Consider the following 72,089-nt stretch of genomic DNA (forward strand, 5'->3'; position numbering starts at 1 on the left):
TGGGGCGGGCACCGGAGCGGTGTGCGCCCGATCACTGCAGGGGCCTGGCGGTCCATGATAGCCGGGCCCCTGCTGTATCCGCCGGCATCGCTGTACAAGCGGATTAACCCCTTCTATGCCGCGAGCAGCGCTGACCGCAACATAGAAGGGATTTGCGGCGGGTGAGAGAGCCCATCGGGTCCCCGCGCTGTTGGCAGGGACCCGATGGGTGAGAAGGCAGCCTGATGCCGTGCAGAGGCTGCCCAATGCCTTGCACAGCATCGGCCTTCTACGGGTGCCCAAGAGATTGAGCCTCAGGCTCGGTCTCCTAGGCAACCTGTTAGTGTATTACTCACTGTAGTACACTAACAGGCAATGCATTACAATACAGATGTATTGTAATGCATTGCAGAAGGGATCAGACCCCCAAAAGTAAAGTCCCGGAGTGGGACAGAAAAAAAGTAAAAAAAAGAGTTTTTAATTAAAAAAAATTAAGTTTCAAGTAAAAAAAAAGAAAACAACGCCCCTTTCCGCTGATTTTATATTAAAAAAATTGAAAAAAAAAGAAAACACACACATATTAGGTATCGCCGCGTCCGTAACGACCGGCTCTATAAATATATCACATAATCCATCCTGTCCAATAAACACTGTAAAAAATAAAAACGGTTTTAAAAAAAAGCCACCTTACATCACAAAAAGTGCAACACCAAGCGATGCAAAAAGACGTATGCCCCCCAAAATGGTACCAATAAAACTGTCACCTCATTCCGAAAAAAAACAGCCCCTACATAAGACACTAGCCCAAAAAATAAAAAACTATAGCTCTCAGAACATGGAGACACTAAAACATCATTTTTTTGGTTTCAAAAATGCAATTATTGTGTTAAAGTGAAATAAATAAAAGTATACATGTTAAATATCGCCGCGTCTGTAACAATCAGCTTTATAAAAATATCATATGACTTAACCCCTCAGATGAACACAGTAAAAAGAAAAAAAAAACTGTGCCGAAAAAAGCCATTTTTTTGGCACCTACATCACAAAATTTGCAACACCAAGCGATCTAAAAGCCGTATGCCCCCCAAAATAGAACCAATCAAACCATCATTTCATCCTGCAGTAAATGAGCCCCTACCTAAGGGTACTTTCACACTTGCGGCAGGACGGATCCGACATGCTGTTCACCATGTCGGATCCGTCCTGCGGCTGTTTCGCCGTGCCGCCGCTCCGTCCCCATTGACTATAATGGGGATGGGGGCGGAGCTCCGGCTCAGCACGGAGAAAGCCGCCGGACTAAAAAACCTGACATGCAGTAATTTTAGTCCGGCGGCCTTAAGCCGTGCACCGCCGTGCTGCGCCGGAGCTCCGCCCCCGTCCCCATTATAGTCAATGGGGACGGAGCGGCGGCCCGGGGGCATGGCGAAACAGCCGCAGGACGGATCCGACATGGTGAACAGCATGTCGGATCCGTCCTGCCGCAAGTGTGAAACTAGCCTAAGACAGTCAAAAAATAAAAAAGCTATAACTCTCAGACTATAAAGACACTAAAACATAATTTTTTTTGTTTCAAAAATGCTGCTATTGTGTAAAACTTGAATAAGAAAAAGTATACATATTAGTTATTGCCACGTCTGTAAAGACCTGCTCTATGAAAATATCCCATGACCTAACCCCTCAGGTGAACGCTGTAAAAATAAATAAAAACTGTGCCAAAACAACCAATTCTTTTGGTCACCTTGCCTCATAAAGTGTAATAATGAATGGTCAAAAAATCACATGTACCCAAAAATGGTACCAATAAAAACATGAACTCTTCCTGCAAAAAAAATAAGCCCCTGCACAAGACAAATGGCAGAAAAATTAAAAAAATATGGCGTTCAAAAAATGGAGACACAAAAACATATTTTTTTTTCAAAAATGCTTTATTATGTAAAACTGAAACAAACAAAGTAGACATATTTGATATCACCGCATCTGTAACAACCTGTTCTATAAAAATACCACATGATCTACCCTGTCAAATGAATATTGTAAAAAATAAAAACAGTGCCAAAACAGCCATTTTTTGGTTACCTTGCCTAAAAAAAAAAGTAATATAGAGCGATTAAAAATCATATGTACCCCAAAATAGTACCAATAAAACTGTCACCTTATCCCCTAGTTTCCAAAATGGGGTCACTTTTTGGGAGTTTCTACTCTAGGGGTGCATCAGGGGGGCTTCAAATGGGACATGGCATCTAAAAACCAGTCCAGCAAAATGTGCCTTCCAAAAACCATATGGCGCTCCTTTTCTTTTGCGCCCTCCGTGTGCCCTTGCATCAGTTTACGACCACATGTGGGGAGTTTCTGTAAACCGCAGAATCTGGGTAATAAATGTTGAGTTGAGTTTTGTTTGGCTGGTAACCCTCGATGTGTAAAAAATTTTTTTTTATTAAAATGGAAAATCTGCCAAAAAAGGGAAATTTTGAAATTTCATCTCCATTTTCCTTTCATTCTTGTGGAACACTAAAGGGTTAACAAAGTTTGTAAAATCAGTTTTGAGTAACTTGAGGGATGGAGTTTGTACATTGGGATCATTTATGGGGGTATCCACTATGTAAGCCCCACAAAGTGACTTCAGACCTGAACTGGTCCTTAAAAAGTGGGTTTTGGAAATTTTCTTAAAAATTTTAAGAATTGCTTCTAAACTTCTAAGCCTTCTAATGTCCTAAAAAAATAAAATGACATTTCCAAAATGATGCCAACATAAAGTAGACATATGGGGAATGTTAAGTAATAAATATTTTATGAGGTATCACTTTCTGTTTTAAAAGCAGAGAAATTGAAATTTAGAAAATTGTGAATTTTTCAAAATTTTTGGTAAATTTGGGATTTTTTCATAAATAAAAGTGAAGTATATTGACTCAAATTTATGACTCTCCTGAAGTACAATGTGTCATGAGAAAACAGTCTCAGAACGTAAAAGCGTTCCAAAGTTATTACCACATAAAGTGACACATGTCCGATTTGTAAAAAATGGCCTGGACAGGAAGGTGAAAACTGGCCCGGGGTAGAAGGGGTTAAACCTGTCTATCCTATTTGTAGGGATGTCCTGCGCCCTGGAAGTAATAGCGCCTTCAAAATAATAATAACCCAGAGAATGAGGGGGGCAGAGCAGAATGCCAGAAAGAAAAAAAAAACGCATATAAATGTGGCGGAATCACGTTCCCACCAATTCCAGACCATTTGGAATTTTTTTACAGTTTTGTTGTTTGCCACATTAGAAACGCAAAAATTCCTCCGGGGCTGAAAGGGTTAAACGGGCTGGCTGCCCTCTAATGGCGGAGGTCTGTGGAGACAACAACCTATCACATCTGCGACAATACGGCGCGACACTCTGCAGCCCTATGTACGCCACAGCAGGCGCCTGCGCGTTAGAGCCCTCTCTGCAGAGATCCTGCCGCGGCTGGGGCGTGGCTATGGACAGCTGTAAGTCCATCGTCACTTCCGGTGCTCGGCGGTCCTCTTTTTCCCTGGGAGCTCTGGGGCGGAAGTAGGCCGAGAGTGGGCGAGGAAAACGAAAACGAAGCCGCAGCCGGTATCACGATGGCAGGAGCCGACGGAGACGACTCTTTGTATCCTATCGCCGTTCTGATTGACGAGCTGAGGAACGAGGACGTTCAGGTGAGGAGCGGGGGCCAGGGGCCAAATGACTGTATGAATGGGCTGGGCGCCCCCTCCCCTTCCTCACAGCTGGCCCAGTCACGCTTCGCGTTTGCTGTATGCAGGCCGACATATCGCGATAGAAGCCGGTCTGTGTGTACATAACCCTATGTATGGGGGCAGGCAGTATACCGCACCATGTAGGAGTGTATAACGTCAAACACACTTAAAGGGGCTGTCCATCCTGGAGCTGACAACCCCAGGGTCCTCCCATATTCCCCATATCATATAAATACCCCTCACTGGCCACTGCTGTGTCCCAAAGCGGTCCCCATGAGACCATGACCGCTGCAGCCAGTCACACGCTTGAACAGCATCACTGTTGTGAGGTGGCGTACCGTACCGTACAATGCCGGGGAGCTGCGCAGGTGCCGCTCTGTCATTGTATCCACTACTTACAAAAAAGTAAGGTCATTTGTCACAAAGCAGATTTTTTGTAAAATTCGGTGAAGCGACTGAGGCCTCTTTCACACTTGCGTTGTCCGGATCCGTCGTGCACTCCATTTGCCGGAGGTGCCCGCCGGATCCGTAACACCGCAAGTGAACTGAAAGCATTTGAAGACAGATCCGTCTTCAAAATGCGTTCAGTGTTACTATGGAACCCAGGATGCTATTAAAGTCCTGGTTGCCATAGTAGGAGCGGGGGAGCGGTATACTTACCGTCCGTGCGGCTCCCCTGGCGCTCCAGAATGACATCAGAGCGCCCTATGCGCATGGATGACGTGATCCATGCGACACGTCATCCATGAGCGTGGGGCGCCCTGACGTCACTCTGAAGCGTCCCGGGAGCCGCACGGACGGTAAGTATACTGCTCCCCCGCTCCCCACTACACTTTACCATGGCAACCAGGACTTTAGCGTCCTCGAAGCCATGGTAACCATTCACAAAAAGCTAAACATCGTATCCGGTAATGCGCCGAAACGACTTTTAGCTTAAGGCCGGATTAATGCCTTTCAATGGGCATTAATTCCGGATCCGGCCTTGCGGCAAGTGTTCAGGATTTTTGGCCGGAGCAAAAAGCGCAGCATGCTGCGGTATTTTCTCCGGCCAAAAAACGTTCCGTTCCGGAACTGAAGACATCCTAATGCATCCTGAACGGATTTCTCTCCATTCAGAATGCATTAGGATAAAACTGATCAGGATTCTTCCGGCATAGAGCCCCAAAGACGGAACTCTATGCCGGAACAGAACAACGCAAGTGTGAAAGAGCCCTGAACTGAATTTTACAAAACTTTGCTGAACTCTATTTAGCGGGACAGGGGAGGACGCTGGGGGTTGTCTTCTCCAAGGCTGGACAGCCCCTGTGAAGAGTATTCCCACCTGGAGATGTTTGCCGTATCTATAGGATTTGCCAAAAATGTCCTCTTAGTGAATACGACCTCTGAAAATAGCCATATCCCATATGAAATTGCCCAGCTTGGATGTGCTCTCCATTCACTGCCAGCTATCAGAGGTGGGACCTGCACCTCCTGTCCATTTATAGCGTATTATAGGAATATGTCACAAATGCTGCCCAGATGACAGTACCCCATTACGGGCAATTCTGCCCCCTCCAGAAGAAATTTAGAATCGTACCCCTATTTCCAGGAAAGCTGCGTAACAACCCATATGGCTGCCAGCAGCGCCCCCCGCAGAGGGGGTGACACCCAGTTTTCCCAGGACTGCGGGAAGAGGGGTGGTTATAGTGTGTGATTGGGTCAGCTTACCAGTCAGGAGCTGGGAAAGCTGAGTGACGGCATTACAGGACGTTGACCTGACCTGTGGCATTCCAGCTGTTCCGAGACTACAACTCCTGGCGTGTCCTGACAGACTCATGCTGGGAGTTGCCGATCTACAACAGCTGGAATGCCGCAGTTTGGTCTGGGAGTCACATGACTGATAGCGGCTCTATGTGACCACCTTAGAGGATGCCAGTGTGCGGTAGAGAGGGTGACGGGAGAAGCAGGTAGGTGACGCCCTGGAGACCATAACGCTATGGTCCAGCAGGCAGCAACCTCTGGCACTCCGGCTCCCAGCATGCTTCAAATATCTGTTTACATGTGACTTTATCACAGTGCGAGCGGGTTTACACCCAAATTCTAGACCCACATTGGCAGGTTTATTAGCCTCTGTCCCTAGTGTGTGTCCAAGAGGGGGAGTAGATGTGACCCCACTGCGGACAAGGGCTAATGTCTGCAGAAGAGCCCTTCACAGGCTAGGTCATCAATATCTCTTCAGCAGTGGTCTGTCCAACTTCCAGGACCCCGCTATCGATATAGGCCATCAATATAAAAGGACCAAAAAATCCCTTTCACGTGGAGTATTTCAATGCAGCAAAAATGCATTAAAAGGGGTTGTCTCACTTCAGCAAATGGCATTTATCATGTAGAGGAAGTTAATACAAGACACTTACTAATGTATTGTGATTGTCCATATTGTTCCCTTTGCTCGCTGGATTCATTTTTCCATCACATTATACACTGCTCGTTCCCATGGTTACGACCACCCTTTAATCTATCAGCTGTGGTCGTGCTTGCACACTATAGAAAAAAAGCACAGGCCTCTCTGGTGGCCGGGACCATAGAGCACACATAGACCGGCGCTTTTTCCTATAGTGTGCAAGCACGGCCACAGCTTATAGATTAAAGGGTGGTCGTAACCATGGGAACGAGCAGTGTATAATGTGATGGAAAAATGAATCCAGCGAGCAAAGGAGGCAATATGGACAATCCCAATACATTAGTGTCTTGTATTCACTTTCTCTACATGATGAATGCCATTTGCTGAAGTGACGCATCCCTTTTAAATCATATCACTCGATGTGCTCGTACTTGTTCTGGTTTTTGCTACCCGACGTATCATCTATAGGGGATAAATAGAAACTTAAAGGGGTTGTCCGGGACATACCCATAATTTCACCCAGGCAGCCCCCCTGACTTGAGCATCGGAGCAGTTCATGCTCCGATGCGCTCCCTTGCCGTGAGCTAGATCACGCTGGGCAAGGGCTCTTTTGTTTACAATCGCACACTGCCGGGCGGAAGCGTCTGTGTTCAGTGTTGTCACCGGCACTGATGGGCGGGCTTTAGCGCTGCCCTAGCCATTTTACTGGCTAGGGCAGCGCTAAAGCCCGACCATCAGTGCCGGTGACGTCACCGGGCTTCCTGGCAGCTCCATGGAGAGCCCGGTACGTCACCGGAACCCCTAAAAATGCCTTTGCGATTTAGCGCAGGGCAAAGGAGAGCATCGGAGCATGAACTGCTCCGATGCTCAAGTCAGGGGGGCTGCTGGACAACCCCCTTTAAAGCATTCTTCCATCTGTTAAACATGTCAGATTTTTTAACATTTAATAATCTGTGAAGGTTTAAAAAAAATTAGACCCCCGCCCCCCTTTTTTTTTTTTTTTTTTTACTTTAAGGGATAAAGTTTTCCTTTTAAAAACAGCTACTTTTTCCCCCCAAAAAAACTTGTCAAAACATGTGCCCGCCTGGTAAAGTTACTTCCAGTTAGATGTATTAGAGGGGGTTGTGCCTTTCCTCAGCAGAGGTGATCAATATGAGCTCGGCAGAGGTCCGACTCCCGTCACAGTGTAGTCACGGCTGCGCGTCCCATGTAATTACACTGCGCCGCCTCTACAAACGCGTTGACGTTCCTGAGCAGAAAGCATCGCTTCCAGGAGCGCCGCCTGCTCTTCAAACAGCGGATTGCTGTGGGCGCCGGGAGGGAGATCCCCGCTGGTTCGAAATTGATAACTAGGCTTGAGCGAATGGGATCGGATTGCTTCGTTTACAAGATCTCCTCCGCACTGCGGAGGAGATATTATAAGCAAAGTTTTCAAACGAATGGGGTTCGGATACAGCAATCCAAACCCGATTCGCTCAAGCCTATTGATAACCTATCCTGAGGAGACAGAGATCCACGGCATAAAGTGACACGCTGCAGTTTTCTGAGCCACACCGCAGGTCAATTTACGCAATGTGCAGATGGGATTTCGCTGCCCAGAAATCAGCCGTGGCGAATCCCCAGCATTTACGCCACATGTGAATCCATCGTAAGGCCTCCTTCACGTTTCCATGCCAGTGTCACGTCCATGAAAAAATGTACGTGAAGGATCCGTGGTAGACCTGTGTGTCCGATTTTTACCATCCGTGTCTCATCCGTAATTCACTGACGTTGCTCAGCTGAAAATTAATTTCCAAAGAATCTCCTATTCGTCTTCAGTGAAAAACGGACACAACACGGATGTGTGTTAGTGATTTTCACGGACCCCTAGACTTCAATGGGCGTGCTTGGTTGCTGTGCAAATGCTAATCCACAACGTGTGCCGCTTTCCTGATGGCATGGTCACGCAGCCTGTCGTGTCCCATTGTTTCCAATCGAATTCTGCGTCGTCATTGACCCCTTAATGAACCTGACGTACTAGGATGTCATGACGATCAGGTGGGCACAGGAGCTTTGCACACCCGATCAATGCAGGGGCCCTGCTGTATCTGCCGACATCGCTGTAAACGCAGATGCCAGCGGATTAACCCCTGATATGTCGCAATCAACTCTGACTGTGGCATCAGTGATGGTCAGTTCGCAGTGTTCGCCAGCGAACACATGCGGGCTGCCATCTTTAGTAAGGTAGACTCACCCGTCCGGCAATGCACAGGTAGCCCTTACCTGTGTCGGGAGCCGGTCTGATTTCAAATGCAGTCATCGGGAGCAGGCAGTTCCGAGAACAGCCCGATGAAGGCCCCCGGCAGCTGTTCTCTGTACTGCCTGCTCCCGGTGACTGCATTTGATTTCAGACCGGCACAGGTAAGGGCTTACCTGTGCATCGCCGGACGGGTGAGTCTACCTTGCTAAAGATGGCAGCCCGCATGTGTTTGCTGGTGAACACTGCGACCTGACCATCACTGCGTGGCATATAAGAGGATCGCAGAGGGAGGGGGCTCCCTTTGCCTCTCCATCGGCCCCCCATGCTGCGGTGACAGCGGGGCAATATCTGCCATGTCAACCACAGGCCTCGTAAAGGCTGGGTCTCACAGGCACAATGTCGGTGTGAAACTGACAGTTTCAGTGCAGTACAATACACCATGTATAGAACAACATGGAAACAGGGAGCAGACCCCGAAATGTTGAAGTCCCTGCACTGGGACAAAAATAAGAAGTTGTTCGACAGTCAGACGAAAGATCATTAATGAGTGAAATATCTTTCTGTGAAAGAATGTTCCTGAAAGATCTTCCGTCCATCATACAGTCTATGGGCAGTTTGAACAACATAACAGCCAGTATTAAAGTGGACTGTCACCAAAAACTCCAATGCGATCTGAAAGCACCATGTTATAGCGCAGGAGAAACGGAGCGGATTGATGTATATATTTGTGGGAAAAGATTCAGTAAAAGTTGTAATTTTTACATTTACATCTCAGCTTTTTCTACTTTCTGTGAATAGTATCGGTACAGGAGGGCGGAGCTATCAGTGATTGATGGCATTGTGTGCACAAGGATAGCTGTCAGTCACGGATAGCTCCTCCCCCCTGTACCGATAGGACTTTACAGGGCTGCAGATGTAAAAACTACAACTTTTGCTGAATCTTTTCTCATGAAAATATATATCATTCTGCTCTATAAGGGCTCATGCGCACAAACGTATTTTTTTTCCATGTCAGTTCTGTTTTTTTTGCGGTCAGTATGCGGAACCATTAATTTAAATGTGTCCACAAAAAAAACCCGGAAGGTACTCCGTGTGCATTCCATTTCCGTTCCACCAAAAAATAGAACAGGTCCTATTATTGTCCACATTAGGACTGTTCTATTAGGGGCCAGCTGTTCCTTTCCGCAAAATACAGAATGCACACGGACGTCATCCGTATTTTTTGCGGATCGCAAAATACATACGGTCGTGTGCATGAGCCCTAACACTGCTTTCAGATTGCATTGCATTTTCTGGCGACAGGTCCTCTTTAAGGCAGGTCTGCTAAATGAGCGTTCATCCATCGTCTACATGATGTATGTGGACAGCTGTAGGGCGCCTTCACACGCTGCAGATTTTGATGCAGAAATCCATGCGCTCACTGCACCTTTAAAATGAATGGAATTGATTTTCGGTCGTGGACAATTCTGCAGCAAAATCGTAAGCGCGTGAAGGCGCCCTTAGAGGGGAGGGAGTGCGGATAGTTTATGTAGACAAGTCCAGACACTGCGGAAATGTACATGGATCCCAGGGATCAGCCTCCTCCAGAACTCCAGCTGTTATCATACTGTAACTCCCAGAATCCTCCTTTCAAGAACAGGCGAGCAAGTGTGCATGCTGGGAGTGGTAGTTTCACAGAAGCTGGCGTGCCGAAGGTTGCTGTTTCCTGGGATAGAGTACAAGCCAGGAACCTGCCCTTTGCTTCCTTTCTAATCACTGCGTCCCAGCTCTGCTGCCCCTTTATGAAAGTTTTACACCCTGGATCCTGCAGCATATCGGGGGAAATTCAGAAGGCAGTTTTTTTTCAAATTTTTTTATATATTTTTTTTGTGTGCATTGACATACTTTACCCCAAATTTATCAAATGTTAAACAGTTTTTGAACAATCTGGTGCATCTTTACAACCAACGCTGTTGTTACTCCAGTTTTTAGCCGCCCCCTTCCCCTCCCCTTACTCCAGAATGATTGCACCTTTTTTGCAACTTTTTAAAAGGACCCAGTTGATAAATGGGGCGTCCACATATTTAGCAGATGAATGGAACCGATTTTCAGTCGCAGAATTTTCTGCCACAAAATCTGCCGTGTGAGAAGGCGCCCTTATACTTGTGTCGCCTCAGACATTTTAACCCTTTCCCAAATACATCACAATTGTGTGCAGCCACAATGAAAAGAGGTGCAGATGTAGCTCTTGTTATAGCAGGCAGTGGGGGCATGTTCAGCATGCAATGTGTTAACGTCCCGTCCCCTGATGTCTGCCTCATCCCCCGTCCGTGATGGTATGTCTTGGTATAATGTCATTCCATGACTCGCTGATCTTGATGTTCATAGCAGAAAATTGGCATTTTTTCCACAATCTGTGGAGTGTTCATGTATAATGACTTGGCTCGTGAGCCAGTGACGCCCACGGTGAGTGAGTGCCCTGTTCCTGGATCCAGAAAGTGACATGATGATTTCAGAAGAAGATTCATCCTCGTCTGGGGGGGCAACAGCTCTGGATCATACTAATACATCACTAGGGATCCGGGGGGGGCGACAGCTCTGGATCATACTAAGACATCACTAGGGATCCGGGGGGGGCGACAGCTCTGGATCATACTAAGACATCACTAGGTATCCGGGGGGGGCGACAGCTCTGGATCATACTAAGACATCACTAGGGATCTGGGGGAAGGGTTGGAGAAGCTCTGGGGGGTGACAGCTCTGGATCATACTAAGCCATCAGTAGGGATCCGGGAGGGGGGGGGTGACAGCTCTGGATCATACTAAGGCATCACTAGGGATCCGGGAAGGGGTTGGAGAAGCTCTGGGGGGTGACAGCTCTGGATCATACTAAGCCATCAGTAGGGATCCGGGAGGGGGGTTGGAGAAGCTCTTCTGGGGGCGGGACAGCTCTGGATCATACTAAGACATCACTAGGGATCTGGGGGAAGGGTGACGGCTCTGGATCATACTAACCCATCACTAGGTATCCGGGGGGTGGTTGGAGAAGCTCTGGGGGGTAACAGCTCTGGATCATACTAAGCCATCAGTAGGGATCCAGGAGGGCGGTTGGAGAAGCTCTGGGGGGTGACAGCTCTGGATCATACTAAGCCATCAGTAGGGATCCAGGAGGGCGGTTGGAGAAGCTCTGGGGGGTGACAGCTCTGGATCATACTAAGCCATCAGTAGGGATCCAGGGGGGGGGGGTTGGAGAAGCCCTGACTGCAATCATTGGGTGAATCATGGTCCCTTTATGGACAGATCTGTTACATTTCCTATCCCTGTTATATCCAACCCCAGGTTTAAGGCCTAATGCACTGGAATATTGGCAATCCATATAGTTGATGGGATCTGATTTAGAAAATGCATTTTCAGATATGTCCCCTTTACCCTATTAGAACATTCTGAGCTGATAGAGGAGGCTCCATTGTTTGGGACCCGCATTAATCATATTGGTTTCTTAGTGTTTCTTTATTTCGCCTGTGATCCTGTCTCATCAGGGACCTGTGTTACTGTACAGCCAAAGTAATGGTCTTCTCCTTCTCCTACAGCTGCGTCTGAACAGCATTAAGAAGTTGTCTACCATAGCCCTAGCGCTGGGCGTGGAGAGGACCAGGACGGAGCTGCTCCCATTTCTTACCGGTAAGTATTTTATGCTACAAGTCTTGTAAGACCAAGAATGTAGACACAAAGGAGCAACCGGCCTGCTTCCTAAGGCTGCACACAACACAAGGATGTTACATATAGCAGATCACAAAACTAGGCCCGCTTTCACACAGTCGGTGTTTGGTCAGTGATTTGTGAACCAAAACCAGGAGGTGACTCAGTGAAGCCTACACAGGAATAAGGGAAAGATCTACAAAGTTTCACACCGATCCCTCTCTACTCCGCCAGTGCCCAGGTCCCGGCTGTGCTTTTTCCTGCAGGAAATGGCCATAAATGCTGCTAAACCAGCCACGGACTGCAGCAGTGACCGCCTCAGCCAGTAATTGGCATTCACAACCATCTGCTGCCGAATCTAGAACTGTCGCAGGAAGAGGACCCAGGCACAGTGGGAACGGCAGGGGATCAGTGGGGTCTGTATAAGTTCTGGGGGTTAATTACAGCCTCTGCAGGGACAGCCTTTTCTCTTGTGCTGGAATATGCCTTTAACCACCTCCGGACCGCTGTACGCACAGACGCGTCCTGGAGGTGGTTGATTCATTCCTCCTGGACGCGCCGGCGCGTCCTCTCGCGAGACGCGAGACTTCCTGTGAACGCGCGCACACAGGCGCGCGCGCTCACAGGAACGGAAGGTAAGAGAGTTGATCTCCAGCCTGCCAGCGGCGATCGTTCGCTGGCAGGCTGGAGATGTGTTTTTTTTAACCCATAACAGGTATATTAGACGCTGTTTTGATAACAGCGTCTAATATACCTGCTACCTGGTCCTCTGGTGGTCCCATTTGTTTGGATCGACCACCAGAGGACACAGGTAGCTCAGTAAAGTCCCACCAAGCACCACTACACTACACTACACCCCCCCCCGTCACTTATTAACCCCTTATTAGCCCCTGATCACCCCTAATCACCCCTGATCACCCCATATAGACTCCCTGATCACCCCCCTGTCATTGATTACCCCCCTGTCATTGATCAACCCCCTGTAAAGCTCCATTCAGATGTCCGCATGATTTTTACGGATCCACTGATAGATGGATCGGATCCGCAAAACGCATCCGGACGTCTGAATGAAGCCTTACAGGGGCATGATCAATGACTGTGGTTATCACCCCATATAGACTCCCTGATCACCCCCCTGTCATTGATCACCCCCCTGTCATTGATTACCCCCCTGTAAAGCTCCATTCAGACGTCCGCATGATTTTTACGGATCCACTGATAGATGGATCGGATCCGCAAAACGCATCCGGACGTCTGAATGAAGCCTTACAGGGGCATGATCAATGACTGTGGTGATCACCCCATATAGACTCCCTGATCACCCCCCTGTAAAGCTCCATTCAGATGTCCGCATGATTTTTACGGATCCACTGATAGATGGATCGGATCCGCAAAACGCATCCGGACGTCTGAATGAAGCCTTACAGGGGCATGATCAATGACTGTGGTTATCACCCCATATAGACTCCCTGATCACCCCCCTGTCATTGATTACCCCCCTGTAAAGCTCCATTCAGACGTCCGCATGATTTTTACGGATCCACTGATAGATGGATCGGATCCGCAAAACGCATCCGGACGTCTGAATGAAGCCTTACAGGGGCATGATCAATGACTGTGGTGATCACCCCATATAGACTCCCTGATCACCCCCCTGTCATTGATTACCCCCCTGTCATTGATCACCCCCCTGTAAAGCTCCATTCAGACGTCCGCATGATTTTTACGGATCCACTGATGGATGGATCGGATCCGCAAAACGCATCCGGACGTCTGAATGAAGCCTTACACGGGCGTGATAAATGACTGTGGTTATCACCCCATATAGACTCCCTGATCACCCCCCTGTCATTGATCACCACCCCTGTCATTGATCACCACCCCTGTCATTGATCACCACCCCTGTCATTGATCACCCCCCTGTCATTGATCACCACCCCTGTCATTGATCACCACCCCTGTCATTGATCACCACCCCTGTCATTGATCACCCCCCCTGTCATTGATCACCCCCCTGTCATTGATCACCCCCCTGTCATTGATCACCCCCCTGTCATTGATCACCCCCCTGTCATTGATCAACCCCCTGTCATTGATCAACCCCCTGTCATTGATCAACCCCCCTGTCATTGATCACCCCCCTGTCATTGATCACCCCCCTGTAAGGCTCCATTCAGACATTTTTTTGGCCCAAGTTAGCGGAATTATTATTTTTTTTTCTTACAAAGTCTCATATTCCACTAACTTGTGACAAAAAATAAAATCTCACATGAACTCACCATACCCCTCACGGAATCCAAATGCGTAAAATTTTTTAGACATTTATATTCCAGACTTCTTCTCACGCTTTAGGGCCCCTAGAATGCCAGGGCAGTATAAATACCCCACATGTGACCCCATTTCGGAAAGAAGACACCCCCAGGTATTCCGTGAGGGGCATATTGAGTCCATGAAAGATTGAAATTTTTGTCCCAAGTTAGCGGAACGGGAGACTTTGTGAGAAAAAAATAAAAAATATCAATTTCCGCTAACTTGTGCCAAAAAAAAAAAATTTCTATGAACTCGCCATGCCCCTCATTGAATACCTTGGGGTGTCTTCTTTCCAAAATGGGGTCACATGTGGGGTATTTATACTGCCCTGGCATTCTAGGGGCCCCAAAGCGTGAGAAGAAGTCTGGTATCCAAATGTCTAAAAATGCCCTCCTAAAAGGAATTTGGGCCCCTTTGCGCATCTAGGCTGCAAAAAAGTGTCACACATCTGGTATCGCCGTACTCAGGAGAAGTTGGGGAATGTGTTTTGGGGTGTCTTTTTACATATACCCATGCTGGGTGAGATAAATATCTTGGTCAAATGCCAACTTTGTATAAAAAAATGGGAAAAGTTGTCTTTTGCCAAGATATTTCTCTCACCCAGCATGGGTATATGTAAAAAGACACCCCAAAACACATTCCCCAACTTCTCCCGAGTACGGAGATACCAGATGTGTGACACTTTTTTGCAGCCTAGGTGGGCAAAGGGGCCCATATTCCAAAGAGCACCTTTCGGATTTCACTGGTCATTTACCTACTTACCACACATTAGGGCCCCTGGAAAATGCCAGGGCAGTATAACTACCCCACAAGTGACCCCATTTTGGAAAGAAGACACCCCAAGGTATTCCGTGAGGGGCATGGCGAGTTCCTAGAATTTTTTTATTTTTTGTCACAAGTTAGTGGAAAATGATGATTTTTTTTTTTTTTTTTTTTTTTTCATACAAAGTCTCATATTCCACTAACTTGTGACAAAAAATAAAAACTTCCATGAACTTACTATGCCCATCAGCGAATACCTTGGGGTCTATTCTTTCCAAAATGGGGTCACTTGTGGGGTAGGTATAATGCCCTGGTATTTTAGGGGCCCAAATGTGTGGTAAGGAGTTTGAAATCAAATTCTGTAAAAAATGACCAGTGAAATCCGAAAGGTGCTCTTTGGAATATGGGCCCCTTTGCCCACCTAGGCTGCAAAAAAGTGTCACACATCTGGTATCTCCGTACTCAGGAGAAGGTGGGGAATGTGTTTTGGGGTGTCATTTTACATATACCCATTCTGGGTGAGATAAATATCTTGGTCAAATGCCAACTTTGTATAAAAAAATGGGAAAAGTTGTCTTTTGCCAAGATATTTCTCTCACCCAGCATGGGTATATGTAAAAAGACACCCCAAAACACATTCCCCAACTTCTCCTGAGTACGGAGATACCACATGTGTGGCACTTTTTTGCAGCCTAGGTGGGCAAAGGGGCCCATATTCCAAAGAGCACCTTTTGGATTTCACTGGTCATTTACCTACTTACCACACATTAGGGCCCCTGGAAAATGCCAGGGCAGTATAACTACCCCACAAGTGACCCCATTTTGGAAAGAAGACACCCCAAGGTATTCCGTGAGGGGCATGGCGAGTTCCTAGAATTTTTTATTTTTTGTCACAAGTTAGTGGAAAATGATGATTTTTTTTATATATTTTTTTTTTCATACAAAGTCTCATATTCCACTAACTTGTGACAAAAAATAAAAACTTCCATGAACTCACTATGCCCATCAGCGAATACCTTGGGGTCTCTTCTTTCCAAAATGGGGTCACTTGTGGGGTAGTTATACTGCCCTGGCATTCTAGGGGCCCAAATGTGTGGTAAGGAGTTTGAAATCAAATTCTGTAAAAAATGACGAGTGAAATCCGAAAGGTGCTCTTTGGAATATGGGCCCCTTTGCCCACCTAGGCTGCAAAAAAGTGTCACACATCTGGTATCTCCGTATTCAGGAGAAGTTGGGGAATGTGTTTTGGGGTGTCATTTTACATATACCCATGCTGGGTGAGAGAAATATCTTGGCAAAAGACAACTTTTCCCATTTTTTTATACAAAGTTGGCATTTGACCAAGATATTTATCTCACCCAGCATGGGTATATGTAAAATGACACCCCAAAACACATTCCCCAACTTCTACTGAATACGGAGATACCAGATGTGTGACACTTTTTTGCAGCCTAGGTGGGCAAAGGGGCCCACATTCCAAAGAGCACCTTTCGGATTTCACTGGTCAGTTTTTACAGAATTTGATTTCAAACTCCTTACCACACATTTGGGCCCCTAGAATGCCAGGGCAGTATAACTACCCCACAAGTGACCCCATTTTGGAAAGAAGAGACCCCAAGGTATTTCGTGATGGGCATAGTGAGTTCATGGAAGTTTTTATTTTTTGTCACAAGTTAGTGGAATATGAGACTTTGTAAAAAAAAAAAAAAAAAAAAAAAAAAATCATCATTTTCCGCTAACTTGTGACAAAAAATAAAAAGTTCTATGAACTCACTATCCCCATCAGCGAATACCTTAGGGTGTGTACTTTCCAAAATGGGGTCATTTGTGGGGTGTTTGTACTGTCTGGGCATTGTAGAACCTCAGGAAACATGACAGGTGCTCAGAAAGTCAGAGCTGCTTCAAAAAGCGGAAATTCACATTTTTGTACCATAGTTTGTAAACGCTATAACTTTTACCCAAACCATTTTTTTTTTACCCAAACATTTTTTTTTATCAAAGACATGTAGAACAATAAATTTAGAGCAAAATTTATATATGGATGTCATTTTTTTTGCAAAATTTTACAACTGAAAGTGAAAAATGTCATTTTTTTGCAAAAAAATCGTTAAATTTCGATTAATAACAAAAAAAGTAAAAATGTCAGCAGCAATGAAATACCACCAAATGAAAGCTCTATTAGTGAGAAGAAAAGGAGGTAAAATTCATTTGGGTGGTAAGTTGCATGACCGAGCAATAAATGGTGAAAGTAGTGTAGGTCAGAAGTGTAAAAAGTGGCCTGGTCTTTCAGGGTGTTTAAGCACTGGGGGCTGAGGTGGTTAAAAAGCTTTTATTATATGAAGCGGATATACAGTGGTAACACAATTTGTGATGTAAACCAACCCTAGGGCATCATTGTGACCCAGTGAAGCCTTTACAGAGGGCACCCTGTCCCTGCGGCTCTGTGTGCTGCCATTTGCTGTCTCCATAGCCTATTGCAGAGAAAAGCTCTTCTGGAGCATTGCTTTTACTTGGATACCACACCTACTGTAGCGCCCTGGAAGTCACACGACCCCTAATTCTGTCTGCTGTGAGTGATACCGCCATCTTTATTTGGGCTGATTTTATATACAGGACTCACGGTTTTCTGATTTTCCATGAGAACATGAAATTTAAATCTGAGGTGGGAAGATAGACATTCAGAATTGCACATGTACCACATCATTTTTATATCAGGGGTGTAGCCATGTAGAAAATTAGTGTTTTCTGATGTGTTTTGTGAAAAGGCTGCATTCTATTGCGTCTTGCCCCCCGGCTTGTCTCAGTCTGGGATCCTTAGCGTAGTGGCCTTCTAATTATCACATTCTTACCAGTCTGATATATTGTCCTGTAAACCTGCACACACGTGTATTACAGAACTGCCTAAAGGGAGATTTCATTTAAAGGGGTTGTGTGTGAGCAGAAAAAAAGCTTCTGCTTTTCTTTCCTTTTTAAATTTTTTTTTTTTATGGGGTGTAGATACCCAGTAGTGCTAACTTCTGTAATGTTAGCTAGTTCTCACATGTTATTGTGGTCTATACCTTCAGTTTTTGAGAAATTCAGTTTTCGATACAGAGGACATGATGTTAGAGACGGCTGACAGACAATCACTGGTGTTCTGAAGTACAAGAGGGGTGATGTCAGGGGATGGGGTGTACAGTTGTGTATCGTCAGCATAGAGGTTGTACTGAAAGCCAAATCTTCTGATAGTCTGTCCAATGGGGGCTGTGTAGGGAGAAGAGGACCTCGAACTGAACCCTGAGGAACTTAAAGAGGAGAAGTAGAGCCAGCGAATTATACACTAAAGGAGCAGCCAGAGAGATAGGGGGGAAAAAACTAGGAGAGAGCCGTGTCCTTAAGGCCAATTGAGTGGAGCATGGTGAGGAGGAGTTTGTGTTCTACGCCATCAAACGCTGCAGAGAGATCCAGAAGAATCAGTACAGAATAGTCGTCATTCCTTTTTGCTGTCAGGAGGTCGTTGGACACTTTAGTAAGGGAAGTTTCTGTAGAGTGAAGAGGACGAAAGGCAGATTGTAAGGGGTCAAGAAGAGTGTTTTCAGAAAGATAGCTTATTAAGCAAGAGTAGACAAAACGTTCAAGAAGTTGAGATGAAGGAGGGTGTTAGAAAAAGGTAGTTAGCAGCACAGGACAGAAGATTATATATTTTTTGTTTGTTTTAATAAGTGGCGTTATAACAGTGTTTAAAAGAGGACGGAAAGACACCAGAAGAGAGGTTAAAGGGAACCTGTCACCTCTACTATCCTATTCTCACTGAGCGTTTCTAAATGTTCATTGTGTTACCCTAAACATATAAATTACACTTTTAATTTCATTTGCAGACTAATTGAATAAGTATTATGCATTTTTGTACTTCACACATTTTATGCAAATTAACATAAGTCATATCTTGTGTGACCGGAGAAGAGTCATATTTTCCAGCTCTGACTCATCTCATGTTAATTTGCATATGTATCAAATAGTTTTTTTTTTACACAACAAAAGCACACAGAGCTATGGGGACTGGGTAATGTGGATGTGCTAGCGGCCATCTAGCAACCCATGTTCTCAGCTCTATACACAAAATCCCGGTAACAGGTTCCCTTTAAATATTGTAGTGAGGTGCGTAATGACAGCCGAGGAGAGGGACTGGAGGAGGTGAGAGGGAATAGTATCTCACTGCTGCAGGTTGTGGGTCGAGAAAAAGAGAAAAGCCTGGAGACTTCATCTGTTAGGCCCCTTTCAGACGAGCGAGTGACACGCTCTGGACTCGCAGTGCAGCACCCAGCCTGACCTCCCAGCACTGCTGGGGTCACATAGCATTATATTGATTTATGATGCTATGCAACCCTTACAGTTCTGGAATTTTTTGGATAACACTGCCATAATGCGGTCACTGTTATCGAATACATTCCAGAACTGTAAGGGTTACATAACATCATAAATCAATATAATGCTATGTGACCCCATCAGTGCTGGGAGTTCAGGCCGGGTGCCTCGCTGTAAATCCGGTGCGTGACGCTTCACTGAAAGGTGCCTTATAGGGTTAAAAGAGGAGAGAGAGCATGAGGAAGTGTGGGAAGGAGGATGGAAATTGTTTGAGGAATGGGAGATGATTTCCTGCCGGAGGTTACCAATCTTGTTTCTGAAGTAAGTGGCCATGTCATCGGCGCAGCCGTCAGTGACCGGTTCTTGGGCTTTAGGGATTAGAAGGGAATGAAAAGTGTCAGTAGTTTTGGGTTATTTGAGAGTGAGGAGATGACAGATGTGAAGTATTACTTTTGTTTGGCAAAGTTGAGGGCCGAATTGTATGTTTGTGTAAAAAATTTAATAAGTGAACAAAATATGATACATACCCTAAAATGGTATCAATAAAAATTCCAGATCACCCCACTAAATAAGCCCTCATACAGAAATGCACTAGCGGAAATTCTAAAAACCCCTGGAAAACTTAAAGGGGTTGTCCGGGTTCAGAGTTGAACCCGGACATACCCAGAATTTCAACCATGCAGCCCCCCTGACAAGAGCATCGGAGCATTTTGTGGAGTTCCCGTGACTCACCAGGCTCTCCTTCGGGCTGCCAGGCGGAGGCTTCTGCCCAGCAGTCTGTTCGGTGATGTCAGCGGCATTGATGGGCGGGATTTAGCGCTGCCCTAGCCTGTAAAACGGCTAGGGCAGCGCTAAAGCCCATCCATCAGAGCCGGTGAAATCACTGATCACGCTACTGGACGGAAGCCTCCGCCCGGCAGTGTGTTCTAGTAAATAAGAGCCCTTGCCCTGTGCGATCCTGCGTAGGGTAAAAGGGACAGCATCGGGGTATGGACTGCTCCAATGCTCAAGTCAGGGGGGCTGCCTGGGTGAAATGATGGGTATGTCCGTTTTTTTTTTTTTTTGTTTTTTTTTGCTTTCCTGTGTATAAAAATAGAAAATATGCTAAAAATAAAAATGGAATGTCTCACTGAAAAAAGCTATTTAAATAGACAGTTTAAACCAGAAGTTTACATACACTATATAAAGACACATATGCATGTTTTTCTCTATCTGACATAAAATCACAATAAACCTTTCCTGTTTTTGGGCAATTAGGATTACCATAATTATTTGCCAAATGCCACAATAATGAGAGAGAATGTTGTAAGGCATTTTTATTACTTTCTGCAGTGTCAAAAGTTTACATACACTCAGATTACTATGCCTTTTAAAGGGAACCTGTCACCGGGATTTTGTGTATAGAGCTCAGGACATGCGTTGCTAGATGACCACTAGCACATCCACAATACCCACTCCCCATAGCTCTGTGTGGTTTTGTGTAAAAAATAACGATTTGATACATATGCAAATTAACAGAAGAGTCATTGTGTGACCGGAGAAGTCATATTTTCAAGCTCTGACTCATCTCGGGTTAATTTGCATATGTATCAAATCGTTTTTTTTACACAATAAAAGCACAAAGAGCTATGGGGACTGGGTATTGCGGATATCTATGGGGACTGGGTATTGCGGATGTGCTAGTGGGCATCTAGCAACGCATGTCTGAGCTCTACAGGGAGTGCAGAATTATTAGGCAAGTTGTATTTTTGAGGATTAATTTTATTATTGAACAACAACCATGTTCTCAATGAACCCAAAAAACTCATTAATATCAAAGCTGAATATTTTTGGAAGTAGTTTTTAGTTTGTTTTTAGTTTTAGCTATTTTAGGGGGATATCTGTGTGTGCAGGTGACTATTACTGTGCATAATTATTAGGCAACTTAACAAAAAACAAATATATACCCATTTCAATTATTTATTTTTACCAGTGAAACCAATATAACATCTCAACATTCACAAATATACATTTCTGACATTCAAAAACAAAACAAAAACAAATCAGTGACCAATATAGCCACCTTTCTTTGCAAGGACACTCAAAAGCCTGCCATCCATGAATTCTGTCAGTGTTTTGATCTGTTCACCATCAACATTGCGTGCAGCAGCAACCACAGCCTCCCAGACACTGTTCAGAGAGGTGTACTGTTTTCCCTCCTTGTAAATCTCACATTTGATGATGGACCACAGGTTCTCAATGGGGTTCAGATCAGGTGAACAAGGAGGCCATGTCATTAGATTTTCTTCTTTTATACCCTTTCTTGCCAGCCACGCTGTGGAGTACTTGGACGCGTGTGATGGAGCATTGTCCTGCATGAAAATCATGTTTTTCTTGAAGGATGCAGACTTCTTCCTGTACCACTGCTTGAAGAAGGTGTCTTCCAGAAACTGGCAGTAGGACTGGGAGTTGAGCTTGACTCCATCCTCAACCCGAAAAGGCCCCACAAGCTCATCTTTGATGATACCAGCCCAAACTAGTACTCCACCTCCACCTTGCTGGCGTCTGAGTCGGACTGGAGCTCTCTGCCCTTTACCAATCCAGCCACGGGCCCATCCATCTGGCCCATCAAGACTCACTCTCATTTCATCAGTCCATAAAACCTTAGAAAAATCAGTCTTGAGATATTTCTTGGCCCAGTCTTGACGTTTCAGCTTGTGTGTCTTGTTCAGTGGTGGTCGTCTTTCAGCCTTTCTTACCTTGGCCATGTCTCTGAGTATTGCACACCTTGTGCTTTTGGGCACTCCAGTTATGTTGCAGCTCTGAAATATGGCCAAACTGGTGGCAAGTGGCATCTTGGCAGCTGCACGCTTGACTTTTTTCTCAGTTCACGGGCAGTTATTTTGCGCCTTGGTTTTTCCACACGCTTCTTGCGACCCTGTTGACTATTTTGAATGAAACGCTTGATTGTTCGATGATCACGCTTCAGAAGCTTTGCAATTTTAAGAGTGCTGCATCCCTCTGCAAGATATCTCACTATTTTTGACTTTTCTGAGCCTGTCAAGTCCTTCTTTTGACCCATTTTGCCAAAGGAAAGCAAGTTGCCTAATAATTATGCACACCTAATATAGGGTGTTGATGTCATTAGACCACACCCCTTCTCATTACAGAGATGCACATCACCTAATATGCTTAATTGGTAGTAGGCTTTCGAGCCTATACAGCTTGCAGTAAGACAACATGCATAAAGAGGATGATGTGGTCAAAATACTCATTTGCCTAATCATTCTGCACGCAGTGTATACACAAAATCCCGGTGACAGGTTCCCTTTAAACAATTCTGGACCGCCCATATGATGATGTCATGTGTTTGGAAGCTTCTGTTAGGTTTGTTGGCAACACCTGAGTTGGAGGGACACCTGTGGATGTACTTAAATGCACACCTGAAACACACTGCTTCTTTGTGTAGCATCGTGGAAAAGTCTAAAGAAATCAGCCAAGATATCAGGAAGACTTGCACAAGTCTGGCTCAACTTTGGGTGCAATTTCAAGATACCTGAAGGTGCCTCGTTCATCTGTACAAACAATAATGCACAAGATGGGAATGTCCAGCCATCATACAGCTCAGGAAGGAGACTGGTTCTGTGTCCCAGAGATGAACGTGCTTTGGTCTGACATCTGCATATCAACCCAAGAACAAAAGTAAAAGACCTTGTGAAGATGATGGCGGAAGCTGGTAAAATTGTGTCAATATCCACAGTGAATCGAGTACTGTATCTACATGGGCTGAAAGGCCACTCTGCCAGGAAGAAGCCATTACTCCAAAAGAAACAGAAAAATGCCAGATTAATGTCTGCAATTGCACACAGGAACAAAGATCTACATTTTTGGAGACCTGTCCTGTGGTCTGACGAAACTAAAATTGAACTTTTCCCCTTCAACCACAACAGCACCACGAGAGAGCGAGTATTCGCCCCCATAGACCGGAAACCTGCAGAATAAAAGGGTGGACACTCTCCTCCAAATTCAATTTGGTTTCCTTTTTCTGGGGAAGTTTCTAGGCTGGAGCATGGTTTGTTTTCCCTTGGGCATACCTGCAGTCCCCTGGAGCAAGAAGCGGCAACATTTGGTGCGCTGCTGGGATGGGCAGAGGCACAGCAAGTCTCCGGAGTGAGCGTCCTGGGTGCTGGAGCGGGGCGTGCCTGGCGGCATCGCTGATGCGCTTGAGGCACGGACTTCCTGGCCACAGGGGGAGGAGGAGCTTCCGGCAAGGAGATAGGCCAGGGAAAGCATGTGGAGCACACAGAACGGCGTGCAGGAAGCGGTGATGTCATCGCAGAGCGCCAATGAGAAGGGCGCTCTGTAGGCAGGAGGATGGCGTCCTAATCAGAGTTTCTGGCTTGGCGGTCCGGTGGGGAGCATGGAGGAGGAGAAGCACACAGAAGAGTCTGGAGTCCCCCCAGCCCTGGTACCTCTGAGGGGTGAGTGTTTTGGGGCATATTGAGTCCTGCTTCTCTTCTGATACCCTTATACCTAAATGTGATTTTCAGGCAAAGCCTAGGAAGGTGGTTTCTAAAATGAAGGATCAAGAGTGTGGTCTTTGTAAATCTTTTTTACCGCCTGAGTGGGAGAAGAGTATGTGTCAGAGTTGCATTGATAGAACAGTGGCTAAAGAATCGCCGTCACATTATAAGTGTCTTCAGACGTTGGTAAGATCAGAAGTCAATTCCTCTCTATCTTCAAAAAGAGCATCCGGTACAAGAGATCCAAAATTGAGGCGATTAGATACCACACAGGAGTTTTTGATCTGATTCTGAAGAAGATTAAATACACTCCACCTTATATTGGCATTCTGAAAATTTGTCCCTATCTTCTTTTGAGGAAGGCGAGATAAGTGGCATACCATGTTTTCCAATAGAAGGTATGGATAGACTTTAAAAAATCCGTAAGATCCACAATGGGCATAGAAGAGATAAATGAACCAAAGTCCATTCAGGATGTCATGTTTGGCGGTTTAGAATCCAGACCCCATGGGGCGTTTCCGGTACATAAAAACGTATCGGCCTTAATTGGGGGGGGGGAGTGTAAGAAACCTAACAGAAAAGTTTATTTCTAAAAACCTAAAACGAAAATATCAGTTTAAAGAAGACGACTGTGCTACTTGGGATAAGGCGCCTAGAATAGATGTAGCTATATCTAAAGTCTCTGGGAAAATGGCCCTTCCCTTTGATGATATGGGTGTACTTGGGGACCCTTTGGATAAAAAAGCAAAGACTTTTTGAAAGGAGCTTGGGAGGCGTCAACCTCCTCCTTAAGACCAAGTATCTCTTTCACGTGTATGGCCAGTTCCCTTATGGTCTGGCTCTCTGAGCTAGAAAATCAATTAAAGGGAGTCTGTCACCTCCATATGGCCATATACAGTGCTTACATTGCCCTATAGCACACCTATACATGAATGTAATGGTACCTTTTGTCTTTAGACTTGCAGAAGCTGGAAAAACTAACTTTGATATGCAAATGAGCACTCGCAAGTGCCCAGGGGCGGCGTTCACTGTGTTGGTGCCCAGGCTGCCCTGCCTTTTTTCATTGTTCCCCAGCCTCTGCATATGCCCGTCCTCCTATTTCCTTGCGTCATCCTAAGGTCTGGCCGAGATCCTGCGACTGTGCACTGCCTCGCCGGGCCGGAGCATGCACACTGCGATGCCCATTGTGGGCACAGTTGCGGGATCTCGGCCGGACCTTAGGAGGGCGGGCATATGCAGAGGCTGGGGCGGGGGAACAATGAAAAAAAGCAGGGCAGCCTGGGCACCAACACGTTGAACGCCGCCCCTGGGCCCTTGCGAGTGCTCATTTGCATATCAATCAAAGTTCGTTTTTCCAGCTTCTGCAAGTCTAAAGGCAAAGGTACCATTACATTCATGTATAGGTGTGCGATAGGGCAATGTAAGCACTGTATATGGCCATATGGAGGTGACAGACTCCCTTTAAAAAATAAATGTCCCAGAGAAGAAATACTAGCTTCCTTGCCCACTATGAGAAAAGCGGCAGATTTCTTGGCTGATTCGGTAAGATTGGCGGCTAGATCCGCTATTTTATAAAATTCTGCCAGTAGAGCGCTCTGGCTAAAAAACTGGGTTGGTGACTTCCCATCAAAAAATAAGCTATGTGGTGTTCCATGTGAAGGGGAATACCCTTTTGGGCCGGCTCTAGATGACCTACTAGACAAAGCTGCGGATAAAAAGAAAAAATTTCCAGGGTTTCAGGGTTCCTTCTCTGCAAGGAATAGATTTAGCTGTCCCTTTAGGAACAACAGAGAAGGATACAAAAAAATCAAGGGAGGATAGATTTAGAACTGAAAGAAAGGGAATAAACTTTTTTTTTTTTTTTTTTAACCAGCCCTTTGCAGACAAAAAGAAACAAGATCAGCAATGACGCCAGAGGTCAAGTAGGAGGCAGATTAAAACTCTTTTAGACGGCCTGGTCTAGACACTATTCTCACGGCACTAAAACTAGATTTTCGTATGGTCCCTCTGGTAAGATTCCTTTTGACAAAAGCTCAGGCTTCGGCTCAAGGAAAATCAGCTATGTAAGAAGTGGTACTAAGATTAATCAAAAAATCCGTTTTAGTTCCTGTTCCAAAAGGAGAAGGCGAGGGGTTTTACTTTCCCCATTTCTTGTTAACAGGATGGTTCTTAACGATAATAAACTTTAAAAACTAAAACAGATTCCTATAAATAAAAAAATTCTAAATGGAAACTTTAAGATCAGTAAAAAACCTTCCTCCTCAATGTTTTTATGGCAGTACTCGATCTCAGGGATGCATACTATCACGTTCCAGTTTTCCAGGGACATCAAAAGTTCTTAAATCGTGGTAAAAATAGGGGGGGCAGCTTCAACATCTTCAGTTCCAGGCCCTCCTGTTCGGCCTTTCCATGGCTCCAAGGGTATTCATGAAAATAATAGCAGACATGGCGGCTCATATAAGAGAACAAGATATTCTTTTCATACCATACCTGGATGATTTTTTTAATAGTAGGAAAAACAGAGGAGGCCTGTGGAAGAGCAGTTTCAGCAGTATCAGAAATTCTGGACAGGTTAGGCTGGGTCTTAAACCTAGAAAAGTCGAGGCTTCTTCCTACCAGAACTTTTGAGATGATCCTGAACTCATCCTCCCAGAAATGTATGTTGCCAGAAGAAAAGGTCAGACATATTCAGGAGAAAATCGGAGATCTGTCCAGAAACCCAGTAGTTTCTATGAGGAAAGGAATGTCTATCTTGGAATCCCTCACGTCATATTCCGGTGGCAAGATGGGCACAGCTTCACTCAAGGGTTCTCCAGTGGGAAATCCTTTCTTTCTGGGAAAAGAACTCCGCCCTAGATTAAAAAAAATAAGAATCTCGGACCAAACACTCCTGAGCTTAGGATGGTGGTTAGAAAGAAAAATTTAATTCGGGGAGTTCCATGGAGGTTAGAAGACCTGGAATGTCTAACCACGGATGCAAGTCCCTGGGGGTGGGGGGCTCACGTTCAAGAAATCTCCCTACAAGGTCTATGGGGGACAACCAAAAAGGGAGCTCCTCCAACCTAAAAACTGGCAGTAGTAGATCTGGCAATGAGGTTGTTCCTTCTGAGAATAAGAGGGAAGAATCTCAGAATTATGACTGACAACAAAGAGGTCTCTTATCTGAACAGACAAGGGGGTACAAAATGCAAGCAGAAAAAGTGTGCTTCAATCTCAGCGGTACATATCAAGGGGCTGGAAAATGGACAGGCGGACTTTTGTCATTTTCTATCTCAGAGCGAATGTAGTTTTGAACCATTCCATTTTCGAGAAAATAACTGTTCTCTGGGGTTATCCAATAATAGACCTTTTTGCCACTTTTAAGAACAGGAAGGTTCAGAATTTCTTTCCCCTAGACCCAGCGTGATCCCCTTGTGGGATAGATGCCTTTCTCCAGAAATTGAATTTTCCTAGCCCATGCCTTTCCTCCGCTCCCATTGATTCCAAAAGTTCTAAGAAAGATTAGGAAAGATTGTGCAAGGGTTATCCTCATAGCCCCGTTTTGGCCAAGGAGATCACGGATCATGTCGGTCTCGGACCCTTGGGTACTTCCAGAGATCCGGAACCTATTGAACCAGGGTCAAGTATTTCAACCCGGAATAAAAAAATCTGTCTGACTGCCTGGAACTTGAAAAGTACTTACTAGGTAGGAAGGAGTTTTCTGACGCCTTGATCTCTACTCTTCTTAAGAGTAGGAGAAAGGTGACGGTGGCCATGTTATGCTAGGGTTTGGTAAACATTTTTGAAGTTTTCAGGTATCCAGTTTAAAGAAATTCCCTCCTGCTCCCATTCGCCTAGTTTTTAGAATTTCTTCAAAAGGGATTAGAGCTAGGTCTTGCAGGTAGTAACTTTTTAAAAGTTCAGGTCTCTGCTCTTTGTCTTGTTGGATCAGGATATTGCAGGATGCCCGTGGGTTTCAAGATTCTTTAGAGCAGTAAGTAGATCCACCCCGATAACTTCCCATAGACCCTCTCCATGGGACTTGAACCTAGTGTTAAAGGCCTTGATACAGCCACCATTTGAATGTATTACCTTGAAATTATGCCCTCTAGTAGCAGTAACTTCAGCTCGAAAGGTTAGTGAAATCCAAGCCATATCCATTAACCCTTCATACACCACTATTTTTTAAAACAAGGTGTTTGTCCTGATCCAGCTTTTCGTCCAAAAGTGGCTTGCAGTTCTCATAGGTCCCAGGAAATTGTCCTTCCTACCATTTTTAAGAACCCGAGCCTTATTTATCTGTCTCGCACTGAAAGCTGGCGAAAATCTTCTTCACTCTTTATCCTCTTTCAAGGAGTGAATAAGGGAAAAGCTGCCACCAAAGGTTCCATTGCTAGATAGATTGTTTCTGCCATTTCTTTGGCCTATTCATCTGGTTTTTCTCCTTCGGTGGGTCTAAAAGCACATTCTACCAGGGCAGTTGCTACCTCCTGGCCAGAAAGATCCCCGGTTTCCGTAGAGGATATTTGCAGGGCGGCTACCTGGTCTTCTCCTTCAACATTTTTTGAGCACTATCGACTTGGTTTGAACTCATCTTCTTCTGATTTTTCCTTTGGGGAAAAGGTGCTTCTTTCGGCTCTCCCACCCTAAAATTTTAAATCACTTGTGGTGCTGTCGTGGGTGAAGGGAAAAATGATGATTACTTTACCGGTAATTGGATTTTACAAAGCCCAGGACAGCACCCTTAATTTCCCTCCCTTCTAGGTTATTTCTGGTTTTCTTAGTCTTACGCGGGTGTAGCATGAAGAATGAATCAGATGTATATTAAGTTGAATATTATTGTATGTTATCTAAACATTATATGGGCGGACTTCCTCCGATGCATGGATATCTCACTGAATTGGGAGGAGAGTGTCTTCCCTTTTTATTCTGCTTGTTTCCTGTCTATGGGGGCGGATTCTCTCTCCCGTTGTGGGCTCTGGAAAATCCAATTACCGGTGAGTAATCATCATTTTTGGCCATAATGACCATCGTTACGTTTGGAGGAAAAAGGGAGAAGCTTGGAAGCCTAAGAACACCATCCCAACTGTGAAACACGGGGGTGGCAGCATCATGTTGTAGGGTTGTTTTGATGCAAAAGGGACTGGGGCACTTAACAAAACAGATGGCATCATAAGGAAAGAAGATTATGTGGAAATACTGAAGCAACATCTCAAGACATCAGCCAGGAAGTTAAAGCTTGGGCGGAAATGGGTCTTCCAAATGGACAATGACCCGAAGCATACTGCCAAACTGGTTACAAAGTGGCCATTACAAAGACCTGATCTTAATCCTATTGAAAATTTATGGGCAAAGCTGAAAAGGCAGGTGAGAGCAAGGCAACCAACAAACATGGCTCAGTCACACCAGTTTTGTCAGGAGGAATGGGCCCAACTATTGTGAGAAGCTTGTGGAAGGATATCCAAAACGTTTAACCCAAGTCATACAGTTTAAGGGCAATGGTACCAAATATTAATGAAATGTATGTAAACTTTTGAATTGGCAGAAAGTAATAAAAATGCCTTAAAACATCCTCCTTTTATATTTCTGGCATTTGGCAAATTTAATAATAATGGTAATCCTAATTGACCAAAAACAGGAAAGTTTTTTTTTCTGATTTCATGTCAGATATTAAGAAAAACATGCATATGTGTCTTTTTATATAGTGTATGTAAACTTCTGGTTTCAACTGTAATTGAACATGATAAAAGTTATGGTTTTCAAAGCTGTATGTACTAAAAAAACAAACATGAAATAACTGCTCAGGAATGGAGTGTAAATGACCATGTCTTGATCTGGTTTAACTGAATTGCTGTCTCTTTTGAGCTCTTTGGTGAGTGTCTGTTTTATGTTTTGCTGTCCTAGATACCATATACGATGAAGACGAGGTGCTTCTTGCACTGGCCGAGCAGCTGGGAAGCTTCACCACTCTGGTGGGAGGACCGGAGTTTGTGCATTGCTTGCTAGTAAGTATTTGTGTGACTTGTTTCACTACTCCCTGCTAGGGTTGGACGATATCAAAAAAATTCAGACGATAACGATATAAAAAATTATCGCGATAACGATATATATCGCGATAAATACCTGTTTTAAAGAAAAAAACACAAGGAGATGTTCTACTGTATCCCCCATACAAAAACACAAGGAGACGTTATAATGGACTATGGGGCAGCAGCCAGCAGGAGACGTTATAATGGACTATGGGGCAGCAGCTATTTATGCAGGAAACCATTACCAGTCTACTCTAGAATTGTCTTCTATACATAAATAGCAAATTTTAGACAATTTTTTAATTTCTGAATTTTGTGCAATTTAAAAACTCGTGTTTTATCCATCATATTTAAAATACAACGCAGCCAAAAAGGAAAATTATCAGCGCTCTGCATCTCCAGTATTACATTGGCCCAGCACCATGATTATCCCCACAATGTCCAGCTGTGTAGATCCAGCGCCCACATACAAGATGTCCGAGCAGCGCAGAAATATCTTTGTTGGGATGATGTGGCAAAAAAAAAATACAGGATACACAGAGCACTGCATTAACATGATATAGACTGATAGGAGGCAAATACACTCACTGATTACTGCACCAGCAGGCCCTGGCTGAGCAACTGAGCCAGAGCTTGCACTAGCAGGCCCTTGCACTCAGCCAGAACGTGCTGGTGCAGTGATCAGTTAATCCTCAGACTCGCTGATTACTGCACCAGTAGGCTCTGACTGAGCACCTAACACAGGGAGTACACAGGAGAGTTTAGCGTCGTACTCTACATTCCGGGTGTCAAGATTACTAGAGGTATGATGACCTCTTGTCTTCAGTCACCTCCTCACCTCTGATGTCGGCAGCTGGCTCCGCAGCCACGCTGCACTCTAAGTGATCCCATTACCCCGGTGCAGAGCAAAGATCAGTGCTCTGCTGTCCGTCCACAGCTCCTGATCAGCTTGTCCCCAGACATCTGTTGGCCTCCTCACGGGCTGCTCTTCAGTCTTCACGGATCTTTGCTCGGCCAGCCACTAGTTAGCCTGCACTCTACAGTCAGGGACTCTGGAGAAGCAGCGCGCCGAAATTGGCCAATGAGCGGCTTCCCTCCCTAATAACAAGCTCCTTACTTGCTGCCATCCCTACACCTGCCAGTAAGGAGCTTAGCTATTGGATGTTTTGGGTAACTGCAGTATTGCTGTGCTGCCCATGAGATTCACAGCCTGCAGTGCGCTGGTTAACTACATGAAAAGCCTTAATGCGTATTCATACGCATTAGCCTTTTTTCAAAGCGTAAAATTGCCTGAACAGGTGTGACGCTTGTACAGGCGTTATTGCGACCTCTGTGCTGTAGTATGTACTCGTACTGCACTGCTCAACTCAGCCTGGGGGCGTCACCTGATTCTGACGTTAGATGTCGGTGGGCGGAGACGGCACATTCGGAGCAAGCAGGAGGAGCCGCTGCTGGAAGAAATTGGTAGATAATGATGGGGGAGGGCAGCCGCGGACTCAGTTTTTAAAGGCGATGACGTCACGAAATATACTGCGGTATTTAGGAAACAGCGATATCGCCATATCGCTGTTTTTTTAATACCGCGGTATATCGTGATACCGGTATATCGCCCAACCCTACTCCCTGCACTTACTATTATCCCTGGGCGCCGCTCCGTTCTCCCGGTATAGGCTACGGTAGCTTCATATGTTCGGCTCCACCCAGTTGAAACTGCCGGCGTCTTTCTCCCATGCTGTAGCGCTGGCCAATCGCAGCGCTCAGCTCATGGCCTGAGAGAAAAAAAAACCTCTCAGGCTATGAGCTGAGCGCTGCGATTGGCCAGCGCTACAGCCTAGGAGAAAGACGCCATCAGGTTCCCCTGGGTGGAGCCTAACTATGAAGATACCGGAGCCTATACCGGGCGAACAGAGCGGCGCCCAGGGATAATAGTAAGTGCAGGGAGATCCCTGGGCGCCGCTCTACATGTCTCTATACTTAGTTTAAATTTTCTATTCTAGTGAAAGGTCCTCTTTAATTTTAGTGTTACCTTGCCTGAAGAAAAGTTTCTAATATACTAGCCTGAAACAAACGCTCTGGAGCCCCTACATCTGGAAATCTCACATCTGCTGACGTCACGAGGTTTCCAGTCTATGGACCTTCACATAAGGATAGGGGAGATGCTGAGGGAGGTTTCTCTGGCACATGTACAGATGAGGCCCTTTAGTATCCAGGCAGAAGAATAGTTCTGGCCCCATCCACAGCATCTTCCCTGTCATGGGCTGAGTGACATGCCGTCCATGGATCAGTCCAGAAATCTGGTATTCAGATTGGAAGATGTGATGTCAGAGGACGTAGAGTTTCCCAAGAGACGCGAGTCATACGGCCGGGTTTCAGAACAGATGATTAACGTAACTTCCAGGCTGCAGGCGCGTTAAGGAGCGTTGTTGGCTCCCAGAAAAACATAGGACATGCTCTATCTTTTGTGAGGGGCCACCGAACGGAACAACTGATGGGTTGTGGTGTTTGCATCTTTTGCAGCCCCATTGAAAAGAATGGGTCTGCATCTGTTCTGTAAAATTGCAGAATGGATGCGGACTCAGAATTACGGTCGTGTGAATGCACCCTTATATACATTTTTTTAAATATAGATGTAGTGACATGGGAAGATAAAAAAAAAAAAAAACATTTTTCTCATAGTACAAACTATTTTGCCAAATATATCCAATTTCAAAACCAAACCCAGCATACTTTGCTGTGCAATATTTCACAGGGCTCTCTCCTCTTGGCAAACATGGAGAGGTGCAGGGGGCATGACTACTGCAGAAGGAGTAGCAGGCGGAGCCCTGAGAAACCTTACAGAGCTTAGTCTGCTGGGATTGGTTAGAAAATCTAGCGGGAAGCTGAGGAAAACTGAGTTCTGAATGGAAACAACCTGCCAGGATGCAGTGATTCTGAGAACAGGGGAAGGAAAGCGCCGGTGTGAAAAACAGGGACGTCTCGCAAAAATACGCAGATTCCCAAAAAAATCATTATGAAAACTGAGAACCACTTTAAAGGGGTTCTGCACTTTGTTAAAACTGATTATCTATCCTCTGGATAGATCATCAGCATCTAATTGGCCGGGACCCCCGCCGATCAGCTGTTTGAGAAGGCAGCGGCGCTCCAGCAGCGCCGCGGCCTTCTCACTGTTTACCGCTGGCCCACTGACGTCACAACTAGTATCAACTGGCCTGGGCGATCTAAGCTCCATTCAAGTGAACAGAGCTTAGCTGCTCCCAGCCCAGGCCTAGTCGTGACGTCACTGGGCCGGCTGTAAACAGTGAGAAGGCCGCGGCGCTGCTGGATCGCTGCTGCCTTCTCAAACAGCTGATCGGCGGGGGTCCCGGGTGTCTGACCCCCACCGATCAGATGCTGATGATCTATCCAGAGGATAGATCATCAGTTTAAACAAACTGAGAACCCCTTTAAAGCTGGCAGAGGCCATGGTTTTTGCAGATATAACGTGCCGTCATAGACTCTATTGGCATTGCTCTAAGTGACGTCTTTTACTATGGTTATTGTGGACTGAACCATTCGTCCCCGCCATCAGCTTAGCTGTGCATCCCTGTATGTAATATGATGCGGTTATATTTTCTGATGTCACCCTTTTATGTTGTCGTTTTCATTTGGCCACCTTCAGCCGCCGCGAGTCCACCTTCTGTAAGGTACGGTGTTTGCACCGTATTACTTGGGTTAAAGCTTGAAATAGTTTTATCTCGCCTGGTGTGTGCCTCCTAGTCTTAATTCCATCAAACATGAAAGTTGTTAATAGACTGATGCCTTGTCCCTTTTTGTCCTCTATTGGCTCCGGCTACAAAGCTCGCATCTGGCTCCCTACTTCCCTGCCAATCTACTTTGTGCGTCAGCAAGTAAAGCTGCCAAAGTCTTAGATCTCTTCTGAGCCTTTTCCGCCTTCTGGAGCGAGAGGCTTGCAAGCATTGCGGGTATTGAGACATTAGGTGCCATCTGGGGGGCCCCTACTCTCCTGGCTCCCGGCCCAAACTTGTGTTCAGCTTGGCAGCTCTTAAATATTTTTATCCACGTCACCAGCTCAGTTGAAAGTAATTTATGTATGTTGGTAGCAGATGCTGCATGAACAAAACAGGCAGCTCCAGGTGGTCTTGTAAGGATACACATAATAAGCTTATGGTGCAGCGGGATTAATAGTAATCAGTGGCTGCTCAGACTTTGTGTACGTCGCGGGAAAGTTCCCCCTAATCCGCACACGCTGAAAACTGCTCCTAATTGGCCTTACCTAGTTCTGAAACTGTATTCTGCACGCGACTTTGATCCTCCTGGTCTGCATCTGTGCGTAGGCTTTTCTCATTTGCTGGTGGATTACCTTGCAGCGGTTCTCTTACCCCAAGATCATTCCAGTCCTAGAAATCGGAGTAACGTCAAAGGTCCAAAAACCTTCCTAAAGTTCTGTAAATCTCATTCACGTGTAACATCTGGATATTACATTTTAACTGGTTCTTAGCTAATTTGCAGAACGGGGGTTCAGTCGCCTTCGGCTAGGGGGACAAGCTGTGGTTATTAAAACTCTGCTCTCCCAGTTACATTGAGATGTTGGTGCTTGTAGTACCATGCAGGCCAGGGTTATATTGTCCTGCTTGATGGCTGCTCCCGCCTTGTTTGGCTTGTTCTAGCCATGTTACAGTTTTTCATTGAAGCTGGGATACAATCTCCAGTTTTAGTGCCTTTTTTGCACTGCATTCTAAATAAGAAATATTATTTTAAAAATCTTACCGTATTGTGTATACAGTTTGTGTGCAGGCCTATGTCTCTCCATAGTGGCCCACTACTCCTGCAGTCATGTCTCCTGTCCATCTGCTCCTGTCTGCTCTTTAGTAGTAGAGGAGACAAAAGGAAGTAGCCGTGCCATACACTTAAAGGGGTAGTCCCATGAAAGATATTCTACAGTTTTCAAACCAGCACCTGGGTCTGAATAGTTTGGTAGTTAAAAGTGTACAATTATGTAATATAGGTGGTGCTCTCCGGTTAAAAACTGGCGCCCAACCCACTGTCCACCCCCAGTAAAATAGCAAATATATTAATAATGATCTTAATTTATATGCTAAAATGCTGGCCAACAGATTAAAAGTCTTTCTGCCAGAACAAGTGGGGTTCGTCCCCGGAAGGGAGGGAAAAACAACATCGCAAGAGTGATCCAACTTCTACAAATAGCCGAAAGCTCAGCCTTGCCCTTAACCTCATTAAGCACAGACGCTGAAAAGGCATTTGACGGAGTAGGTTGGTTATTTATGTCACAGGTACAGTCAAAATTTGGCATTTCTGCTCCTTTTATTGATGGAGTAATGGCTATGTACTATTTGTCCTAGTCATAGAACCTCTTCTGCTGGCTTTATCAGAGGAGATTAAGAGTCCCAGTAGGTAGCCATATACATCAACTAGCGGCATTCGCTGATGACGTTTTATTATTTGTCGCGAATCCGGAACAAGCTTTCCCTGCGATTTCGCTCCTCCAGGTCTTCGGCGGCCTATCTAATTTCTCAGTAAATCTCTCCAAGTCAATAGTTCTTAATGTCTCCGTAGCTCCGCGACTGCAGGAGAGCCTGCAACAAATAACTCCATTCCAATGGACTACACAGTCAATGGTGGTTCTGGGAATAAAAATCACCCCAGATTTCTCATCTTTATTTGCAGCTAACTTTCAGGGCCTGCCGAAGACTCTGGAGGACATGCTAGGATCCTGGGAAATGCCCTTCGTTTACTGGTTCGGGCGAAAGACTCTTCTTAAAACCGTTTTGCTCCCCAAGGTGCTGTATTATTTACAAGCTCTACCGATCCCTAATCCACGAGCGTTCTCAGACCTAGGCTACCTCATACGTATTTAATTCAACAACCTAAAAGGGGAGGCCTGGGAATCCCGGATCTATATATTTACCATAAGGCAATTATCTGCTCTAGATGCCTGGATTGGCTCCGGTCCCCGGCGGGACGAATTGACACAACTATGGAAAATGATATATGTCAAATATGCCATTGCACTCTCTCTTATTCCTAGACCACTCTTTAGTTCGTATAATGCTACGAACCAATAGTGCATTAACCCATTATGCGATAAAAATCTGGATTGAATCTAAGTTTCTAAAAAAATGTAGCACCTCATCACCTACTTATTATGCAAATAAGAGATGTACGGTACTTTATGCTTTATCACCAAACTTCTGGGCAACGCTGACAGACACAGGGAAATCATTGAATATCCCCCTTCTGTCCCTTTGCCCAGAAGACGACATCCCCTCATATAAGAGCTTAGGAGAAAACCCATTAGCAAAGTCCCTCTCCACCTTTCAACTAGGTCACATTTTACAATTTGTTAAAAAGCATAGTAATTCCTCCCAAAACCACAGTTATCAGTTTTACTAATTAGAGGCCCAAAAACAAAGATATCCAAATTATATGATGCTCTAGTCTGTCTCATGGTCCCCAAAAATACCCCTTTATTTCCTCTTGGGAAAATGAATTAAAGGGTTTCTGTCACCCCATTAAACCGTTTTTTTTTTTTTTTCTTTAATAATAATCCCTATAGTGCGATCTCATGATACATAATCAAATTAATAATTTTGGTTCAGTAGATTTTGATAAAAAACGATTTTTAAAATATGCTAATTACCTTGCTACCAGCAAGTAGGGCGGCTACTTGCTGGTAGCAGCCGCATCCTCCGATGGTAATGACGCCCCCTCGGCAACATGATTGACAGGGCCAGGGAAGGGAATCTTTCTGTGCTGGCGCTGTTAGAATTTGAAATCTCGCGCCTGCGCCGTACCTGGCTTCAGTCGGCGCAGGCGCACTGAGAGGCGGCCGCTCGCTCGACAGCTCTATCCTCAATGCGCCTGCGTCGATGACGTCATCGCATACACCCGGAAGAGAAGACGCCGGCATCGCTGGAAGGAGGCGGAGAGTCTGGATGACGTCGCTGGATGCTCGAATCAGGTAAGTATGTATGTACTAAGCATGCTGCCACAAAAACCACCAACGAAATGGGACTAAAAAACAATAAATAATTATCAAAATTACAATTATTAACACTATACCACCAACGATTGAAGCCAGGTACGGCGCAGGCGCGAGATTTCAAATTCTAACAGCGCCAGCACAGAAGGATTCCCTTCCCTGGCCCTGTCAATCAGCATGCCGAGGGGGCGTCATTACCATCGGAGGATGCGGCTGCTACCAGCAAGTAGACGCCCTACTTGCTGGTAGCAAGGTAATTAGCATATTTTAAAAATCGTTTTTTAGCAAAATCTACTGAACCAAAATTATTAATTTGATTATGTATCATGAGATCGCACTATAGGGATTATTAGTAAAGAAAAAAAAAAAAACGGTTTAATGGGGTGACAGAAACCCTTTAAGTATTCAGTTCACAGAACAGGAATTTAATGTGTTATCAAACTTCACCAGGGCGTCGAGCTGCAGGCAAACCGCTTCACATGACTGACTCAATGGTATTACATGCCGCTGCGTCTCCATCACATGTTTCCTGATGTCAGTCCCTTTTGCTGGAGATGCAATAGTGCAATTGGCACCTATGGTCATATTTGGTGGACCTGTCCTAAAATCACAGTATATTGGACCGAAATATGTGCTACGTTGTCCAAGCTTTGTAAAAAGACAATCCCGGCATCTCCAAAAATGTGTTTATTTGGTTTATTTAACTGTTTCAAAGGTCCAAAACACACTCCAATACTGTGTCCCACATTACTAGCTACGGCTAGATTACTAATAGCTACTTCATGGAAGCGAGCAAATCCTCAATTCCACATTGGACAAATAGTGGAGACCAGCTCTACCGACTGGAACAGTTAGCGCTCTGGGAAAAACGTACTCCACAGAACTTTGAGGTAATATAGAAGCCATGGCAGGAATTCCGTGGTTTTCAAACACCTTATTTCAACATCTTCAAGTATAAAGCATTTTACCTTCTAGTCCTGTCTTGTATATACATTTTGTCTATAGAGGACACAAAACCCATTAGTTGATGGAACTGAAATGTAGCTCTCACTCTCCTCCCTTTTACTACCCTTACACCCCTACCCAACCATATTTGTAATTTTTAAATGTACTTCAAGATTCTGCTATGTATACTACGCCAAAGATTGTTTTGTATGAATCATTATGACGTCACTGTTGCTATGTGATTCCTTGTACTAATGCGAGTATCCTTCTGTTAATGCCGTCTTGATATGTTGTACATGATCAATGTTCAAAGAATGTTATACATTAAAATCCAATAAAAAAATTAAATCGCAAATATAAACAATAAAAGATTGGCTGGCTCACAGTAATTTGCATCAACTTTTACTAATTCATAAAAATGTTTAACATTTAGAAAAAGTTTGCAGATTACTGTGAGCCAGCCAATCTTTTACTGTTTAGAATTAAAAATTTCGGCTAACAGCTATTGGAAAGTGTATGGCTGCATCGATGGAGACTAATAGGAATAGCTAAGATTGGTCAGATTAGATTTTCCTGCCTCATCCTTCACCTCCATACAATGCAGAATGGTGCTCTCGGTGGTTATTTTATTCCATGTGTTGTAGGTTATTTTTGATAGCTTTACTGCTGTGTTTTGATGCTGTTATAGTTCTTCGATCAGTATCTGAATTGGTGGCCTCTTCTTTGACAGCCTCCCTTGGAAAGCTTGGCAACCGTCGAAGAGACCGTAGTTCGTGACAAAGCCGTGGAGTCCTTGAGGAAGATCTCCCATGAACATTCTCCTGTCGACCTTGAAGCTCACTTTGTGCCGCTGGTGAAACGCCTGGCCAGTGGAGACTGGTTTACGTCACGCACATCTGCATGTGGCCTTTTCAGCGTGTGCTACCCTAGAGTGTCTAGTACTGTCAAAGCAGAGATCAGGCAGTAAGTATCCTCACCTCTCCTGGTGACAGCACCAAAGGGGCAAGGTTACGTAGAAGAATGAATTAAAATATATTGGCCAGCAAATGTCCAGGACTTTCCAAACAAAGCAACTGAGATGTCAGCTGCCTGTTGGAGAGCTCTTCCCTCTCTTACATTGGCTTCCTCCTGGGTTCAGGCACAAGCTAGTGCAGGAGAGCAGATGTCGTCGGTGCTATGTAATTCTAGTTAGTAGCTGCCGAGCGTCTATGACAAAGATTACTGCCGTCTTAGAACCAAAACTAGAAGTGTGTTGGGTTATGTAAGTGGCAGATTGGGAGTTGAAAAAAATGTTAGTCAGTATCTAAAAGGAATGATGACCTACTGTTCATCTTCAGATCCCGCTCCTTGGCTGTGTTTAACTCCTCTCCATTAGGGCAATGCTGTGATCCGGTTCAATGATTAGACAGGAGGTGTGTCTCCTTGTAGTCACACATCACTGCTCTGCCCTAATGGAGGTGAGCCAAAAAGCATCCTAAAAGCAAGATCTGAGTGGAGAAATAGCAGGTAGACATCCTCTTTAGGTACTGATTTGAATTTCATTTTTAAGTTGTGGCTGGAGGGTCAAGTCCTCTAAGGTTGTTTTTACATTGTCTGCCATTGAGACGCTTCATGCAGTGAGCGGCTTTTCTTGATACTTGTGCATCTTGTTTTTCTCAGGCATTTCCGCAACTTGTGCTCTGATGACACTCCCATGGTACGCCGTGCTGCTTCTTCCAAGCTCGGGGAATTTGCTAAAGTACTTGAACTGGAGTATGTGAAAAATGACATTATTCCTCTGTTTACAAACCTGGCTTCAGATGAGCAGGTGAGCTGTAGGTTATAAAGGCATTGTTACAAGCATTATTAACGTGGGCATAGACCACCCCCCACCCCACCGTAGTTCCTTTGCTCTTAAGGCCCTTATACACATTAGTGTATTGTTTGCCAAACTCGCTGAGAATGGCGGTGACAACGCTGTGTATGGGGATATTCCAACTCTCCCCCCGACAGATGGTGTCTAGGGAAAGAAGGATCAGGGGAAATGAATATTTTTGCCTGATCCTTTTGTTATCTAAAGTGTCTGGCAGTAGCTTTCTCCACTTTCCACATTGAATAAACATACACGTTGGCCTACAGAGGGGTTGTTAGGAAGTTCTTCCGACAGCTATTGCATGTCCATGCCCAGCTTTATTCTTGATTTATTGTCAGGCTGGCTGTATAACCTTAGACTAAGCCTATTCTCGGTTTTCCTAGGACTCTGTACGCCTGTTGGCTGTAGAAGCCTGTGTTAGCATTGCCCAGCTGCTCCCCGAAGAAGATCTTGAAGCTCTGGTGATGCCTACACTCCGTCAAGCTACTGAGGACAAATCCTGGCGTGTCCGCTATATGGTAGCAGACAAGTTTTCGGAGGTAATAAACTGCTGACACGTGCTATTTTCTTTCCCTTGGTTTCATTAGTTCCCATGTCTCTGAATATAAGATGTCCACCCTGAACATAAAAGGGCAGTGGTTACACACAGACAACATGAATGCTAATACATTGCTTGACAGTTTAAAGCTGATAATGGAGGTAGTACGATCATTTGTATAGCGTACATGTCAGGTTATAGTGTTTGTTCCTAGACAACCATTGTAACTTGAGACCATAACTAATAACTGGTTCTGAGCCTCCAGAATGTCAGCCTAAGATAAGAAAACATGAATACTTAAGGAATATAAGCAGGTAACTAATACAGATAAAGCCCCCTCTTATAGGCTAAGTTCACACGGGCGAGTTTTCCGCGCGGGTGCAATGCGGGAGGTGAATACATTGCACCCGCACTGAATCTGGACCCATTCATTTCTATGGGGCTGTGCACATGAGCTGTGATTTTCACGCATCACTTATGCGTGAAAATCGCAGCATGCTATATTGTGCGTTTTCCACGCAACGCAGGCCCCATAGAAGTGAATGGGGCTGCATGAAAATCGCAAGCATCTGCAAAAAAGTGCGGATGCGGTGCGATTTTCACACACGGTTGCTAGGAGACGATCGGGATGGAGACCCGATCATTATTATTTTCCCTTATAACATGGGTATAAGGGAAAATAATAGCATTCTGAATACAGAATGCATAGTACAATAGCGCTGGAGGGGTTAAAAAAAATAAATAATAATTTAACTTGCCTTAATCCACTTGCTCGCGCAGCCCGGCATCTCTTCTGTCTTCATTTTAGCTGTGTGCAGGAAAAGGACCTGTGGTGACATCACTCCGGTCATCACATGATCCATCACCATGGTAAAAGATCATGTGACGGACCATGTGATGACCGGAGTGACGTCACCACAGGTTCTTTTCCTGCACACAGCTAAAATGAAGACAGAAGAGATGCCGGGCTGCGCGAGCAAGTGGATTAAGGGGAGTTAAATTATTTTTATTTTTTTTAACCCCTCCAGCGCTATTGTACTATGCATTCTGTATTCAGAATGCTATTATTTTCCCTTATAACCATGTTATAAGGGAAAATAATACAATCTACAGAACACCGATCCCAAGCCCGAACTTCTGTGAAGTTCGGGTTTGGGTACCAAACATGCGCGATTTTTCTCACGCGAGTGCAAAACGCATTACAATGTTTTGCACTCGCGCGGAAAAATCACGCATGTTCCCGCAACGCACCCGCACCTTTTCCCGCAATGCCCGTGTGAACTCAGCCTTACATAACGCAAAAAAACTGCTGAAAGCTGAGGGAATCCCCTGTTATGTGGAGGACAGGAACCTCTTGAGGACATGCAGCTCGTCCATGCACAGGCAGAGCGATGCAGTACAGTAAACGTGCTTTGATTGTTTGTGCTACATTGTATATCCATGACTAGTCTGTAATATGAATTTTGCATATGGAAATGATATGCTTGTGAAGTGTCCTATAATGGCAAGGCACCTTAGAATAACGTTCTCCACATTGTGTTTCAGCTCCAGAAAGCTGTCGGCCCAGAGATCACAAAGAACGACCTTGTGCCTGCTTTTCAGAACCTGCTGAAAGATTGTGAAGCGGAGGTTCGGGCTGCTGGGGCACACAAAGTAAAAGGTGAGCTTGTTTCTCTGGGTTTTACTGTTTGCCCCAGGTTGGATTTAATCATTGGCTGAGAGAATCAGATATTGAATATCAGGACTCAGTGGCATGTGCTGGAGCTGTTAGAACCCAGCAGCGTAAAACTGGTGACTGGTCTGTGATTTGTTGCTGTGCCCAACATAACCAGTTTTCCATTTGTCTGTAAATTATACATTTATTTTCTAGGAGTGTTTTATTTTTATTTTTTTATCCCCACCATTCAGTGCCATTAGTGATCCCTTACCTGGGTAGGATCTTGGTTTGGTATAGTAGTTCTCTCAAGCTGAGCAACCAACATCTGGTCTGCAGGAACCTAGTGATCCATAAGGCTGAGGTGTGCACTGTGCCTCCTGAACGCTCTATAGCTTGGAAGTGAACTTTTTGTATCTGGTGTATCTAGTGATATTCAGTCATTTGTTTTTAGTATTAAGTATCATGAATTGCTGCTATAGTAGAAAACTATAGTTTTCTTTAAAGCGGAGTCCATTTTTCCAGGATCTCCTGTGTGAACAGAACCTTATTCAGAAAGGACGTTTACTTAGATTAATATAAGCCTCTTGTTTGTCTTAATAGAGTTTTGCGAGAATCTGCCTGCTGATGGGAGAGAGGCCATCATCATGAACCACATTCTGCCCTATGTAAAGGTGAGATCAAGAAGTAAATAATCATTCTGCTTTGCTACCATTAGGGTTTGGCCACACAGGCCGGAGACGTTCCGCTGCAGATTTCACCCTATACACTGGAAACGGTGAAATCTGTGGTGGATATCTGCAGCATAAATTGACAGGCTATGGGTTTAAAATCGGCACATCATGTCAATTTTCACCATGGATTTTTTTATTGTTTTTTTTTTATTGCGTGTCAATGAAATTCTTGGTCGCATCCACTTTGAAAGTACTTTTGATTTGCCACTCGAAAATCCACAGCATTTACACCACGTGTGAACATGCCCCTAAGGCATTATGGAACGGTGTGTTTTCAGTGTTGCTTCTACAAGATCTAGTTTTGACATACCGCCCATTGGTAAGCGAGTGCTGGAACCATTGCACATTTAATAGCATTAGAAGTGTTCATGTAGAATTCACCTCTGTGATGGTCAGTGATAAACAGTAATGCAGATATCTTCCCATTGGGAATCATACGCTCTAATATAATCTGCAGCAATTGTCTCCAGCTTGTTGCTAAACTACAATTCCCAGCATACACTAACAGTCTTGGAGCTGAAGTTTTGGGCTTGAATCGTACCAGCAGTTTTTCGTGGCATTTCCTACTGGATTATTTTTTGTGTTTTTAGCCAAAGCCAGGTCTGGGTTCAATACCAATGGAGAATATTAAAAATTGCATGAAAAGCTGTATCTTTCCAGCCACAGGTTAAAAAACACTGGCCTGCAGTTGGCATGGTAAAGGTTCTGGCATGTAGACCATGTTCTCATATTGCATTAAATGAGTTGCCCCATCTGGGGCATTTATGGCATATCAATAGAGTATGCCATAAATGTCCGATATTTGTGAGCCCGCGCTTTGGGCCCATTACCATGTCCAGGCCCTAAAGTGAACGGAGAGCACCCCACGCATGCGCTGCACCCTCCCCTACATTAAGTGCCAGGTCCCTCAAGTGAATGGAGAAGTGGCCACTCTAGCATGGCTTTCTCTCCATTTACTTTTGGGGTCCCTTTCTTGAGGTAGGTGCAGCTCTGGGACCAACACCCACCAGACATTTATGGGGTACCCTATCGATATGCTATAAATGTCCCAAATGGGGTAACCCCTTAAATTCTTTTGTTGGTCACCACCTGACATGTTGATGACATTGTAACTGAACTGTATCAGCGTTGTTGAATGACTTTCGGTCTCGTTCACATCTGTCAAGCAGATCCCCTACAAATGCCTGCTGTTGCGGGGGCAAAACGGTTGCATCCAATGGTTTTTGCCCGCCTGAGACCTGGCATTTATGCTGGAAAGCTGCCGAATCAACGCTGGACTGACTAAGTCAATGGAGATCTGGCGGTGAACTAGAGAATCTGGCAATGTCAGATGTGCTTGAAAGAGATGTGAACGAGGCCTAACATTAGGATTGATTACACTTCCCTGCAGTAATATTGGAGTAGATTTATGGGGCAGATGTTTGTATGAAGACATAAATCAAGTCTGCTCAGCAGCTTTGTAAAATGGGAAAATGTCTCATTTCTTCCTCATTCTTTTTGCTGGGCTTTGGTTAACCAGATGAAAAACTAGTCATGTGAAATAATGACTAAGCCCTAAACGGGTTAGTTTTAATATGAAAGTCGACGACACAAGACTTATTTCTTTTATTTATATTTTTTTTATTTAGGAACTGGTATCAGACTCAAATCAACACGTGAAATCCGCTCTGGCCTCTGTAATCATGGGATTATCCACTATTTTAGGCAAGGATAATACTATTGAGCACCTTCTACCTCTCTTCCTGGCGCAGCTGAAGGATGAGGTAATATCTCAATTTTGCTGCTTTTGTGCATTAATGATACATAGTTATAATTATGTGATGTGTTGCATTTTTTTTGGCACCTTCTAAAAATCTTTTTTTATTTCCCCCCCCCCCCCCCCCCCCCCCCCTATCTAAATCCAGTGCCCTGAAGTGCGACTGAATATTATCTCTAATCTGGACTGTGTGAATGAGGTGATTGGCATTCGCCAGCTTTCTCAGTCCCTGCTACCAGCCATTGTGGAGCTGGCTGAAGATACCAAGTGGAGAGTGAGGCTGGCCATCATTGAATATATGCCCCTGCTCGCTGGTCAGCTTGTAAGTCTGTAGAGCCTTATATTTGGAGAATGTTCACTCTGCAGGATTTGATAGCCGATTTCGGCGTATATTCCATGTTGAGATCCGTGCTTTATTCATTGCAGTGGGAATCCGCACCAGTGTTGTGTTTTTATTTTTATTCACTTTACTTACCGAGGCGGAAATTGTGACATGTCGGGCTACTTTCACAGCGGTTTTCTTTTCCGGCATAGAGTTCCGTCACAGGGGCTCTATACCGGAAAAGAACTGATCAGGCATATCCCCATGCATTCTGAATGGAGAGTAATCCGTTCAGGATACATCAGGATGTCTTCAGTTCAGTCATTTTGACTGATCAGGCAAAAGAGAAAACCGTAGCATGCTGCGGTTTTATCTCCGGCGGAAAAAAACCTAAGACTTGCCTGAATGCCGGTTCTGGCATTTTATTCCATAGGAATGTATTAGTGCCGGATCCGGCTTTCAAAATCCCAGAATGCGCAGACCTTTAAAAATGAGAAAAAAATAATTAAATACCGGATCCATTTTGCCTGATGACACCGGAAAAACGGATCCGGTATTGCAATGCATTTTTCTGACTGATCAGTCAGAAAAAATGACATGCGTTTGCATACAGTTTGCCTGATCAGGCAGGCAGTACAGGCAATGAACTACCTGCCGGAATCAAACAACGCAAGTGTGAAAGTACCCTTACCACATGTGGATCAACCCCATTGAATGGATCTGTGGAATAGAAAACTGGGAATCCGTGGCAAAAATCAAAAGGTCCATTTCAGATTTTAGCCGTGGGTTCTACAGCAAGTATATCGTGGATTTTGGCACAGAAAAATCACGTCTCATTGTGAAGTCCTCATTCATGTACCTATCGCGCTTAAGGGTGTTGTGCTCTTTTCTTCATAGGGTGTAGAGTTTTTTGATGAAAAGCTGAACTCTCTGTGCATGGCTTGGCTGGTTGACCATGGTAAGTGCTTCAAACGCCCCATGTTATTAATTGCGTCTCTGTCTAGGTTCCTGTGGCTGGTTTAGTCAGTCAGCAGTTCTCTTATCATAATTGGGCTTAGCAGGGACTGCAATTGACATCACTGTGTTAGTTTGGATTTCACAAAAGCCCATTGATTTTTGGCAGTTTTGTGTGATAGCGCTGGATGTCTCATCGAGATCTGCTTCTAATGACTGGAGACCTCCACGTCTCTAATGTCTTGCTGAATTATTAAACTTTATAAATAAACCAGGGCCCGACATTCTGCCCATAAAGCTGTCTGTCTAGCCCGTTCAGTGCCGGTATATCTATTCCATGTTTACAGGTGTTGCCTGAAAATGACAGGGTGTCACAGTGACTTGGTGTAGGGGATTATATAGTTTGTAATGTCTTGGCTATACTGGTGCCAAGTATAATTGATCATGCGCCCTGTCGCTCCCACAGAGAATGAATGCTTAGGACGGAAGAAACTGAACCTTGGCCTTTGGTTTGGGGATAACTTTTAAACTTGACAAAACCCCTTTTAAAGGCTGTGTCTAGCGGAGCAGTTAAAGCATAGCCATGGCGATCATCATGATCATAAGTGTTTCCTCAGCAGTCGCTGCATATGGAAGTGTCCCCTCTGCTCTTGAATGACCGCTTTAGTGTCCATCCAGGAGGCCACTGGAGCCATCAGGGGGGAAGGGGAGAGAATTTGGGGGCGTTCACTGCATAGAGCCCCAGAACATTACATTGGTGGGACCACCCTTGGAGTCGCATCATGATGATTTATTTTCCTTGGTCACTCAATTAGCACAACCATTACCAAAAATATGTTTTAGAGGGAATCTGTCACCAGTGACCTACCTATCAAACTGTTCGCATAGACAGCTCTGGCTTACCTAAAAAAAACTAAAAAAAAACACGTTTTTCTCTCCTTTTGTTGATCGGAGACTCCGCTCCAGAGTTGTACTTTTTATTAATATGCAAATTAGGTGTTTGCTGCAATGAGAGCGTCACCATTGCCCTTGTTGCACCCAAGCTCTACCTCTCTAGCCTCATGCAGACATACGTGGAACACGGTCCGTGAGATACCGGACTGGTTGCTATGATGCCGTGCACTCCTGCAATGCCAGTCCGGTTTCTATGGTTGCTATGACGCCATGCGCTCCTGCAATGCCAGTCCGGTATCTATGGTTGCTATGACGCCATGCGCTCCTGCAATGCCAGTCCGGTATCTCACGGACTGTGTTCCATGGACATCTGCATGAGGCTTTATTGTGGCCAGCCCTTCCCTGGCTGCTTTGATTGACAGCGGCATACAATAGCAAAGCAAGAGCAATGGCGATGCCCTCATCTCACCAAAGGGCTAATTATCGGAGATCAAATCGGACCTCCAGACAAGGCTGACCCACAGTGGTGATACTCCCCTGGTTCTCGCTGCTGGACTCGGTCTGTGTGACACAAGGGAAGCAGGTCACCACTGCGGCCTATGATTGGCTGTAGTGGTTATGTGTCCCCGTCGACAGATGTTGATATCGGCGCAGACGTGAGCCAGTCCAGTTGCCACACAGACATCGGCGGGGATCAGTATCATCACCACTGCAGTTCAGCCATGTCTGGAAATCTGATTTTAGTCTGGAATAACTCTTTTATGAAAATGTATCATGCCTTGGATCAACAAAAGAAAAACTGCATTTTATTCAGGTGAACGACAGCTGTGTTTATGCAAACAGTTTGATCGGAAGATCGCTGGTGGCAGGTTCCCTTCTAACAGCTTTGCCTGTTACCTATCAGCAGTTTTGAAGGGTCAAAACTGCTGACAGACTCCCCTTTAATCAAATAAATCCGAAAACAGTATTGGTTAAATGAAGTGGTTCCAGATTATTTTTTTTAATACTTGATTTGGATTGTATGTCATCATTTATTAGTATTTTCCAGTATACTTGCATATGCAATACCCACAACAGTAAAGATACGGCCGGGTCTGTAATTATTGATGTATTTATACTGCAGAGCCATCTACATATTTAATAACTACAGTAAATTCAGGTTTTCTTTTTTGGCTTTTCAGTTTATGCAATCCGAGAAGCAGCCACCAACAATTTAATGAAGCTTGTGGAAAAGTTTGGTGCAGAATGGGCTCAGAACACCATTGTCCCGAAGGTCCTGGCCATGGCAAATGATCCCAACTACCTGCATCGAATGACGACTCTGTTCTGTGTTAATGTACGTGATCTTGTTACTAGATTAATGCTTCATGAATATACACTAGGTGTAGGTGGGCAACACTGACTTCATTTAATTATTTTTCTCTACAGGCTCTGTCTGAAGCGTGTGGAAAGGAAATCACCACTAAACTGATGCTTCCTATTGTATTAAAGATGGCCGCCGACCAAGTGGCTAACGTTCGTTTCAACGTAGCCAAATCATTACAAAGGATAGGACCAGTCCTGGATAGCAAGTATGTGTTTCTGCTTAAATAGTTCTGCAAATATCCTCCTTCCAGCTTCATCTTTATTTGCATTGGTCCCGTGTTATACAAGCAATGAGGTAGATTTTCCTCAGATTACAGAAATATCTGAAAAGTCCAAAGGGATTTTGGATGAGAGTCACATACTTTGTTGCTGCAAGTGGCTCTCCAGCAAAAAGTTGTTCAGACAGGCTCCATGTCTGATTTTCAGAGTTGGGCTGTTTTCACACAGCGCCTTTTATCATCTGTGTTCTGAACACAGAACCAAACTTGGGTAATTAGTGGGGGTCTAAGGGTGGTTCCATCTAATTAAGGGCACGGGTGCAGTAATGCAAATGCTGAAATGCACCAGTATTACCGTTTTACGGCTTACAAACGTGTGCGAGCCAGGCCCGTGCTGCGGACCATGTGCCCTCCATCTCTGGACGCGGACCCGTTCACTTGTAGGGGGTCCACTATCCGCATCCGACGGTCGGCACCGCAAAAAAGTATTGCATGCACTACAGAGTGCTTCCTTGGGCCTCTGATCTGTGCCTCTGTTCCGCACCATATCGTGAATGGATCCACATCCATTGTACGGTGCGCACACGGCTGGTGCCCGTATATTGCGGACCCTCTGTTTGCTGGCTGCAATACGGGCCCAGCTGGCACACATTTGTATGCATGAGCCCTTAAAGGGAACCTGTCATGTGGATATTTGATTATAATCTAACTAATTATATACAATCATTAACTACTAAAAAGTGCCTTAGATGTATTAACTTAATGGTGTGACAGAAGGTTATCTCATAATATACACACAAAGATGCCTCATGCTAATGAGCTGATTTGAGTCCAGCGTGATGTCATTGAGTCCAGCGTTTATTTAATTAACAGCTATAGCCACTCACCTGCTGCTGATTCATATGGAAAATAACTGTCAATCAGCAGCAGTTGGGTGGGGAGAGTCAGGAGCTCATGAATATTCAGGACTCATCATTAAATACAAGATGTTGGCAGATTGACTGGGTCAAATAAAGAAAGTGACCCAGCATTTTGCTAAGAGAATCAGTCACTTATTTATGTTGCCCTTAGTTAGGACACCATAAAACTGGTGACCGGTTTCCTTTAAAGAGGACCTGACCAAAAAATCCAGTGCAATTTTCAGGCAGCAGGATATAGAGCAGGAGGAGCTGAGCTGATTGATCTATAGTTTTGTGGGAAAAGTCAGTAAAACTTGTATCTTTTATGCATTTTATATCTGCTTTTTCTTAACTTAAAGTGGTATTCTGGTTGGTTGAAGTTATCCACTATCCACAGTATAGAGGATAACTATTTTATTAAATTGGGGCACCCACCATTCACAAGAATAGGGGGCCCCGTACCCCCTCCAGCCTCTCTGAAACGAAGGGAGCAGCCGGGCGCACATGTACATGGCAGCTTCATTCATTTCTATGGGAGTTCCGGAGAGTAGAGTACCATGCTCACCTATCTCCAGAATTTCCTTAAAAATAATTGGAGTGTGCATGTCTGACTAGCCGCTCCGTTCGATACAGCGGGGTTGTGGGGGGGATTTGCGGGCAGGAGGTCCAGTGGTAGGACAGCCACCGATCTAATACTTATCCCCAGTGGATAAGGGATAACTTCAACCAACTGAAATACCCCTTTAAGACCACCCCTGTGTACAGTGACTGACAACTATCTACAGCTACACAGAAAATGCTATCCATCCCTTGTAACGCCTCCCCCATGTACAACAGAAGGCAGAAAAAGCTAAGATTTAAATGTATAAATTACACGTTTTACAATGTACCAATCTGCTCAGCTCCTCCTGCTCTATAACTTGCTGCCTGCAGATTGCACTGCCTTTTTGTCCCCTTTAAGTAGATCTCTGACCACTGCTGACGTTTTAGCTTGCTGTGAGTATTTGCTCATTAATACACTTTTTATGGCTGTGCATCTAATAAAAATTTATGCTGACAGTTTTTTTTATTTATTTATTTTTTATTAAAGGCAATATTAGAGGAGGTAAAAATCCTTGGGAAAGGTCATCAATATCCTAGCAGTGGGCGACTCCCAGCAATTCCGCTAGTCAGATTTTTGAAGAGGTCGTGGTGCTCTGATGATCGCCGAGGCCTCTTCATACTATATCGAGCACAGTAACCTGTATAGCAGCTCTTTGTATTACTCCTCAGTCCCAGTCATTTTATGGAACTGAGATGCATAAAGGCTATGTGACGTGACCAGCCAGAGAAGAGGCCGCAGTGCTTGCCCAAGCGCTGTCCTTTTCCAAAAGCTGATTGGCAGAGGTGCCAGATGTCTGACTCCCACAGATCTGATATTGTTGACGTCCAGAAGATAGGCTGTCAACGTTTAACTCCCGGAAAACCCCTTTAAATCAAAACTTGATATAGTCTGTACCTCAATAGATTTATTGACTCAAACAATGGTCTAATGTTTTCTTGCAGCACAGTACAATCTGATGTCAAGCCTGTACTCCAGAAGCTGGGCCAGGATGAAGATATGGATGTGAAATATTTTGCCCAGGAAGCCATGACTGGTAGGTTTCTGTATAAATTAGTAGTATACGTACTGAACAGATTTTTATTTTTATTAATCTTTTGAGGAAAGTACCTGACTGGTTACATGGACTTGCATATTGTCGCCTGTGGTAGGCTAGTCTCGCAGTCAGTAGTCCCATCTGGGGCAAATTAGACTTGTGTGTCAAGTGCACTTTTGATTATTATAGGTGCCGTAAAATGACGCGATGCTGTCAGTTTATGGTCAGTGGGGGTCCATCCTCTGTGACCCGCACCAATCCTGGCAGCACTCTGAGGATAGATTCACTCCATTTTTTTCGAGAAGGTTTTGAGGCAGATTACCCTTCCTGTTTTTCAGCAGGAAGGAGAAATAGAAGTCTTCCTTTTATTTTTCTGATTCCTTTTTATATCCACTTCTGGATTTGGCTTAAAAACCTGCTGTAAAATCAGTCACAAATCTGCGTTCATCTACTCTTAGCATTGAGGCCCTTCGCTGCTTTTTTATGCGTACCCCTAATATGAGCCACCTGGTGGTGCAGGACACTGGACCCCACCACATCTACTTGACTGAAGCTGCTTCAGTTCCCCCTGTACAGGAGAATATAAGAAAATACTGTTAAAGGGGCCCTCTGGTTGCTATGGGCAAGTGCTCTACTATTCCTTTGTTTTAGCAAGTGTCTTCCCCGTCCCCTAAAATGTAGTTGTATTGTTTTCAGACCGAGGTGCTGATCTTCTGGTTGCTTGTGCATAACCCTCAGATTATTATTATTTTTTTAATGCATAATTGATTCAACCACCCATTCTGATTCTTCTCTCTGCAGTCCTTTCCTTGGCATAAGAAGTTGCAGACGACACGACCCCCTATTGTATGTTCAGTATGTAGTAGAATGATGTTTTGAACCTCTGCGGAACAACCTTTCAAGACCTCACAGGAACAAATGGCAACTACTGTTGGAAGACCACATTCCCTGCATATGTGCCTCTTCTAAAAGACTTTTCCTTTCCTTTTTTTTTTTTTTTTTTACTATGTTATTTATGAATTTCCGGTCATTATTTTTATTTGCAGTACAATGGAGTCTTACTTGTTACTGGTGGTCAGTGTATTATTCGGTATCTGTGTTTTTGGTTATGTCTGAAGTTGGGGAGCTGATGAAATGGTCGTCAGACTAGTGCTCTGCCCTAGATGTGGAAAGAACACCTGCCATTGATGGACATTAAAATTCATGTGAACCTGACCAGTCTGGCATCTTCCCTCAGTGCCAGAGGAAGTAGAAAATGGCCATTGGCAAAGTAACCATGGTCCAAAGGTCTCTGAAAATCAGGTGCCAACAAAAAATACTTTTGCTGGCCCCTTGTGTCTTAGGCTTGAACCATTCTGTACCATTTTTATGCATTGTGGGTAGGTCTGTTTGCTCTATGCCTAGGGAAGACAGATTTCTGGTCTAAAGCCCTTGCAGATTCACTGGTGAGGAATTTTCTAGAAGGGGTGAAGGAGATCCTGAAACTTAAAGGGGGTTGGCCCATCCCAGACTCCTGTCTTCACAATGCATGTGCAGCGTGCTCTCCATTCACTGGTATGGGAGTTCCAAATATGGCCAAGCAATCACACTTGGCTAATTTTGGAAGTCCATAGAGGTAAATGGAGAGCGCAGCCAACTCTGTTCTCCACTATGGGTCTGCCAGAAATGGCTAAGCCACCACTTGGCTATTTTCGGAACTTCCATAGAGGTAAATAGAGGGTGGCCGAGCTTGCGTGGTGTGCTCTCCTTAACTTAGGGGGGGCCTGTTCTAAAAAGAAGTGCAGGTCCCACCTCTGGCACCTTCTCCTTTCTGACATCGATAGGATATGCCATCAATGTCTGAGATGGAACAACCCCTTTAGCTGTTACAGATGTGATCCCTTATTTTGCATTGTATTCTTACTGTACTTATCTTGTATTGCATGCTTCCTCCTCTGAAGTTTGAGCTTGACGTCTGAATGAAGACCATAAGAAGTCTCGCTCTTTCACTTTATTTTGCTTTAACATTTTATCCATTGCTTCTGGCACTGGAATGAAATGGCAACTATGCGGTGGTGAATTTTTTTGCATGTCGGGCATTATTAGGGGCAGTGCTTATCTACTGACATTTTTCTGGACTGTTTTTGGCAGTGTTCTTGGTGGGAGACATAGCTTTCCATCTGTGTGTTGAATTTTAATTTAAATTTTTTTAAAATGACTAGCTGGCTTTGCAGCCTAATGCCTGGAGAAAAGGTGCTCTAAATTTTAAAATAACCACCTCCATTTGTGCAGGCAGTCCATCCGAATCAGCCACAGCCTTTTAATTAAATGCAAAAATTAACTGAAGTCCCCTGTCGCTTCGGGACATTCCTTGAAGGTTAACTTAATATTGACTGTAGAAATTGTCATGTGCTTGATGATAAAGGAAATAAACGTAACTCACATAATGTTTCCTAGCATGTGCAATCTCGTGTCTGTTTATGACCGTACTTACATTTTCCATGTTTTAGCTTTTTATGCAGCTCTAACTACTTTCGAAGAGTCCATAAGGTATATATTCAGCTTAAAGTATAACTCATATATATATTTTTTTTATTTTTTTTTGAGTATTGGACTGTGGTGATTAATATCACCTTGGTGGCCCTATTTCAACTTTTCACTGTGTATTCAATTACCCCTTAATTCCACAGTTTTGTCCCCTGTACTGCCTACTTTTACCTGTGCTTAAAATAGTGTTGCTAGGCATGGTCCGTCCTTCTATGAAGGACGGAGGACGCTGCGTGCAAGGTCAGATTACTGACAGCCAGGGACTGTAAGTAAATGATTAAAGCCAGGTCCTCCCCAGCAGCTGATAACAGTGCCTGGGCTGTGTGCACTTCTCCCTGTCCCTGCGCTTGGCAGACGCTCCCTCACTCAGCAGAGCTGGAGAATGCAGTGTTGGAGCAGCGCAGGGAAGGGAAGGGAGATCTGCCATCTGCTCAGTGTATAAATGAAAGCAACATGTGGTAAGAGGACCCCTTTGTGCTGCAGGAGATTAACCCTTTAGGGGGGGAGGGCTCTGGTTACTGACACTTTTGGGGGGCTATTGTTACTGGCTAGTGCATGTGAGGAGCTCAATGCATTGTGGGTAGTGAGGGCAGGCGGGATTATCCTCAGGGTGAGGGCAGTGGCGGCCATCTTAACTGAATAGTGAAACTGCAGTTTTATGCAGACTGGTTGCTAAGGGATGAATCTTATTAAATATGGGGTCAGTCAGTCTAATAGTAACTGATTCTGGAATATCATGTTATTACTAACTACATATATGAAAATAGAAATTAGGGTCTAAATGTGACAGTTATCCTTTAAAGGGGCTATCTCATCATAGACAATGGAGGCGTTTCACTAGGTTATGCCACCATTGTCTTATAGGTGCTGTGGCCCCAAAGAAAATGAATGAATGGAGGGCGGCTGTGCATGTGCAGTGCTCCCTCCAACACTTTCTGGGCTCCGTTCCCAATATAGGTGAGGGTCCCTAGCGATATGCTCTCATTGTCTGTGATGAGACAACCCCTTTAAAACCTGGTGAAGGCCCCCAGGCCTGCCATGTTAGGATTCAAATGACACCACTTCTGGCAGGGTGTAATAATAAGATGCTGGTAAAATCCACCATACACTCCAGTACAGAAGTACATGTTCAGGTCCCTTAAGGGGGCTAAAAAAAAAAAACACTAGTACACTCCTTTATAAAAATAAAATAATGCACTAAGAGGGATTTGTTGGAATCAAATGAAACTTTCTATGTGTGAATGTAATGATTACCGGTAAGTGATTACAATATTTGAGCAAAAGGAGAAGTTTATTGGGAAACACTGAACAGTTCAAGGGAGGCTTTAAGACCCTGTTGGGCGCCTCTAGCCTGGACACAAGATGGGATATGGTTGGTCATGGAGGCCTACATGTATGGTATCCTGTGGCACATTCGCCCACAGATGTTACAGCCTGGCCTGTAGATCCTGCACACTCGTAGGTTGCTGAAGTTGGCGTCACAGCTGGTCCCATAAATGCTGTACTGGAGATAAAACTGGAGTGTTGTAATCTGGAGGAGACATTCCTGGAAAACCCTTGCTGAGTATGTGGGCGAGCATTATCCTGCTGAAAAATGCCATTTGGAAGCCCTGCCACGAGAGGAACACATGTGGTCGCAGGACGTCCTTCACATATCGCTGAGCTGTGTCCCCCAAATCATCACATCAGCAGTTGGGGCAGTGTGTCGCTCACTACGAGGTTTCCAAGAAATTAGCCTTTACACAGCTCCTTTGTTGGAAAAAGTTATGGGTGTCAAAACCAGAGTGATTTATTTATTTTATTTTTTTAAGGTTTTCATTTTTTTTAAAGTAGTAAAATATAATAAACAAAAGTTTAGTATCTCTATAATCATACTGACCCGAAGAATAAGGTCATCGTGTCCTTTTCATTGCATAGTGAACGCCACAGAAGCTAAACCCAAATAGAATGCCAGAATTGCTTTTTATTCTTTATTATTATTTGCCCGCTACAGGTAATTTTTTTCCACAGTTTCACAATGCAGTGTAATGAACACTTAAATCAGTGGAATGTCAGTTATTGCTCTTGGAAGCTGAGGAGGAAAAGTGGGAATAGTTGCTAAAATTGCAGAGGATCGGGGAGCTGTTAGTTTGTTCGCTACCTTTGTGGTAGCCTCGAGCCTGCTAGAGGATCTGAGGTTTACCACAGCAATGTTTTTATGGAGCCCTGCCTGCGTGGTGACCTCTGCACAGGTCACAGAGCATGCTCACAGCACTCTCCATAGAAGTCAATAAGTCCTCTCCAGACTAATGTCCAGGGGGCTGCTGTGGAGCATATTTCTGAATGCTGTTAGCAGTTCAAGCAAGATGATCGGCTCCATAATAGTGCAGAGACTAGTAAAAGTAAATCTACAACAAGCAAATTAAACTGATTATGGAAAACCATATTTTCCGATTTAAACAAAATAGGTAATACATTCCCTTTTAATAATAGGGTATCAGTAGACTTTTATTGTACAGAAGATTCTGGAGGGTTAATTTTGTCTGATTCAGTATGTTGCAATGCCGTTGTAATATGCCTTATAACTTATGTACACCTTCGGATGCAATTTTTGTTTGCATTTTATTCATTTTTGGCTAAACATTTTCAATTGGTCTTTATAAAAAAATATTGAGCTTTTCTGTCACAAAGGGTTAACTGTTTTTCTAGCTGTGTGACTGGTAATTTCAGTTTTCTAATAAACCTTATCTCTAAACTAAACCCTTATTTAAGCCACATTCTTATCAGTAAGATAAGAACTGGGCTATAATAAGTGTTTATAATGACAGAGAGCAGAGATAAGGAGTCTGTCTGCTCCTCAACTGACGGAAAGTAGAGAAAATACAGAGGCTGCTACTAGAGCAGGGATCAGCAACCTTCGGCACTCCAGCTGCTGTGAAACTACAACTCCCTACATGCGAGCATGCTCGGCTGTTCTAACAACTCCCATAGAAGTGAATGGAGCATTCTGGGAGTGCTGGAGGTTGCTGATCCCTGTAATAGAGCATCTCGGCTCTGTACAGAGAAAAGGGACTCCATATTTAAAAAATAAAAAAAATGATTTTAAGCTCAAATTGAGTACAATGCACTAATTTAAAAGAAAACTGCCCCCAAAGGTGTACATAGCCTTTTAAGCAGAGTACTGGATCCCCTTAAAGCAAGCAGCCCTGTATGGAGACTGACTTTGTGTTCAATAGTATGAAGACTTATTGGCAATTCTCCATGGGAAAATATCCAGCGGTGTCTCCCAAGGAAAGACAACCGTCTGACTAGCGCCACCTTGTGGAAGTGGCTCATTATGAGTCCAAATCTGATTTTATTATTATAATTTTTTCTTTTTTTTATAACAAACCTTGGAATAGGACAAGGGAAAATGGCCAAGCCAAATATCCATCTGTAGCTGTTTCATGGTACAGAATCCTACTCCGTACACCAATCTACGGATGGATACCTGGTTTGGCATTTTCAGTTGTCATATTCCAAGACTTCTTAAAAAGTCGAATTTTGGTGTAAAGTAGAACTGGCTTAGTTGCCCATAGCAACCAATCAGATTCCACCTTTTATTATCTTAAAGGAGCTGTGAAAAATTAAAGGTAGAATCTGATTGGTTGCTATGGGCAACTAAGCCAGTTCTACTTTACACCAATTTGATAAATCTACACACACACACACACACACACACACACACACACTTTGTTCTTTGCATATCTTTAAAAGAGAACTGTTTTTCCAAACTCTCTGAAGATCTATCACGAACTTGGCATCGTTGTTGAAAACATAAGAGCTCCTTGCATAAAAAAAGCAATTTCAGGTTAACCACTTGGCAAATTCTATGGATATGGAGCAGATGATGTGATTTCTGGGCAATTTTCTATTAATAATTTCTGAGGTCAGGAGGAAATGTTCCTTCAGCATCCTCTAAGTGACAACCAGCTCGCCATTTCATTATTGAGCGCTTCCATTTGGTCATGCACCTGCTGAATTACCGGCGGCAGATTGCAATCATTTCTTATTAATTGCTGAGGTGACAACCATGGTGATTTCATTAATATCCACAGGAACGCTTTAGGGTATTCGCCAGGTGAACTGTCCCGTTAAATATTTAAAGACTACCTCTCTTGCCATATGTGTTTTAGCATCTACATTACAGTTGAGCGAAGCGAGCTTTGGATGCTTAATCCAAAGTTGCTTTGTTCAAAACTTCGTAATAAGGCTACATGCACAAGCCTGTATGTGTTTTGCGGTCCGCAAAAAAAACAAAAAACTGATGCCATCCTTTTTTATTTTATTTATTTTTTGCGGATCCATTGTAGCAGTGCCTAAAACGGACAAGAATAGGACGTTTTTTTTTTTTTTTTTTTGTGGGGCTACGGAAAGGACATACTGATGCGGACATCACACGGTGTGGACTCACTGATGGAAATCACCGACCAAAACACTGATTTGTGAATGAGGCTTTACTCAGTCTTCTGTATGTTATGCATGAGATCTAAGTGTATGACATTCATGAGTTGTGGGCTAACCCCTTCCTTCAGACCATGATTGACAGCTTTCTCTCTGCACATTAAACGGGGAGAAAGCCCCCACAAGGCTCTGATTTCAGTAGTATAACCCCCTCAGATGCCGTAGTCAATAGCCACCGTGGCATCTGAGTGATTAGACAGAGGGAGGTTGTGCCCTCTGTTCTCAAATTGGAGCCCCAACATCAAAGTTGCAGGGCTCTGATCTGATGTAAACTGTCTGCAGAGCTGTGCCTTTGACAGGCAGACAGTAAAAATCCCATATACTACAATAGTATTCTATTGTAATCTTTGGTATATGCAATCAGAAGATCGCATGTTCAAGCCCCCTAAGGGGACTAAAAATTAATTACAAAAAAGTTTTCTTTTTTTTTTATATAATAAAAAACCCTCCTTTTCTAATTTTACATAAAAAAATAAACAAAAAAACCTAAACATTAATAGGTTTAGTTACAGTACAGTACTGTTAAAAAATATTTTTCCTGCACGGTAAACACCGTAATGGAAACAAAAAAAATTGCTATTTTTGCTATTTTTTTTTACTAAAAGGTGATAAAATCATATGCACCTCCAAAATGGTACCAATAAAAACGACAGCTCTTCCTGCAAAGAAAAACAAGCCCTCAAACAGCATTGTAGTTGGAAATATAAAATACCGGTAGATATGGGCATCAGAATATGGCGATGCCTAGAACTGTTTTATTTTTTTCAAGTAGTGAAACATAATAAAAATTCTATATATATATTTGGTATCACTCTAATCGTACTGACCCAAAGAATAAGGTCGTCATGTAATTTTTAGTGTACAGTGAATGCCATAAAAATGACGGGCAGATTATTTTATTTTTTAGTTTCTCCCCGCTTTGAATTTTTCCCTGTTTTCTAATGCAAGATATGGTAAATGAAATGGTGCCATTAACAAACCCAACTTGTTGCACCAAAAATAAGCCCTCGTATGACAATGTGAACGAAAAATGTAAAAAGCTGTGGCTCTTGGAAGGCAGGGAGGAAAAAATTAAAATAAAAAATGTCATGGTCCTTAAGAGGTTAAACACATGCATAAACCTTTTAATACAGGCTGTAACCTGAGGTTGACGTAGGCCAGTTCTACCACCAGCTCCCGGCTATGTGGAGCGATTGTTTATAGCCTCCCCCGGATACTGCGCGACGCCCTGGTTTCGGCAGCTTGTACAGCTTTGGTTTGCCTTATACAGAACTCATGCAGGCTAACTGGGAATTTTAATATGGCCAGACAATAGAAACCATGACGCACGACTCCATTCCTACACACTCTTCCCCCTCATCACCTGTGTGAATTATTCTTTGTCTCTCGTTCCAGGTCGTGTTCCTTGCGGCAAGAGAACAACATGCTCATTGTTCTCATACAATAGAGGCAGGGGTGAGGCAGCGGTCCAAGGAACAATGTCACATTTACCTGAAGTCTTTAGATCAGCTACTTGTCAAAGGAGCAGCAAGGGCAGCCTTAAAAGAGAACCGCCACCGTATGTCCCATGTGGATAAAGGTAGATATTTAATAGAAAGTTAACAACTTATTTAGCGATCTGTCATTGTTTCTGAATAGTTCATCATAATGGGTTAAACTTCAGGAACTGTTGGGGTTAATAAAAATAAGTGGTTCCAACCCCCATTGGTTCTTTTCGATCAACTCCCGGACCCCCACCACCATATCGTCTTTTGGTACTTATGAATAGGCTTGAGCGAATCGAGGTTTGGACCATAGATCTAAAGTCATTTCGTTCAAAACCTTTATGGTTAATGATTTCCGTACGGCATTAAAATGTATTGGCTCCGTGGAGCCAAACTTTGTCTTGCCCGAAATTGCGCAAGACTAAGGTGAATTACTACTGTATTCATATCTGTGTATTTAAAAACGGTTTAAAATAGGAATCCAAAGTGGGCTTTGGTACTGGCTGGTAGCCTCTGTACCAAAGTGTGCGAACATGTGCCGGCCGTGCCAGTATTGCAGCCCGCAAACATGGGTCCGCATCAGCAAACGGATGCGGACCCATTCACTTGAGCGGGTCCGCAATTCCGATGATACAGTGTGGAACAGAGGCACAGATCAGAAGCCTATGGAGTGCGTCCGCACACTTTTTTGCAGGACGGACTGTCTAATGCGGATCACGGGCTCCATTCAAGTAGTGACAGCATAATGTGGTGGCAGACACTGATTTAGATTATAGTCTATGGGTTGGTGAAAACCACGGTTGCCATTCGTGTTTCACGGATCATTAGGAAGAGATGCTTTGAAAAAATGTTGTCCGTGAAACACGGATGACACACGGACAGCAAAAACCGGACACATGGACCACATGCGGATCCATCACGGACATCTTCACGGAGGCATCACTGACCAACTTTTCATGGATTTGAGCACGGACACGGACGTGTGAATGATGACTTATTCACAAGCTCCTGCTCTCCCGACCATCTGCTGATGATTGGCAGTTCTCTTCTAGGGATAAAAGTAAGGAGAAGACTGTCAATCATCAGCAGATGGGTGAATAAGGCATCATGTACACGACCGTATGTATTTTGCAGTCCGCAAAACACGGATCCACAAAAAAATACGGATGATGTCTGTGTGCATTCCGTATTTTGCAGAACAGAACAGCTGGCCCCTAATAGAACAGTACTATCCTTGTCCATAATGTGGACAATAATAGGACATGTTCTATTTTTTTGCGGAACGGAAATACGGACATACGGAAACGGAAGGCACATGGAGTAACTTCTGTGCAAAAAAAAACGGAACAGACAAAAAAATGGAAATACAATACTTTTGTGTGCATGAGCCCTTACTCTGACTCTTCTCAGGTAGATTTGACTCTTTTCCAGGCCCAATGATTATGACGGTGGATCTCGGCAACCACTTACTTTTAACTCATGAGTGACACACCGTGGAAATCAGCGCGTCCTCGGTGAGTTCAGCATAAAATTCATGACAGGTTCCCTTTAAAGTCTTCACTGCCCAAGACCACAGACTGCTGATGCTAACACCTTTACTGCCATACATACAAACATTAGTCCTTTCACTGCCCTAGACCACCAGAGATACCGACATTAACCCATCAATGTCCAGAAATGTAGTCTATAACCCTTAGGCCCCTTTCACACGGGCGAGTTTTCCACGCGGGTGCAATGCGTGACGTGAACGCATTGCACCCGCACTGAATCCTGACCCATTCATTTCAATGGGGCTGTGCACATGAGCAATGTTTTTTACGCATCACTTGTGCGTTGCGTGAAAATCACAGCATGCTCTATATTCTGCCTTTTTCACGCAACGCAGGCCTCATATAGGTGAATAGGGCTGCGTGAAAATCGCATTGCATCCGCAAGCAAGTGCGGATGCAATGCGATTTTCACGGATGGTTGCTAAGGAGATGATGTTAATAAATAAGGATGAGCCCCGGGACCCTATTAAAGTCCAGTTACTTTATTATTTTCCATTATAACATGGTTAGAATGGAAAATAATAGCATTCTTTAATACAGAATGCTAAGTAAAATGTCCATTGAGGGTTAAAAAATAATTAAAAAATTACTCACCTCATCCACTTGATTGCGCAGCCGTTATTGTCTTCTTTCTTCTACTTGCAGGACCTGCAAAAGGACCTGTGCTGACGTCATCGCGCTAAACACGCGGTGAGTGCGATTACGTCAGCGCAGGTCCTTTTGCAGGTCCTGCAAGAAGAAGAAAGAAGATGATGCCGGCTGCGCGATCAAGTGGATGAGGTGAGTAATTTTTTAATTATTTTTTAACCCTCAATGGACATTTTACTAAGCATTCTGTATTAAAGAATGCTATTATTTTCCATTCTAACCATGTTATAATGGAAAATAATAAAATCTACAGAATACCTAAACCGAACCAGAACTTCAGTTAATAGAAGTCCGGGTTCGGTCTGGGTAACAACATTCAGTTTTTTATCACGCGCGTGCAAAACGAACTCTTACGGTTTGCACTCGCGTGGAAAAAACTGATCAACGCAATTGCAAACAAATTGAGTGCGAACTCGCGCGGGTTTCCCTGAATCCGCCCGCAACGCATCCAGACTGAATCCGGCACGCTCGTCTGCAAGGGGCCTTTAAAGGGCTATCCAAAACTGCCATAGAAATGAATAGAACTTCTGCACACATGCCCAACCGGTCCGCTCTGTTCATTTCAGGAGGTCGCAGAGGGTACAGGGGCCCCATTCTCATGATCGGTGGGGGTCCCAGTGGTAGGACCCCCACCGATCTAATAGTTAATCCCCTATGCTGTGAATAGGGGATTACTTAATGTAACCGGAATACCCCTATAATGCACTAGGTTTGATTTTTGTGTTGCCCTGTATATCTGGCTGTTTTATAGCTATTTATTAAGTAAAAAAAAAATTATGCACTTCTGCATTGCACATTTTTTATCGGAAATATTGCCAGAAATGCAGCCAGCTGCCATGCAGGTAGGTTTTGAAGGAGGGCCCAAGTATGTGGCTCTGGGATCAGTAACCCTGCTGCCCAAAGTGTATTCAGGGGCGGGGTTCTTTGGAAAACGGGCGACACACACAACATGGGTGGAGCGCTGTAGAAAGTGGTAGGCAACTTTTTAATGGTGGCAGACAGGGAGCAGCCATCTTGTGAGAAGAACTACTTATATCAAGGATGTATGCTAATACAAAACTGTAGATATAGCCCTCCTCCTTCTTTCCTCCCTCCCAAAACTGCCCATTGGGCACCTACTTTGGATCTTATCCAGCAACCTGACTGCACTCCAGGTGATTATTGTATGCTTGGCTCCAATGGCTCCAGAACCTTCCTATTCTCCATGGATGTCTGTTTATAGTGACGCATTTTGTTCTGTTGGGTGTACGGTATCTGAAGAGACATTTCACATTCACTTTAAATGGAGCTGTGTTGCAATACCAACCCAAACCATGAAGATCGTGGCGCTGTTTTTTGGACGAATTCAGTCATGTTTTTTGTCTAATTCTGGACAAACCCTTTAAGGGTCCATTCGCACATCCATATGTGTTTTGCGGATCCGTGTATCCGCAAAACACGGACAGGAGCAATGTGCGTTCCGCATTCTGCGGACCGCACGTCGCCGGCACTATAATTGAAAATGCCTAATCTTGTCCGCAATTGCAGACAAGAATAGAACATGTTCTATTTTTTTTCTCGGGAGCCGCGGACCGGAAAATCGGCGGCGCGCTCCGGAAATGCAGATGCAGAGAGCACATAGTGTGCTCTCCGCATCCATTCCGTCCCCATAGAGAATGAATGGGTCCGCACTGTGCGGACCCGTTATTACGGATGTGTGAATGGAGCCTAAAGGAAAAGGGTTGGTCTGGGCTTGACCCCTATTTTTTCCCATGAGATGTCTCTATAATAAACTTGATCATGGTTGCTCTCCATGAAGGGAAATATGTAGAATTTTTAAAGGGGTCCTCATTTTTTTTTTTTTTTAAATGAAGCTCAATGTAAAAAATATATATTTTGCCTATTGTCTATAAAACACACAACTGCTTTTTTGATTACATAATGTTATGGTTTCATTATCTTTTTTTTATGGCTTAAAAACATATTATTTATTACTGGGTAAAAGTGAACCCAAGAAGCCAGTCCTGAAACTTTTTGTTTTCTTAGCAAGTGAAGAATTTTTTTTTTTTTTGACAAGCAGCTGAAATACTGTACATGAATACGAGGCTGTGAGTGATTTAGTAGCAGTATGTATTAGGCGCGCTCGTCGCGGCTTCATCGGTGCTGCAGAGATTACGGGCTTTGTGCTATTGTGTATTGTGTCTTTCTCTGTTCCCGTTGAGGATGTCCTGGAGTTTTGTGTTTCGCAGATTACTTTTTGGTTCATACAAGGTAAATTGAGCCAAGCAATTTTTATTTTTATTTTTTTCTACATGCTTTTAAGTTGTCTAACATACCTTGAACTGTATCGTTTTCATTATACAATAGATTCTTTGATATCATTCAGCAGGTTTTGTGTATACGGTATACACCTACATACAGGCTTTTATTACTGACCCTCCACACACAACTAAGAAGACAGGTTGGCATTAGCAGGAGGTGCTCAAACCCACATGCAGTTGTGCATATATATAGGGGAGCAAATCCTGCACTTGTGGCCCGTTGCTAATGGCAATCCCCAGCAATATGCATACAATGAAGGATGCCCGCGGCGAACCACAAGTACCACAATAGACATCCTACACAAGGTAACAAGTGCGGATGTGATAATTAATATAAGAATATAACAAAACAATAACAAACACAGGTGCACTCTGCAGTCTCACTAAATCCTCAAACTGATTTTAAAATTGAGAGATTAGTCAACATGTCCTACGGTGTAGAACATGTCTAAGCCCGGACACCACGACAAGGTTTCTCAAGTAGCCCGGGACCCTACACTCTCCTACCTGAGCCGTATGGGCGATACCAGGAGCCAGTGGGCAAATTACAGGAGCATAAGGCCGACTCACAAACAACTCACCAGTTACCTCCAGCATGTGGCCATGCTTGCAATGGGAGGAGGGAGGAGTCTGTGAGTCCCACTCAAGACTTGCTGATATGTCCCAGGCCTCACAGGTGCACCTAAATGTGACTTGTAGATGGAAAACAGGCACATTTAAATAGGAGTTTATACACCTCCAGGAATCTATATATACAAACTAAGAAGACAGGTTGGCATTAGCAGGAGGTGCTCAAACCCACATGCAGTTGTGCATATATATAGGGGAGCAAATCCTGCACTTGTGGCCCGTTGCTAATGGCAATCCCCAGCAATATGCATACAATGGAGGATGCCCGCGGCGAACCACAAGTACCACAATAGACATCCTACACAAGGTAACAAGTGCGGATGTGATAATTAATATAACAATATAACAAAACAATAACAAACACAGGTGCACTCTGCAGTCTCACTAAATCCTCAAACTGATTTTAAAATTGAGAGATTAGTCAACATGTCCTACGGTGTAGAACATGTCTAAGCCCGGACACCACGACAAGGTTTCTCAAGTAGCCCGGGACCCTACACTCTCCTACCTGAGCCGTATGGGCGATACCAGGAGCCAGTGGGCAAATTACAGGAGCATAAGGCCGACTCACAAACAACTCACCAGTTACCTCCAGCATGTGGCCATGCTTGCAATGGGAGGAGGGAGGAGTCTGTGAGTCCCACTCAAGACTTGCTGATATGTCCCAGGCCTCACAGGTGCACCTAAATGTGACCTGTAGATGGAAAACAGGCACATTTAAATAGGAGTTTATACACCTCCAGGAATCTATATATACAAACTAAGAAGACAGGTTGGCATTAGCAGGAGGTGCTCAAACCCACATGCAGTTGTGCATATATATAGGGGAGCAAATCCTGCACTTGTGGCCCGTTGCTAATGGCAATCCCCAGCAATATGCATACAATGGAGGATGCCCGCGGCGAACCACAAGTACCACAATAGACATCCTACACAAGGTAACAAGTGCGGATGTGATAATTAATATAACAATATAACAAAACAATAACAAACACAGGTGCACTCTGCAGTCTCACTAAATCCTCAAACTGATTTTAAAATTGAGAGATTAGTCAACATGTCCTACGGTGTAGAACATGTCTAAGCCCGGACACCACGACAAGGTTTCTCAAGTAGCCCGGGACCCTACACTCTCCTACCTGAGCCGTATGGGCGATACCAGGAGCCAGTGGGCAAATTACAGGAGCATAAGGCCGACTCACAAACAACTCACCAGTTACCTTCAGCATGTGGCCATGCTTGCAATGGGAGGAGGGAGGAGTCTGTGAGTCCCACTCAAGACTTGCTGATATGTCCCAGGCCTCACAGGTGCACCTAAATGTGACCTGTAGATGGAAAACAGGCACATTTAAATAGGAGTTTATACACCTCCAGGAATCTATATATACAAACTAAGAAGACAGGTTGTATATATAGATTCCTGGAGGTGTATAAACTCCTATTTAAATGTGCCTGTTTTCCATCTACAGGTCACATTTAGGTGCACCTGTGAGGCCTGGGACATATCAGCAAGTCTTGAGTGGGACTCACAGACTCCTCCCTCCTCCCATTGCAAGCATGGCCACATGCTGAAGGTAACTGGTGAGTTGTTTGTGAGTCGGCCTTATGCTCCTGTAATTTGCCCACTGGCTCCTGGTATCGCCCATACGGCTCAGGTAGGAGAGTGTAGGGTCCCGGGCTACTTGAGAAACCTTGTCGTGGTGTCCGGGCTTAGACATGTTCTACACCGTAGGACATGTTGACTAATCTCTCAATTTTAAAATCAGTTTGAGGATTTAGTGAGACTGCAGAGTGCACCTGTGTTTGTTATTGTTTTGTTATATTGTTCCTCCACACACAACCCCATGTGCCCCTCTTCCCAGCATTACTGCCCGCTGGGGGTAGTTCCTTTTGGAGATCTATTCTGCATACGTTTTCTCAAGGACCATTGCCGATAAATCTGTACACCCGAGAGATACATCAAAGGACTCTCATCTGGCCAACTTGAACACGAACGCATTGTGGCCCGCAAACAGCGGGTCCGCATATATGGGCTCCGGCCGTTTTTGCACTACATCACAGATGCGGACCAATTCACTTGAACACGGAAACCCCGGAAGCACTTCTCTCTGTGCCTCCGCACCGCAAAAAAAAATAGCACATTCTATTTTTTTACAGTGCGGATGGATCACGGACTCATTAAAGTTGAATGAGTCTGGATCTGTCTGTCGCATGGATGTTGCCTGTGCATTGGGGACCGCAAATTGCGGTCCCTAATGCACGGAACGGCCAGGTAATGGCTGTGTGCATGAGCCCTTAGGGACACATGGTTGCTTTATTCCAAACACAGTGCAGGACCTGTCCATGGGATGGGTGTGGTATTACATCTCCATTCCATTGATGTGAATGGAACAACCTGTGGATGGGCAGCGCTCTTTTTGGAAGAAATTAACCAAGTTTTTTTTAATTTAAAAACAACCACATTTTAAGGGACTTTGTCATATTGTTTTCATTAATTGTCTATGTTAAACATACTTTCATGTATTTACGCAATTTGTTTAAAAGTTTCCATTTTATTACCTACACTTGAGCCGCATGAAAGGCTGAAACATCCTGTACTGTAGAGATCACTTACACAGAGATAGCACAGGATACATCATTCACAATAGGTGATGGTTACAGCTCACCTCTTCTCCCTCCCTGCACAATGACCCCTGCACAGGTCACAGAGCATGCCCAGGACACTCTCCCATAGCCAATAAGCAGTTTTTCGACTGAGATTTGTCCATGTGGCAGCTGTAAAGCAAATCTCTTAACCTGTTTAGAGCAGCAGCTTAGGCAAGAGTGTGGTCCCCCAAATCATCTGAAAAGAGAAAAGAATATGTTGCAGTATATGTATTAAATTATTAAAAAAATAAGGTGATTCATTCCCTGTAATGAGGTTCCATAGATGGATTTTCTCTAAGATGGTGAATCACGATGATGCAGTATTTTTGCTAATCACATGTGTTAAACACTGAGCCTGGTATGAAAAATCCTGGTTATTTTCACTCCCTTAAAGATGGTCAAGTGATTAATAGAACCAATTAACACTTTCCATTCAAAACTGCTCATATTCCAGGCTCCTTAACCTCTTTCTGCACCATGAAGTAATATTATGTCACGGTAAGCAAGTCGTTCACACATAGAAACATAGAATGTGTCGGCAGATAAGAACCATTTGGCCCATCTAGTCTGCCCAATATACTGAATACTATGAATAGCCCCTGGCCCTATCTTATATGAAGGATGGCCTTATGCCTATCCCATGCATGCTTAAACCCCTTCACTGTATTTGCAGCTACCACTTCTGCAGGAAGGCTATTCCATGCATCCACTACTCTCTCAGAAAAGTAATACTTCCTGATATTACTTTTAAACCTTTGCCCCTCTAATTTAAAACTATGTCCTCTTGTAGCAGTTTTTCTTCTTTTAAATATTCTCTCCTCTTTTACCTTGTTGACTCCCTTTATGTATTTAAAAGTTTCTATCATATCCCCTCTGTCTCGTCTTTCTTCCAAGCTATACATGTTAAGGTCCTTTAACCTTTCCTGGTAAGTTTTATCCTGCAATCCATGTACCAGTTTAGTAGCTCTTCTCTGAACTCTCTCCAAAGTATCAATATCCTTCTGGAGATATGGTCTCCAGTACTGCGCACAATACTCCAAATGAGGTCTCACTAGTGCTCTGTAGAGCCGCATGAGCACCTCCCTCTGTCTACTGGTAATTCCTCTCCCTATACACCCAAGCATTCTGCTAGCATTTCCTGCTGCTCTATGACATGGTCTGCCTACCAGTCTTCTGAAATAATGACCCCTAAATCCCTTTCCTCAGATACAAATTAAGATTAATATTACATCACGGTAATGGTGGCATTTAAACCCTAAAATGCCACAGTCAATAGCAAATGTATCATACAAGGATTTAAACAGAGCTCCCTGATGCCCCCACAACATAATTTAAAGGTGCTGATGGGTTGATAGGTGGGACCTTACAGAGGGCCCCACATCTGCCATATGTGTCTGCCTATAAGGCCCTGCCTATGGCACGGCTTAATAGTTGCCTTTTGGTGAAACACTTAAAGATAAAAATACAAGGCAATATAACATACTTTATAAGGCCGAAAAAAGACTTCTGTCCATCCAGTTCAGCCTGTTATCCTGCAAGTTGATCCAGAGGAAGGGGGAAAAAACCCTGTGAGATAGAAGCCAATTTTCCTCACTTTAGGGGAAAAAAAATTCCTTCCCGACTCCAATCAGGCAATCAGAATAACTCCCTGGATCAATGACCCCTGTCTAGTAGCTATAACCTGTCATATTATTACACTCCAGAAATACATCCAGGCCCCTCTTGAACTCTTGAATTCTAGAAGTATAGCAGGTATATTATTGGAGAAATATATAATGGATATATGGGACGGCTCACCCTATTGTAGGGATAGTTAGGTGCTCTAACTAAAATTGATGCACCCAAATCAATAAAAATATTGAGGAATTGTATATAAAGTAGATGGGCAGTCAGAATGACACAGAAATCTAAAAGTGCAATTTATTGAGTTAAATTAGAGGAAACATTTTTACACACAAGCATTAAGATGTTAAATAAAAACAATAAAGTGAAGAACAAATGTCCCATTAAATCTCCTTAAGAACACAGCTGAGGGATATGGGTCCCCCACAAATGGTAAAATCAGATAATAAAAAAAGTTGGTAGCCGAAAGTCAAATGACCAAAAATGAATGGCTGATATTGGAACCAGTCCTAGACTGCTAGCGATTTGTATATCATATGGGGTGATCACATAAGGGATTCCAGCATATGTGCAAACAGTGCAGACAGTACCATGTGTAGGATACTTTCGATATAATATTTAGCTTATTTGTGGCGGTTAGCCAATGAGCGGCAAAGACCCCTTTTCAAACCGGCCAATCAGGAGGCTCGTTGTTAAGGGTAGCGGAACTTAGTAAATGGTGGCCGTTTGAAGCGGAGACAGGGAAGAGTAGACGGACATGAAAAGTGAAGCGCTTCACAGAAACACCCGAAAGACAGCACACTCTGGAGACAATACCCACAGGATGAAGGAAGAGGTAAACGTTGTTTACTGTACCCGAAAAGGATCCTAGTAGTAGGTGGGACTCCGAATTCAAGTTGTCTGGGCTGCACAATTCACATAATTCCAAACGGAAGTCCGAGACACGTGGGACGCCGAACACGCACTCACCATACCTTACAGCGTACAGTCTTCTCACCTTTGCAGAGGCTACTGGCGGACGGCTGAATGAGAGATCGCATCTGAAGAGATAAGTACATACTCTCTGTTTTCTGTCCCTCTGTTGGTGATGATATTCGCAATGAGCTCTTAACGTGGGACGCCACGAATAAGCTAAATATTATATCGAAAGTTTCCTACACATGGTACTGTCTGCACTATTTGCACATATGCTGGAATCCCTTATGTGATCACCCCATATGATATACAAATCGCTAGCGTTCTAGGACTGGTTCCAATATCAGCCATTCATTTTTGGTCATTTGACTTTCGGCTTTCAACTTTTTTATTATCTGATTTTACCATTTCCATATACGGAACCATTCATTTCAATGGTTCCGCAAAAAAAAACGGAATGTACTCCGTATGCATTCCATTTCCGTTTTTCCGTTCCATTTAAAGATAGAACATGTCCTATTATTGCCCGCAAATCACGTTCCGTGGCTCCATTCAAGTCAATGGGTCCGCAAAAAAACTGAACACATACGGAAATGCATCCGTATGTCTTCCGTTTCCATGCCCAGCCCAATTTTATCTATGTAATTACTGTATACTGTATATGCCATACGGAAAAACGGAACAGAAACGGAAACACAATGGATCAAAAAACGGAACAACGGATCCGTGAAAAACGGACCGCAAAACACTGAAAAAGCCATACGGTCGTGTGCAGGAGGCCTTAAGGAGATTTAATGGGACATTTGTTCTTCACTTTATTGTTTTTATTTATTTTTATCTTAATGCTTGTGTTTAAAATTTTTTCCTCTATTTTAACTCAATAAATTGCACTTTTAGGTTTCTGTGTGACTCTGGCTGCTGTGTGCCCATCTACTTTATATACAATTCCTCAATATTATTGAAGCAATCAGAGAATAACAGTCAAGCTGTAGTGGTACTAAAAAGAAAATTATATTTAGATTTATATGCATTTTTATTAAAAAAAGAAAGTTTGAAATAAAAACAAAATCATTAAAAATGCCTCATTAAAAATAAACATACAGTATAATGCAAACATAGTGTCGGTGAAAAAAAAAATCCATATTTGGCATTTTACTCAATTGACATCTATTATACCATTTATCATCAATATGTTGATTTTATATTGATACTACTATTTGTTCTTTTACATTTGATATTTATATTTATTAATAATTTGCTTTTATGATATACTTTTCTTCTTATAACTTCTGATTATTATGCTTAGTTTTTACTTCATCAGGCATACCAAGCCATCCCTTCATAAATATATCATCCATACAACACAAATGATTTGAGTGCCATCCCTCTATTTTTACTTACTTTTTCCCACTACAAGCGTTGGGTACGCTTTGTCTGGATTGAGCACTTTATTCCATTTTTCTGAGCCATAGAGAGCCGCCTCACTCTTGTACTACATATATTCCAATTTACCCATTGGCAGAGCTCCTATTCTCGAAAAGATGGACATTTGGGATTGTATGGAGAAAAAATCCAAAACAATTGAGACTTACACATTTGATCTAACAGATGATCTTATTCCTATAAATCCAACAAACAGATCCAGTTCTGAGACATTTAGAGACCTGGAGAAACTCTTACATAAACAACTCAGACAAGAATGGGAGATTAAATCACTAAACCAATATTTAGCAAAAGGCCTGATACCAAAAGGATTAATGCTAACAAAAGATCCAGCAGACGACCTATATAGTGAAGAATTCAAACAAGAATGGGATGAGTTCCTACAAGCACGATCATGTATACTAATACAGCTGATAATCAAAAGACACTCTCAGATCCTAGAGGACACTATAGGACAAATTACAAAACTAAAAGGAATAATAGATAAAATACCGAAAGACGATTCCTTCAACATATGGCAAGAAAGAATCTGTACGAGTCTAGACAACCTAGAAAGAACAATTATAACTAGAAAATATATATATATATATATCACACAGCGTAGTCATGTCTACAATAGACCAAACAATCAGACCAACTATAGAGAAAACATCCCATATGTCCCCACTAATGTAATGGAAGACCCTGTTGAGAGACAGGGAGAAAAGCAAATTAGGAAAAACATTCAAGACCGTTACAATATCCCAACCAATAATTATTTTGAATCACTTACTTTACCTCATTTTTTAGACCAAACCCCGCCCCATCACAGAACAAGGACACGACACCACCCCCGTTCCCCACAAAGACACAAGAGAGCACTGACCCCGACACACAAATACAACTTAAGACACAGGAACAAAACACACAAAGACAACCCACCCAGACCACACCGAGAAAGGACACCGAGGAACACCCCCCAATACTTCAGGGAACACCGAGAAGAGACACCAATAAACACCCCCCATCACCAACACCACTACACGAACCATCAGACAACGATAGACCCACAAAGAGAAAATCCACCCAGCACACGGGATTACAGAGGACAAGAAGGAGTAGACACAAGAAGAAGACAGAACAGATATCACAGGACCTAGACAACTCAATGAATATTATTGTTAACCT

The 72,089-nt window shown here is 43.9% G+C and overlaps 1 protein-coding gene across 1 annotated transcript; it reads left to right on the forward strand.

Annotated features, from left to right (window-relative positions):
- The first annotated feature begins 3,482 nt into the window (after positions 1 to 3,482).
- On the forward strand, positions 3,483 to 53,107 carry PPP2R1B (protein phosphatase 2 scaffold subunit Abeta). Its single transcript, XM_040426454.1, has 15 exons — positions 3,483 to 3,645; positions 11,873 to 11,963; positions 29,783 to 29,883; positions 38,583 to 38,815; positions 39,512 to 39,659; positions 40,088 to 40,243; positions 41,788 to 41,902; positions 42,500 to 42,570; positions 44,259 to 44,393; positions 44,535 to 44,708; positions 45,606 to 45,666; positions 47,738 to 47,892; positions 47,985 to 48,127; positions 50,584 to 50,675; positions 51,477 to 53,107. The coding sequence occupies exons 1-15, from the start codon at positions 3,568 to 3,570 to the stop codon at positions 51,491 to 51,493; spliced, it is 1,770 nt and encodes a 589-aa protein (XP_040282388.1). The 5' UTR covers positions 3,483 to 3,567; the 3' UTR covers positions 51,494 to 53,107.
- Positions 53,108 to 72,089: the final 18,982 nt, after the last annotated feature.

The sequence above is a fragment of the Bufo bufo genome, chromosome 1, assembly GCF_905171765.1.
Source record: "Bufo bufo chromosome 1, aBufBuf1.1, whole genome shotgun sequence".
NCBI lineage: Eukaryota > Metazoa > Chordata > Amphibia > Anura > Bufonidae > Bufo > Bufo bufo.

Coding starts and splice junctions, on each gene's coding strand:
- PPP2R1B (XM_040426454.1), top strand. CDS start 3,568: ATGGCAGGAGCCGACGGAGACGACTCTTTGTATCCTATCGCCGTTCTG. Junction 11,964..29,782: donor GCTGCTCCCATTTCTTACCG/GTAAGTATTTTA, acceptor TTGCTGTCCTAG/ATACCATATACGATGAAGAC. Junction 38,816..39,511: donor GTCAAAGCAGAGATCAGGCA/GTAAGTATCCTC, acceptor TGTTTTTCTCAG/GCATTTCCGCAACTTGTGCT.